Here is a 72,089-nt window from a genome sequence, read left to right on the forward strand (position 1 = left end):
TAATAATAATAATACATTTAATTTATATAGGGCTATTCTACATTTAAAGACGCTTACTCTTGATATGTTTCTTGACTTCATCTTTGCTTGCGTTGTATTAACTCTCATTTGTACGTCGCATTGGACAAAAGCGTCTGCTAAATTACATTGTAGAATTGTTATGGATGGTATTGACAAACAGTCTATTCTGTCGTTTAGGTCGGAGATCTTGTTGCAATCGGACCCGGCAGCACTGTGGCAGGCACTAAGAAAAACAACATAGAACTAGTCAATATACTCCCTGATGGTCGTGTTTTCTTATGTAGGTCATAAGGAGGCATCAACATTACATTACATCAACATACACAGGGCGGCTGTGGCTCAGTTGGGAGAGTTGGTTGGCCCCCAACCGAAGGGTTGGTGGTTCGATCCCTGACCATCGCAGCCTACATGTCGAAGTATCCTTGAGCAAGATACTGAACCCCAAATTGCTCCCGATGTGCTGTGTTCATCGGTGTGTGAATGAATTCCCAATGGTGGCAGGTGGGACCGTTTAGGGTAGCCTCTGCCACCAGTATGAATGTGTGTGTGAAAGGGTGAATGAGCGCAGTCTGTAGTGTAAAGCGCTTTGAGTGGTCGCAAAGCGACTAGAAAAGCGCTATATAAGTGCAGGTCCATTTACCATTTACCATTACATTTGGACTTTTTAATGGCCAGTTAAAAAGGTCCTTTGAGTACAAACCTTGAAAAAAAAAAAAGATAGAGTGATTCATAATGTGTTCCCTCTCAAAGCGAAGCAGAGCATTGGCATGATGCAAACATTTTTTTATTCAGTTACCTTGCTCCTCTTTGATACAGAAGAGGTAAAGCAATAAAAATGCAGATATGCTTAAAGTGCCAGATAGCAAGGACTTGTCTGAAAATTACAAAGTTTGAGCAGGTTCAGGAGCAAAGGCTGTCCATCGCCCACATAATGCTTGTTTTATGTAACTGTGAGTTCAGTTAGGAACTGAAAATTGTTGTGGGAGACATTGCTCACATAACTAGCATGAAGGTAGGATTCAAAATGAAAATGTCACTCCACTTTGTGACTTAAGAGAACAGATGATGAAAATGAAAACCTTTATAAAAGTGAGGTAAGCCAAGGACATCATGGGTTTTAAAATCTATGTATTGATGAAAGCAAACAAGGGGAAGGATTATTGACCTTTTGAGTTTGTGAACTGTGACAGCAATGACAAACAGCATGGTATTCCAGATTAGCTTTTGATGAGATAATTGAAAATGGTGGAGAGAGCGGTGAGTCAGAGAGCAGACATGCCAAACACCTCATGGAAGCTGGTGTTGTTCTGACAAGCAGTGCTCCACACAAGTCAATGGTCAGTCCACCACTAAATCACTACTTCCCTCTCACCTGTAGTGCTATTTATAAATCTAGATGTGCTGGTGTGAGCTGAAAAGTGTTGGAGACATCAGCCTTGGAAGATGTCGGCCTTCTCTTTATATGAAACATCTTTTGTGGTGTTTAATGTGCCAAAAAAGATTTAACTCAAAAGGATCAGGAGGTGAATTTGTGTTGATCACCACAGTAAATCAGCATAAAGACTTTCTTTTTATCTTTCTTTTATTTATCTATTTTTTTAAACTATGTTTTGTATTGTGTTTTATTCTTACTTTTTTCTGTAAAGAAACTTGAATTGCAATTGTGTATTAATTGTGCTATACAAATAAAGCTGCCTTTCTTTGTTAAACAATGTCTCTTTCTTTGGTGAGCAGTTTCATGTAGGAACTCTTTTCTTTCTACCGAAATACAGACACCCACTGTATCACTGCATACAAAGAAGTGTTCAGCTCAGGGACGGGAGGCTTTTGACAGCGCAACATGCAAACATGAATGGTAACGTTGACTGAGTTAGCAGTGCTGAACTATAACCATATGGAAAGTCTACAAAATCTAGTATTTCATCACTTCTTTCAAACCCACTTTTATAGACTTGTAATGCTGTCTATCTCACCACTACTTTTTACCTTTTTACTTTTTTACTCCTTTTACCTTTTATTTTCTGTGTATCTGAGAATGTCTTGTGATTGTTCCTCCTCTGCCTCTTTTTGTTTTTCTTTTAATGTAAGAATTGTTTTTAGCCTTATGTCATCATTCTGATTAACTGTTAAAAGGTGCTATATGAATAAAATTATTATTATTATAATCATTATTATTATTGTTGTTGTTATTATTATTATTTTATTGTTATTATTTCAGCCCTCTTTTCCAAATCAATTTGTGAAGCTTTCACTCTGAGGTTTTACAAAAATATTGAAAAGTATTTCCATCATATTTCATTCAGTCTTCATTTCACTTTGAGCATAAGAGAAAGCGATAAACCCATCTTACTCCAGCTTCAAATCTATGAACAGATAATTGGAAACTGAATAAGACTTCTTTAGAATCAATATTTAATTTCAGTAATAAAGTGCCCACCCAGTCTGTTGCAATACAGAGTGAACTAGAAAATTTCCTCTGGAGGAAATTTTGAAAGGGGGCTACTGCCGGTGTGTGTACGGGCACACGGGGGCTACTGCCGGTGTGTGTACACTATGATGAGATTCTTCAGAGATTTCAAACAATTAATACTAGTAATGTTATGATACTATATAATATACAAGGAGCACACCTACAACAAACATTCCTCTTCAAGTATTTATTTATACAGCAACCTATGCCCTTTAACCTCAAAATGTGTGTGTGTGTGAAACATTTGTATCTGGAGGAGTGTGCGCGCGTACGCGCGCATATGTGTGTGTGTGTGTGTGTGTGTGTGTGTGCGTGCATGTATCTTTAACTGTTATTACATTAAATGACCAGTGTGTGTGTGCGTGCGTGTATCTTTAACTGTTATTACATTAAATGACCAGTGTGTGTGTGCTTGCGTGTATCTTTAACTGTTACTACATTAAATGACCAGTGTGTGTGTGTGTGTGTGTGTGTGTATCTGTAACTGTAATCACATCAAAGCATCAAAGCATTGGGGTCGACCAATCAGAGCAGAGCAATCAACAGAATTAACAGCTGTGGAATCTTGTGGCAGAGTGAAAGCAGCCAGAGGTGGGCAGAGTGAAATTTCTGGCCTCGAACAGAAAGCATTTTTGGCAAAACCATAATACCTATCATTGATCCGACTTCACTTTGAGCGTCCTGAGTTCTTCCTGAACCTCTACATATGGTTTTTTTTTAAGAAAAATGAAAAAATAGCTTTGTTAGAGCGATCTAAAAAACAGTTAAATCTCACTTTTTCCGAAATCTTCCTGCGTTTTTAATATGGGACCCAATGAGGCTGTTGGTGGTTTTGGTGGCACATCTTTGCGTCGTACGCCCAAACTATAACTCTGACAGCTTTACCAGAGGATTGTGAGTGAGAAGACAAATTTTCCTACATTTCTATGTATAAGTTATTTCTGTAGAGTGGAATTTGCGTCCTGGAGTGCAGTTTTCAATTTTTTTTTTTGACAGTTTTGCCTCTCCCTCTACACTCTGAGCGATGACATCACACACTCTGACATGAACATTCCGTGCAATACACACCCATTATAATCTCAGAATTTCTCCAAAAATGATCATGGTCATTGAACAGGGATTGATAAAAAACTATATGACCTATCGAAATGCAAATTAATACACCAATACACAAGACTTGTGTCTACTGTTTAAAGTTTAAATGGAGTCCCTAGGTGAAATTATGCCGGAGAAGTAGACGTCTGAAAATCTTCAATTAATGTTCTTTTTTGCTCATTTTCTATTGGCCGTCCCATTCATTTCAATGCAAAATTTTGGGCAGTTTTTCGCGACTTACGTCGCGAAAAATTCATATTCCATAGAGAAAAGTAATAGCACACTGATCCCGATCAAACCGCACGTTTTGATATATATTTTGTAGCGGGACGAAATTGCGTCCGCAAGAGGAATAAGAAGAAATCCACAGTATAACAGTAGTGCTCGGGGCTATTGCTGTATGGGACCAGTGCTCGGTGCGATTGCCCCGAGGCCCTAATAACGCACAATTTCTAATAATCAGACTGATTGACTTGTCTTCATACAGGGAAATCTGTTTCTATCATGTAACCACTATGTCTATTAAAAGTTTCTAAAGTTTTATTGTGTTATTATGTTTGTAAACAAAAGTGTGACGACCCCTCGGCTCCACTGGATGTCCCTGTGCCAGATCTGCAGTTTGTTCTTGGTGTTGCAGGATCTGGGTCAGAGTGGTGGGTTATTATCGGCTTTGTGAGTCATACCTTTGAGGCCAAGTGTAGTGTGTGGAAGAAAAGTTCCCCACCTCTGTCTCCCCCATGTTTTGTCTTGTCTTTACTGTTACTGTGTGAATCCGCAAACCTATTTATCCCCGGTACATTCATCTGGTTTCCCATGTTGGTTGCAGCCTTTGAGCCTGCCGGGACAAAATGTAAAAATACTTATTTTTTTATATTAAATTCCTTGTATTTCAAAGTAATTCAAAGAAAATCAGATTTCCCTTTCCTTATTTCCACTTCAGCTGTCCTCACTACTATGAAATCATCCAGAATGATACATTCTATGTCCTGGAATGCTGTTTTAAGAATAAATTATTGATTGTTTCCCTGCTGTCTCTGATTAAAAAAGCCAGTTTCACCTCTGAACACACCCAGCATCCTACTGAGTATGGAAATGACTAAACAGTCATCCAGCAGTCATCAAGATCAGCTTCTTCCTGCAGGATACAGATTGAAAAATAAATACATTTTCAGAACCTATATGCAAATCCCACACCTGCTCATTGATCTTGTCACATTTTCTCACACACATACCAACATGCAAACTTCATGTGTCTAACTGGAATTAAATAATGTGCTTCTGTCAAAGAGGTGTCACAGTTCAAATGAAAATAACATGAGTGTGAGACGAGTGTGAGATGAGCGTGAGATGAGATGAGAAAAAACACAGCTGTGAGCATGAGTTATAAACTCAATGTTTCTACCCACTGGAGACCACTCTGAAAAAAAATATGCAGCAAGTGCCCCTGTGGTAAATAATACCCTTTCAGTGGACAAAATGCAAAAAAAATTTCCAACCTAAACAAGAATAGGCTGCTTGTCATTACCACCCATAGTGACATTTATGATCGTTTCACGGCTCATGGCACAGCGAATCGTTCTAAAAATAGCACAAACAGCATTATACATACATGTACCGTTTGTAGTTCTAAAAAAGGCTGCAGTTTTGGGAAATTTAGGCTACAAAACCACTGACCCAGGTTTAGGGCAAAAACAAGTCCTGGTAAGGTGTTATAAAAGACAATTTAAAAACTAAATACATGTACTAAATAAATCTCCTAGCATAGCTTTGCTGGCTGTGGCTGTTTGGATATTCTTCAAGACTCTAGCTCTGGCGTACTCCGCTGCTAATGGCTCAGGCACAGCTTACATCCAGGATTTGGCCAAACCCTACACCCATGTCTGTCCTCTCCGATCTGCATCAGCCAAACAGCTGGCGACTCCCACCCTGCGTCAACTCACCACAAAACCTCTTCCAGACGTTTCTCTGTCCTGGGACCCAAATGGTTGAACGAGCTCCCCACCGACAGCAGGACCTTACACCCTATACATCGTCTGCTGCAGGCTGAAGACATACCTCTTCCAACAATACCTTGGTTAAGTCATGGTCGCCTAATTTAAAAATAAATTTAAAAAATGCTCTTCTTCTTTAGCATTCCTGTAGCGATTACAGTTGGCATGTACTTGCTTGATTCCTGTGGTCTAAGGCTAGTACCTTCAGGTTGAATGATGCACTTATTGTAAGTCGCTTTGGAAAAAAGCGTCAGCCAAATGACATGTAATGTAATGTACGTAAATGACGGAAGTGAAGTAGTAAAATGGGTGAAAGTTATGTAAAAAATGTGATTCACAAACTGTGAGCCATGGAAATTGCATAAAAGAATTGTAGTTTACTTTTGTTTTCCGAATGTGACATCCACCAATTAAACTCTGCATTGCCGTCAGCAAGATAGCGGCGGAGGACAGTCTGAAAGGTAAATATGAGTTGTATTTTGCTGCATGTACAAATGCCCTATATTGTTGTTTTTGAATGGAGACCAGTCTAACAAAGTATGATTAAGCGTCCTTTTTGTGCACCCTACCACATACAACAGGTGCTCTATTCATTATTTTTCCCGAATCCGCCAGTGTTCCTACCAGTGGTTGATCTATCACTACCCAACATAATGGAGAAAACATTTTGCTTTGTGAAGCACCTGAATGATAGAAGAAGCAATGGCATTCACAGTTTAAATCAAATGGTAATTGAACATTTGGTGAAAGTTTAATGTCATTAATGGACAATGCAACAGCCCTCTGACTGGGACAAAAATATTCATATTGGAGTCGGTGAAGTGCTTGGCATGCTGACATTTTGTTGAAAGTAGCAGTTAATTTCAGTTCATGACGGACGTGTGCTCAGCATGGCCTTTAGAAAAATGTCAAATATAAGCATTGTTGTATATTGTCATTGAACAAATTATAATACTTTTGTCAGATTATTTCAAATGATTGTGCACTCCTTGAGTTCCAGCTTAGCACAAAGACTTCACAAAGACTTCACACTGTGATGCGATAACTAACTTTTAAATTGCTTATTTATCAAAGATGTAAAACTTCCACTGGTAAGTGTTGGGAGCAAAGCTGAGCAGCAGCTCAGTTCGGAGGAAGAAATGGCTAAAATGCAGATAATTTGTGAAATTAGTGTGCTACTGCAAGTCTTCCAGTAATTTCTCCACAGTTCTTTGCACACCATTACAAAGCTGTCAAACTCAGTCATGGCATTTTCATAATGACCAAATGTACTGCAGGTTGATGCTTACACAATCAAATGAAGGCTGACTCATGAGTACACTGTATCTATCCCAGCATCCCTAATGTGCAACTTCTGCTGCAGCGGTGTTCAGTAAATGGCATTGTGTTGACACAGCTGGTCATGATGACCTTTAATAGACCCACTCAGACCGCCTGTTTTGATAATTCACACTTACACTTAAGGTCCTCCACAATAATTTGATGCAGTTAGCCAAGTTGTATGTTGTAGGTGAATATCTGTGTGTTTCTATAGCTAGGATACATGTTTGTACCCTATTTACCTGTAGTGTGATTTTTCACCTGTAGTGTGATGTTTGGAATTTTACAGTACATATCTTTAAAGGCCGTTTCTTAACTTGAATTTGCTTTTTTCCTCATACTCTGAGCCAGAAATCCATTGATTTACTTAATTTCCAACATACAGTTGCAAGAAAAAGTATGTGAAATGATTTGAAATTACCTAGTTTTCTGCATTAATTTGTCATAAAATGTGATCTGAACTACATCTAAGTCCCAGGTATAGACAAATACAATGTGCTTAACCTCATACCACACAAACAATTATAATATTTCATGTTTTTATTGAACACATGCATTTTTCTGAGAGCTACTGATCAGACCTGCACAACGTTCAGGAGGAATTCTGGACCATTCTTTTTTTCAAAGTCAAAGTAGCTTTATTGTCAATTCTTCACATGTCAAGACATACAAGGAATCGAAAGGGCGTTTCCCACTCTCCTACGGTGAGACATGTAAAGTGCGCTGGCACACAGATAGACAGACATTTCCTATTATTAAGTGACATTCAAGAAACATGTACTAATGCTAATAATAAACATTCAAGACACACAGACAAGACATTTACTAACTCTAATAATAAAATAAAGAAAAGTGCAATGTGTGAATGTGCAATGTAGGAGTCTAGTCTGTATGACTGGAGGTAGCAGCATAAGTTACTGTTTTGCCAAGTCTTCCTTACAGAACTGCTTCAGCTCAGCCATACTCTCAGGTTGTCTGGTGTGAATGGTTCTCTTGAGGTCATTCCTCAGCATCTCTATTGGATTGAGGTCTGGGTCTCTGACTGGGCCACTCCAAAAGGTGGATTTTTAAAAAAGTAATTGTAGTAGATGTACTTTGATGTTTAAGGTCATTGTCCTGCTTCATCACCTAACTTCTACTGATCTTCAGCTGGCAGACAGCCACCCTGATATTAACCTGTAGGATTCCTTGATAAAATAGGGAATTAATTTCCCCCTCAATGATAGCAAGAAGCTCCAAGTCATGATGCTCCCTCCATCATACTTCACTGTTGGGATAGGCTAACCCTAACCCTAACCCATATGAACAATTCAGCCTTTGTTTTGTGGACTGATCAAACATTTTCCTAGAAGTGTTGTGAGAGTGTCAAGGTGCCCTTTGGCAAACTTCCTTCCATAGAGAGATGTTTTTTTGTAAAGCAGCGGTTTCCTCCGTGGTGTCCTGCCATGGACACCATGCATGTTCAGTCTTGTGTGTGTGGTAGACTGATGACTAGGGATGTTAACCAGTTCCGATGATTCCTTAAAGTTTTTACTTGTTACTCTTTCTTTTTTTTTTTTACCTCACCAAACTCGGCCTTTGGAGTGAACTTGGCTGGATGCCCACTTCTAGGGAGAGTACTAAATCATCTGTATTTGTGGACCATTTGTCTAACTGTGGACTGGTGAATACCTCTGTGGTTAACTTGTAGCCACTTCTAGTCCGATGCGAATCAACGATTCTCGTTCGCAGGTCTTCAGAGATCTCTTTTTTTGCGACGCAGGGTTCACATGAGCAGATGCTTCTTATGAATAGCAAACTCTAGTTTCAAAGGGTTCACATACTTTTTCTTGCAACTGTATCCACAGTTTTCTACAACCCTGATTCCAAACAAGTCTAAAACATAAAATGTATATACAGAGTGTATATTATTATTAATATATATTTACATGAAACACATGAAATATACTGTCTTTGTACAATTTTTAATTGAAAATATGTCATATACATAATAACCAATTTACAGGGGCTGCAAAAGTATACAGTAATGAAAAACAATATTTGCATTACATTTATTTGATTTAATTATAGATAGATCCTTTGTTAATCCTTTCCAAGAAATTACTAGCCTGGCTAACACCAGACTATTCTCAAATGAGGTCTCGGCTGCGGTCGAATAGTCAAAATTGCTTAGGAACCTTCCTAACTGAGTGAAATGACCCGGAAGTATTATCGTAGCCGCCATGATAAGAGCTGTTTGAATTCTCTAACTGTTAAGGAAAGGAGCTTCAATGCTTCCTTTAGTATCTCCTTTAGCATAGGATACACCGGACCATCCTTTACGAAAGGAAAGGAGGTAATGCCGTCCCACAATTCCTTGCGGTAGCAGCATATAAGGCCGACGTCATCAACATTCGCCGTCGCGTGATGCCGTAGACTGAGTGTAAGTGCAGTCGGATTCTCTAAACACCGCGATCCTCTTCTCCTAACTCCTCATGAATTCTCCTTCTCATCTTTCCTTGACCTCGTGACGTTTTCCATTGAGGTTAAGGAAAAGTGGTTAGGAAAGGACTTAGGAGCTGATTTTTTTGACTATTCGACCGTACCCAAAGTCTGGCAACGAGCAATGTATTTTTCCGTAGAGGAGGTGTGGTTTACGATCCTCCAGAGCCGTTTATTGGACGCTTAGAATGTCTATCAAAGCGTCTGTAGGTAGCTCTTAGCCAATCAGATCAGTTATACCAGATGACGTAGTCGAGCAACAGAAATGGATGTTTGTTGTGTGTGTGTCTGTGAGAGAGTGTTGCTTGCTGCTTTGCTTCTCCAGTTCTCGCTTTCTGCAAGATTATTTATTTTCACGCTTTATTCCCCCTCATGTCATTCTGCCACACACATCCACTGATTTTATGGGCAATAATCAAGCTGCTGCGGGCCTCTTGGCGGCTCCGCTGTCCGCGGTAGCGGGGCTATTAGCTATTAGCGGCTATTAGCTATTAGCCGCCAACGGCACTAATAGCCGCTAACGGCGCTAATAGCCGCTAGCGACAGCTAGTTCGAAATTAAATTCGAGCGCGCAAGGCAGTCTGGGTATACCCAGGCTAAGAAATTACAGTGTCAAAGCAGCTTCAAGACAGACATAAGTGCAAAATTATTTTTGTGCATTATAAACAATATAGCAGTTGGTATAAAAGACCTCTTGTATTTCTCTGTTTTGCACATTAGTGCAATTAGTCTCTGACTGAGGTGAAGCTATTGATAACCTTCAGAGGGTTATACAAGCATATCACTAGTCTACTGTGGACACCCATGCACACTCTGGCACAAATATCAATCTCAATATCAATTTCCTAGCAAGCCTCCCATATGAACTGAGTCATGGCATTAACAGAACGTGGCCATAGGGGTAGGTTCCGATGATACTGGAATGATCCTTGCTGTATACCTACTTTTGAAGCCCCTGTATATAACCAAATATGTACTGTTTATGTCAATATATGACCTGAAGCTAATATTGACTTGTACTAGATAAGTTTTACACTCTCTGTGGTATTGTTACTTTTACTAAAGGTCATATGAGAAGCAATTAAGAATATAATCACTTTGTATTGGCAATGTGTGAACGGATTGTAGTGTAAATTAAAAGCTGACACCAACTCCACCCTGTTTCCGAAAAACACCCAGTGGAATGATTTTCCCAACATAAAACATTTTGAAAAAAAGTTAAGTTTCTTTTCTCAAAGTGGTCTTTGAGTGTGTGTTTGGACTCACAGATGTGTTGTGGCTTTTGCAGAGTTGTGTGATGTTGCCCCTGTATTTTAATGCGATTTGTATTTAATCCTGCTGGAGAAATTGCATGCAACATGGACCAGAGCTCCTGGAAAAGATTAGGCCAAGACCCCAAGGGTGGTTCAACTCGGCACAGCCTTTTGTAGGAGTAAAGTAATAAAGCATAATCCTGTCTGTCTCCCACATGAAATCAACTATTATTTAGTTAATGTTGTTCAATTTGTTTGTCACACAGTCTGGTATTTGCACTGGACTGGTGTTTGTCTCCACCAACGTCTTGGTCTTGTCTTGATATCGATTCTGGACCTGTTATGAGTTGGTCTCGGTTCATGTGGTCTTTGGCTGCACTGCTGTCTGTTGAAAGAGTTCATTTTTATTCTTGTCTTGATTCATTATTTGTTTTTCTTATCACATAATCCTTGGAGTGCTTGGTTTGTTGCAAGTTATTTTATATTTTAATTCTATAGTAAATTTGTTTTGTCATTTTGTGCTACAAATGGATGGTGTGAATAGTTGTTGATGTAGTTAATGAATAGAAAACTTGTGTTTATGTTCTTTTTACTTTACTTTAACAGAAAGGGAAAAAGATGAAACTTTCACAATGGTAATGTAAGGATCACCAGTACTGGCAGAGTAGAACCCAAAAGCACAACACAGAGACAGTAAATCAGCAGGAAACTCAGTTTACTTAAATGTTCAGGAAAAAAGGTCAAAACCGGGAGATCAGTCCAAACAGGCAAACAAATCCGACAAGGGGCAGGCAGGAATCCAAAATCCAATAAACAGGCAGGTTCAGAACAGGTAGATCAGGCAAAAACAGACAAGAGAATGCTGGAAGGCTTGGTGAAACACAAGACCATCTGGAAGAGAACAAGTGGAAGTGGACCAGTATAAATACAGGGGAACTTTTGAGGGAATGGCCTGGAGGTGATGAGATGAGCAGGGAAACCAGGTGAAGGGAATGAACTGATTAACTGGCAGGTGGGAGTGGCAGGATCTGAAATGACAGGGGAGTTAATGATATGGCATGAAAACAAAATGAACTGAATATAACTAAGAATTGCTGGAAACCCTGACAGGTAATGGCTTTGCTTTATATTTGCGCCTGAAAGAAGAAGGTCAACCTTCTTTGTCAGAAATTCTCAATCAATCTAAAAAAAGCCTGACCATTGTGCTAACACATTGCAGCACACATTTTGTATTCAAACATCATAACAAAACCCTTACAAAAAATGTAAATGCCCAGCGTGCTAAGGAACAATGATCGTATTATAGGTATTATAAGTATTGTGTGCACCTCTCTAGACGATCGTTATTATAACTGTATTCTGCAGCAGGAGAACATTAAGTCCAAGGGAGAAGAGAGCGATGGGAGCAAACTGATCGATTTTGCTTGCAGCCTTTAATTGTGCAAGTCGATTAACAATGCAACACAACTGTGTCTTCATCAGATGGGTTTGTCTTTGTTCATGTTGACTCTGATGGAGACAAAACAGTGTTGAAAGGTATAACTCAGGTTGCTCCAGTCCTTTTTCTTGGACTTTTTCTGTCTTTGAGCTGAGACGCAGCTGCTTAAAGACACGCAGGGAACCCTGATTCAACAGAACATTACATCTTAGTCTTATGCTCATATTTTGCTTGTCTTTAAAGCACTTTATGGTCTTGCACGGGCAGACATGCTTGTTGTGAATAAGCCAGTACAGACACTCACAGTAAACTCAAAACCTACCTTTTCAGCCAGACTTGAATAAGAATGCTTCATAGACATTATTAAATTATTTTATTATTATTTATTTATTATATTAATTATTATTGTCTGTCATTTTATTCTGTCATGTTATTTTCCATTGTTTGCTTTTTATCAATTCTTTGTAGTTTTTTTTAGTCTTGTTATGTAGCCAGCTAAAATTAAAACCCTCTGGAGTCGCAGATCATGGCGGCGAAATCATATCACATGGCTTCATTATGACCTCACAACATGGTTAAGAAGCAACATCGATCCCTGCAGTCCACTTTCCTTTTAAAGTATCACATAAGAAACTCCATGCCATGCCTGATGCCAAGTAAAACCAGAGATAAGGTCAAATATGTTTGTTCGAAAAATGTAAAACTAGATGTTTTCCTCATTTTACCTCATACATGTTATATTTGCAACCTGTGTTCACATTTGCAACATTTAACATTCTTTCATTGAGCCCAATGTTTTGGAAGTAAATAAAACACATACTTTTTTGTTTTTTGTTTTGTTTTGTGTGTGTGTGTGTGTGTGCGTGTGAGTGTGTGTGTGTGTGTTCTGTTCTTCTTTTTGGGTTCAAAATGCTGATCCAGTAAGTCAAAGTGAAAAAATAATTACCAGGTCATATAGGTGAGGTTGTGCTGCAAAAGATATAAATAAATTACCAACATGGCACGGTTCACATTTCTTTTAAGTGGTATAAACATTCAGAAGGAAAAGTATTCAAAAACGGCCAATATAGTCCAAGACTCCAAAGGGCTACCCTTAACATTTACCATGGCAACAGATTTCAAATGCATTCATTCAAGTTGCTGAGTGGAACCACGAGCCCCCTAAAAGCAGTGCTAGTAATGGGGTCCTTCATTTATGGTCCCTGTAGTGCATGAGATACTGGGCTGCCTTGATCCAGCGGATTAGAGTGCTCTCTCCAAGTTGTCTCTTTACACGGTTTGCTTTTCTGGAGCATCAAATGTAGTTGCAGTTTCTTTCCAAAATGTTGAGAGTGTTTCTAAGTCTCTGAAGAAAAATGCAGCAAGCCGATGTTATCAAATCCTTTAGTTACGTGCGGCACAGAGAGAAGTCCTCGCATTCTTTCCCGACAAAAGAAACTTTCCACACTTATATACAATGTCTCAGTCTTACATGATCAAAGGACAGGAGATTGTTACAGATGAAGTCGCGTCTTAATGTAATTAACATACATGATCCAGACATTATAGAATAGTGAGAGAAACTTCAAGGGACAATAGAACGTGAATTGGGAAACAGCCAGTCAGATACTTGTCATGCAAAATACATTGTAATCAACTGCAGTAGGCTTGTCTGCCCGTTTGTCCATGAGACATTCATGATTTAATTAAATGTGGTGTAATGTTATTGTTGAAATATCAAGAATCTAATACTATTATTCCACACAAATGTATGCTGTCACTCAGACTTACTTTCATAAAATGATAGAAATGATCTTCATTCCATATACACTACCACTCAAATGTTTGGGGTCACTTAGATATGTCCTTATTTAAATAATTAAATAAAAGCACATTTTAAAATTGAAAATTTTAAATTAAATTAATTTAATTATTTTTTTTAAATTTAAATTTAAATAACAGACATAGAGTCTAGACATTGTTCATGTGGTATATTACTATTAAGGCTTGAAACAATAATAATAATAATAATAATACATTGCATTTATGAAGCATTTTTCTTAACACTTAAAGATGCTTAAAAGGGAATTAAGAAATAAAGAAAAGATAAAGAAAGGAAAAAAGTCAGTGGTTGTAGGCAGATTTGAAGAGGTGAGTTTTGAGGGGTTTTTGTTGAAGATGGACAGTGGGGGGGGAGTCACGGGTGGTTTTTGGGGGTGAGGACGTTGGCTTCAGCAGACCGGTTAAACAGGATGGAGTGTGCCAAAGGAGGAGCTCAGACAGGTAGGGGGAGCCTGGTTATGGAGGGCTTTGTAAGCAATGGTGAGGACTTTGAAGTGGATTTGCTGGGGGATTGGGAGCCAGTGGAGTTTATGGAGGACAGGAGTGATGTGGTCAGGAGGTAAGAGAGTGGGTGAGAAGATGGTAGACCATAGATTAGGCTATTGCAGTAACTGAAAGAACTGATTTTCTTATGGAATATCTATTATATATTGTTAGCAACCATCACCCCTATGCATAGACCTGTGCATTATGTTAGCACACTGTTTTGAGCTGATTTGAGAAGCGATAAAATGATTGATCCCTAATTGTTGATTATCCTTTCTTGGGCTAGTTGAGTATCTAGAGGTAAAGTTGGAGATTTGTACATGTTAAAATTATTATTTCTACCCTTGTGAATGTCTTTATATGTTTAAAATTATTTTGTCACTCATGAATAAAACAAGCCTGTTTTCATGGAAAACAACACAGATATTTTAATTTTCTATCCTCTATCCTTGTGTATGTGAGTGTATGGGAAGTGATTATGTATGTATTCTACATGTGTGTACAGGTGCAGGCTGAAATCTCACGTTTTTTCTCCATTCTCTTTGAAGTTTCGCTGTGGTTGAAATGCTCTTTTCCCCCACAGCATCATACATTAATAATCAAACATGCTGCCATTGTTGAATGACTTTTGATGTTTTCAGCGGGAAAAAATTGTTGCAATGAGCATTCAAGGCCAATGTTTTGAATCAAGCATTGTTCTTTTTATTTCATATAGTTTTTTAAAGATAGAGGTGTCACAGTGTCAAACTTTCACAAGGGACAGAAAAATAACAATGAGAGCAACCCTTGTTTAGAGACAAAGACAAATGTTGCTTTCCTGATCCATTAACTTGCCATTTGCAAGTCTTTATTTTGGTGTAATGATCATAAGCCTACCAACAAGCCTAAAACAGTTTCATTAATCATAAAAACATTCATTTTACACAACTGTGAACATGAACACACATTTCACTATTTAGACATAGAATATATTTTGTTCATAAGAAACACTGAAAACCCACAACGAAATATTTTCAGCCATTAATACATTTTGTTGCATGAATGTGTGAATGTTTTGTTTGGCAGGATCATGAAAAGCAGCCTGAGAGAAAGACGGAAATACATTATTGTTATTTTTTTCCAACTGTGCTTGTCATGAGATAATAGCAAAAAATCTGTTGTTTAACACAGTTGTTGTTTTTTAACTTAGCATTAGGAAAAATAGAATAATGATCTGCATTTAGATTGATTCCCTGTAAACCTTGCTTTCTCTCTGCAATTCTGTCTGCCAGCGGGTACAAAAATAGAGGCCTGATTTACAGCACAATATACTATTGAGTAAAATAAGCATATAAAGGTAATGCAGTTATAACACAGAGGCTCCATCGTCTGAACAAAGAAAACAAACTCTTAATTGCCTCCCACAAATTCAACAGCAGCGCATGGCCGATACATGGGACACTGTAATTTGATTTAATTATTTAAATGTGAAATGTCAAAACATCTCACATTGCCTCTGATGAGGTATTTCTTATAATCCTTTTTAAACCGATTGTACTTGCTTTTCACACAGTTCTCTGTAGTTTTTTCACTCCTTCCTTTCTTATCTTTCACAGTAAGTGCCCTTGACACATATAACAGCACTGCTTATCAGAGATAATTTCACTAACAGACATCTATCTACAGTCTGGGTTGAGTATTATCAAAATTATCACTAGACTCTGTCTTTCTCACTCTCAGGCTCTCTCCTGCTTTGCTTCATTTCATTTGCAGAATAACCAGGTGCCAGCATGAGCCAGGCTTGTACAGAAAATTGTGAAAAGTAGGTCCACCATTTTTGCTCAGTTGAATTTAAATTTTAGACATAGTTGCTGCCTTTGTAACCACTCTTGTTACTTTATAATGACCTTCACACAGCAATGAAAAGAATCTAGGCCTTGTCAACGTGTACTTGAACCCTGTGACCCGAATTTGGATAAGCAATTAAGGATGATGAATGAACGTGCACTTAAGGTATATAAAGAAAGTGCTTTTTATCAGATTGATCCCAGTTCTTTTATGTAAACATAACAAAATCATAATAAATCCTCCATGCCTGCCAATATTACTCATGTTACACAAGGTTCTGTGGTTTGAGAAACTTGATTAGACCTGTATGCTTCCTTAAGTACCCTTTTTCGACCAGAGCCGGTTCCCGGCCGGTGCTCGTGCTGGTTCGCAGTTGGTTTAACTTGAGAACCAGCTCTGAACCTGCTTGCTTTTCCACAGGCTCTAGAGCCACGTCATTACGTCACTGTTAATGTCTATATGTCTCCGCCCTCTCGGCAAGAATAATAACATCGGCAGACTACAAGTTTCTACAACACATCTGTGCTGCTAATTTTTATCATTATGGACGCCGAATACATTCTTATTAACACTGAACTTAAGATGTAAATGTTGGACTTTTTTTAAGCTAATGCTAGCCCACAAACGTTAGCACGCTAGCCATCGCCCACTAACGTTAGCATGGTAGCTCACATGTATCAATCACATTGCAGTTTAACAAATCAAATAAATGAACAATACACATATTAGTTGGTCCCTTTTAATAACACTGAGTTGGTCTTGTTGGTCAGATAGCCCGGTCCCTAGCCCCTGACGTAGCGATAGGTACAAGAGCAGCAAAGATAGGTGCTGCTGTGGAACCAGTTTTCCTGGAGCCGGTTCTTTGGCGGTGGAAAACCAAAGAACAGTTCGCAATTGGGCACCAGCCAGAAACCAGCCAGAAACCAGCCAGAAACCAGCCAGGAACCGGCTCTGGTTGGAAAAAGTGTATAAGAAAAAAAACACTGCATAAACAATCATTGTTTTGCTGATGACACCAAATTATCGAATTAAGCCATCTTAACCCTCATGTACTCTTGGGGTCCTTTTTGACCCAAAACATTTTCAACATACGAATAATGTAGGTTAACTTTCATAGAATTGCTTGAAATGCTTGAATTTCAGTATTGGTAATATTATTTTTCTACATGTCCTAAAACCAGTCTAATGTCATGGGCTCCTTTTTTTTTTTTTTTTACCCCTGAGGAGTAGGGGTGTTATACTTAGGAGTACACAAGGGTTAAAATTATCAATTAGCTTAAGTTGCATGCATGCCTAAAGACATAAAAACTGTTTTCAAGGAGTGCCTCCTCTGTTGCTCTCCCTGAGGGTTTTCTTCCATTTCTTCCACTGAGAGTTTTTCCTGAGCCGAAGTGAGAGTCAAAAAGCAGAGGCAAATTTGTGATTTTGGACTATATAATTACAACTGAATTTAACTAATTTCTATAGCATCCAAATAAGCAAAGTAGGCTATTTAGCAAATGGTCAGAGCAAAGGATATATTATATATTCAGGAATGTTATTATTTGGATATATGGACAGTCTGAAATGAAGAAAGTGAACAAAAACAAACACCACTTTAGCAATGTTAAATGACCTGTAAGCAATGATACAGCTGCAAAATTTTATTCTGCATCATGAGGTGGTTTGTTAATGTGATTCACAACGTGAGAACACTTGTCGTTTTTTGCCGCAGGCTGTGTTATTTTTTTGATGTGCATACTTAATAAACCCTCTGGCTATGCACAGCAAGACGGATTTGCAGGCCTGTGGATCAATGTGAACATAATGTTATTCTCAACACTTTCATACATTTGCTGAGACTCTCACTGCGTAGGCAGAAAGGGTAAAGTTGTAAAAGCAAATACTTTATGAGCCAATCCTGTCACAGCTTACTGATAACTTTTCTTTCACAATATAAGAGAGTTTTTGGGTGATGATACAGATAGATCTGACACTCACATCAGAGCATCAGTATAGATTTCAGATATTTTTTAGACAAAAGATTTACATTAAATAAAGTAGTTTTTTTCCCTTCATAAGAATACAATATCAATAATTAAAACGAAAGGAGTCGACAAGATGGATCAGCTCAGCATCACATTGGATCCTTTGCATGTTTATCATAGTTTCATTATTTTTTTTATCCCATTCAATTGCCAAGTGATGTTTAAGCAAACTTTTGCTGCAAGTCACAAAAAAGGCGTGTGAATTAAGGTCCGTTTCTATCGACTGGTATGGAGCAGCTAATGCTGCAACAATATGAAGAGAACTTGGAAATGGTCATCTCTGGAAAGTCTTCTGAATGGACCTTTTGTTGATTTGGCAGTTGCTGTTTCCAAGATCAAAAATTAACCTTTAATCTCAACTCTCAGTATGAAAGGAGAAGTCCTTAAAGTGCATGGAATTATCCCAAACGCCAGATCAGCTGCTAATATCTTAAGGGCAGGGGGCCAAAATTGAGTGAAAAGCAGTGAGGAAAGAGAAAAGGCTGAATGACAGGAAATCCATTTGATGATTAGAGTTCCTGATTGAAAAACATCATGACAGTTTCTTCACTTGGAAATAGTCCTCTCACTCAGCTGCCAGCTCAACTCACAGACATCTTAAAGACATCCTGTCCTTTTTTACAACATGATGAAATCCTAAAATAGGATTAAGAAATTCATACAACATAATCCCATCACAATGAGGCAGCTGTTTTCAGTCAGCTCACCGCCACAATGGGCTCCACAGAGAGGATGTCAGTTCTTCCTGTGAGGACCTGCCTGGCGGTAAAGAGCACATGTGTGTCTTTAAGGTTGTGGGACTGACTGGAGGAGGCGTGACTCGGCTGTGAGGAGGCCTGGCTCGAGTGTGACAAAGCAAGCCTCGGCCTTGAGGACTCGTGGTTGTCAGGCCAGGCAGTCCTGTGACAAGGAGCAGCTACAGGGCGGAGCTCGGGCTCCAACCCAACCACCGCCCTCTGTTTCCTCCTGCACATGTCGAAGAGGAGCCTCAGCTCCTGGCGAAAGGTGGGGTTCAGACAGCAGTAGATGAAAGGGTTGTAGCAGGTGGAGCTCATAGCCAGCCAGTGAAAGCAGAAGTACAAAGCATTGGAGGAGTGGATGGCCTGGCTGGAGAGCAGCACCACGTAGCAGTTGAGCGGGAACCAGCAGACGGCGAACACCCCAACCACCAGGAGCAGCATGGCTAACGTCCGCCGCCGCTTTCTTCTCTGGGCGGCGTGCTGAGCTGTTGTGGTGTCACCGATGGCGTTGTGGCGCCACAGTCGGCAGGCCACTGTGGTGTAGGAGGCAGTGATGATGAGGAGCGGTAGCATGTAAAGTAATATAAAGGTCAGGAGGTCGATATACTGCCAGTAGATGTCTGATGGCTCTGGAAAGTCTGGGACACACAGGCTGCGTTCCTTCTCATTACTGGTGAGGAGAGACGGTACAGAGGAAGCAAGAAAGATAGATTATTGAACCAAATGAGGACTAGAACACAAGTGAGTGCATACGACAGTTATTTTTATTATGGATTATACTTTCGATTTTTTTTTTGATTAATTGTCTTGTCAATACATTGAAAATTGGTGAAATTGTCCATTATAACTCACTACAGCCCAAAGAGACAATATTCAAAGAGGATATTCCGTCCAAGTAACAGTTAAAAAAAAGTGTCAGTTATCATGACCACAAAAATATCCTTACTCACTAATATAGTGAAGTAAATGTGCAAACATACTTATTTTAACCCAAACTATGACTTTTTTCTAAACCTAACCACTTAGTTTTGTTTTGTTAAACCTAACCAAACTGTGACATTTCAAAATGTTAACAGTGAGTTTAACATTGCAACCGTTATGTTTAGGTATGAGGATGTGTGTACTGCCAACATTAGGGGCACTAATTTAGAAAATGCTCTGGGTTGTATTCGACGGCATCATTTTCTCACACAGGGCTACATGGTGGTGTAGTGGCTAGCATTCTGAGGGTCTGCGGATCTTCTGTGTGGAGTTTGCATGTTCTCTAGCTTCCTCCTACAGTCCAAAAACATGCAGCTTAGGTTTAATTGGTGACTCTAAATTTCCCGTAGGAGTGAATGAGAGTGTGAATGGTTATCTGTCTCTATGTGTTAGCTCTGCAATAGTCTGGCCACCTGTCCAGGGTGTACCCCACATCTCGTCCAATGTCAGCCGATACACAATAATGATATATTTATGATATATTCAGCAATAATTTAGACATTTGAGAGGAACTTATGCTGTATTTTGTTATTATAACTTTAAATATAACTACTGGGTATGTGTACAAAATGACCAAAAAACAGAGAAACATGTTGTTCAGGAGGAACTTAGGAGAGGATTTATGTTGTAATTATATTTTCACGACTGGGAATCTGTTGTGGTACAATTACACGGCGACCATAAAACTAAGTGAAAATCTGTGTAAAACATAACACAATAACATGTGATCATCTTGTAATCTTTTTAGGTCAGATTTAACAAAGTATCTGTTATCTATCATATGATACCTATTTTAAATAAATCTGCTATTTTCTTCCCAGCAGATGATGGATGGAAGAATCAACAAAGACAGCTGACATTTAACCTTTCCCTCAAGTAAGATGCTTTACTCAATGGAGTCTAATCACCAAAATCTTAAATATTATCACACATCTCCACTGAATTGTCTCTCCTTATTGAAATGTATGTTGTGTGTGTCTTATTTCACCTGTATGTAAAAGTCAGGAGTTTTTGGTAGATTGCATGAGGGAGGGAGAAGCAGCTCGCCATTATCCAGATAACAGCGACCCAAACACCGCCTTGTGCTGGAGACATTCGAGGTCTCAAAGGGTGCAAAATCACCTGGAAGAAAAGAAATTAGTTACTCATTTCACATCATGAATTACTAATATTGTATTAAGAATGGACCAGGGAATAATATTTCAGTTTTGCTACAAGGCCATATTTTTTACTGAAAACATTTTTTTCTTACAGTCAGAGCCTCCACCAGTAGGCTAATAGACAAACGGCATATTCTTCTGCTTGTGGACCTTTTGCTCTCTGTATTCCGTAAATGGATTCTTGCACACAATGGAAGAAATATACGAGGAATGTTTTTCTGTCTCTATCTGAAAGGAGTAAAAATATGGGCTGAACTGTATGTACAGACAGCGTATCTGGAGCATCAACCCCCACTGACTCAGCTTGCTGTTCCATTTAAGTGCAATGAGGACAAACAGACAGACAAAACCGCACTCAAGATTCTTATTTTTGGCCATTTTCTGGAGGTTTTATTAGATAGGGAGAGATAGAGTGAAAGGGGGAGACAGGCAGGAAAGGCCTCTGAGCTGGATATGAGCTCTCACTTCAAACAAGTGATCTGTATCATATCATGCAAGACTTTGCTTATATGATATGATGCAGCACTGTACCATTACTCTAACCAACAGCATACATTTTATCTAAATGGCTCCACATTTAAAAGCTTTTAAATAAAATATGTCTAATATTATATAACTCTGTGAAAGAAAACATTCTGGATAGTGGGTGCATTATTTTTTATTCTTTGATAAAGTCTCCACAGAAAAAAAGTTATGCAGCCCATTCATAATATATGAATAATAATAATAATAATATTATAATAATAATAATAATGGGGGATTTGAAAGTAAATTATTATTTCATTGAAATAAATCTGAATTCAGCACCATCTACTGGAAGCTGATTTTATAACACTTGTACCAAAGTGTCTTGTTAAGGAGAAATGTATGTCTTGCCACACAGTGAATCACATTGAGAAAACTAATATCTTTATTAAAAATTCCCACGGTCCAAACTTTTATATTGCTTTTAGACTAGTAAATAATAAACAGAATAAAGGGCACGTCTATTGGGTGACACAGCTGGTTATTGGATATTAAAGGTTAACAATTTAAAAAAAGGTATTTCAAATCAAACAAAGCTGTCACTGCTAAATTGGGGGAGAAAATTGAGAAAAAATAAATCCTAAATTCATGCTTATCAAATTTATTAAATGAAAAAGACTTATTTACCAATCGGTGTGGGTTATTAAATGCAGATTCATTTTACAGACATATTTGTTGATGACAGAGTGTATGTGGAGTTGTAATTCATCTAAGAATGCAAATGGCTCAAAGTAATTGCAACCAGCAGCAGAGGTGACCATTGTCATCAGAACTTTAATTAACAATTGGCCCGAGCATTCAAGACAATTTACATTAAGCTCTTTATTCTTATCATATGTTTAACAATTACAGAGAAGCAGTTTCTGCCAATGAAAATCCCACACACCCTCCAATGATGCTCATTCAATTTGTATTTTTTTTTAAATCCCCCCAAGTAAAGGCATAATGAAAAAGTACAATAGTACAAAAATATAAACATTAATAAAGATCTGTCTGTTTGCGAAGACAGCATTGCAAATTAAACTTTAAGTAAAGAGGATTGTAGTAAATGTATGTTAAGTTGTTATAAAATTCATGGTTACAGAGGGATGAAGTACATTTCGTACTTGAGTGAAAATGGATTGACAAGCTGCTATATTATGGACTGGGGATCTATTCAAAGGCTCTGCACGATCATCCCTTTAGTGATTCTGCAGGGTTAGTTTCATACAATCGTGGATGACATTATAAAGCACCATTGATCGAATGTATACACTGCATTATACACTTAAAAAATGCAATTTTATGACTTCTTCTGTACCTATAGGATACAAAGAAAATGAAATATATAATTAATGTATCTAAGCCAGACAGAAAAGCATGACAGCAGCTATAGGCGCTGTATCTTTTCAAGGCCATCAAGGTGTTTGCAGGTAATTTGACTGCTATTGAAATAGTCTCTGTTGTTGTGGGCAGAATGGCATTGAAAGTGTGAAGCCGTTCAGCGTTAAAAGCATCACAAACACACCTATAGACTTGCTCCTTCTCCGTTCCCTTGACCAGACAGGGTGACAATAGGCCAGAAACATCTCAGACATCATGAGGTGCCTTAAATGTTCACTTGAAATCATTATTCTCCATCTCAGCAGTCTCTCCATTCAGTTTCAGCACCAAGGACAGCGCTGGCAGGAACTCACTCTAACCTGTAATTTTGAAGTGTGTTCACACTGGAAAATGAAATATAGCACTCAGTATGTGTGCATATTTAAAAACTCTTTACCATTCAGTGGTGAACCTGTTTGACTAGCGACCTGTCCAGGGTGAACCCCACCGCTCACCCAATGTCAGCTGAGATCAGCTCCAGCCCCCCACAACCCAAGTGCGGATAAGCAGTTAAAGATAATTGATGGATGCTATAGTGAATAATTGTTTATAGAAATAACCAAAATGTAGCTTTAAATGGCATCAACTTTTGTGCCAATGTTTGCGAGATGTCCTTAAAGTGCAGCTCCGTGACAACTGAGCAAAGTCAATCTGCTGATATGTCTGGTCATCAGTTGTTTCCAAAGTCAAAAATGAACTCTGAAACTCAAAATTTGTCTCAAAATGTTGAGCCTGGAATGTTTACTTGAAATATTTTTTCCCCATCTCAGCAGTCTCTCCATTCAGATTCAGCACCAAGGACAGCGCTGGCAGGAACACACTGTAGCCAAGTCCTAAACTCATACTACATCTATGCAGGTTTTAAATATGAAGTGTGTTCGCACTGGAAAATTAAATATAGCACTCAGTATGTGTGCATATTAAAAAAAACCTGTAACCCTGTTTCAGTCAGCGATTTTAGAGAAAGATTGTTGTTATTTGAACTCATCGACATCCAAACAAAGTATACAGTATCACAAACTGGCACCGGGAAAGTGTTCATGTTCACATGTTCTCCCTGTGTCAGCGTGGGTTCTCTCCAGGTCTCCGGCTTCCTCCCACAGTCCAAAAGCATGCAGCTTCAGTTTAATTGGTGACTCTAACTTTCCCGTATGAGTGAATGACCACTTGGATAGTTGTCTGTCTCTATGTGTCAGCCCTGTGATAGTCTAGCAACCTGTCCAGGGTGAACCCCGCCTCTCGCCCAATTTCCCCCATAACCCAAGTTCGGATAAGCATGAATAACCAAATGTAGCTTTAAATGACATCAACTTTTGTGCCAATGTGTGCAAAATGTGCTTAAAGTGCAGCTCTGTGACAACTCAGCAAAGTCAATCTGCTGATATGAGATACGATTAAAAGCTCCAGAGGTGAGATTGTCTGGTCATCAGTTGTTTCCAAAGTCAAAAATGGACTCTGAAACTCAAAATTTGTCTCAAAATGTTGTATTTGTAGCATTTGCTTTAGAAAAATCCAGAAACAGAGTGCATGAGCAAACAATCGTAAATCACAGTCATGAAACATGCAGTGAGACAAAATGATGATTCATGCGCATCTGAAATTCCTCTTTACTACTCAATCTGGAGAACCCCATGAAAGCTTATCATGTGGGGAGTATTTGCTTGTTGATAGATTTTTTTTTTTGGATTGGGAGGATTCACTGTTATGCACTGCATGGTTCTGGTTCTGTCAATGAACAGGAAGGACACATTTCAGACACAGCTGTAAAACAAGATTACAGCTTCCAACATGCAGTTTCCTCAGGTGTCTCCACTTTACATGACAGGGTTGTCTTTTTATAACTGCAGCTAGGTTGAAAGGCGTACAGTTTAATAGTCTATCTTGCTCATGTTTTCATGGTTTCCTTCAGACACCACAAAAGAACTCAAGTAGACGCTGAAAACGACTCCAATTATCTTGTGCCTCTGTTATAAAAGGACACTGTAAAAAACATTTTTGAATGGTCAATTTTTTACTTGTCAGGACATATTCTATTGTTTGTTAGTCATCAAACTGTCAGAGGATTTCAACCTGAGGAGAGTTAAACAACAAATAAAACAACAGAAAGTCATTTTTTGTATTTTGGTTCGCTATTTTGGTCAGGAGTTGAAGATGCAGCTGCTGCTGTGACACACAGCTCACTGAGGTTATTGGGTGCTTTGAAGCCCTTTTAGCATCTGATTACTGCAATTTGCAGGGAACTCATATCTGAACATACTAATAATGCACATACATTTATAGTTAATATACTTTTTCTTGCTTCTCAAGCAAAAGGATAGTTATTAGTTAATAAGCCTGCAGTGGCAGTATTAATGGGTTTAAATAGGGAAATTTTTAACCTTAAAGATCTGAGTGTCTGTATTTTGGCTGCACAGTTTATTATAGACAGGTCAGCTTGAACATCCAAAATTAAATAATATAAAAACTTAAATGTTTGCCATATGCACAAGGGTTAATCATGGTAGCCCATTTGTTCTTAGTCAGTTTCTGCCACTGCCTAGGACAAAACTTTAGACTTTACGGCAGCCTAAAAACGGTTCTCTTTCAAGACGTACTGTCGTAGAGAACACACCTTCCAGCTAAAACGTTTGACTTCATGGCATAACTTCACAGTATAGCACTCAGTACGTCACACAGTATCAAAGGGCAGAAAAGCATCACTGCTTCTTATGCTGATGTAGACAAACCTGTCGACGGTCCAGTGCGATGGCAGTGAGTGTGAGGGTGGAGACGTGCAGGGAGCAGTACTGCACAAAGCGACTGATGTGACACATTGTTCTCCCAAACACCCAGGTGCTGTTCACAAACCGGACCTGAGGGAACACACACAATAGATCATGGACACCTATCAATTTGCTCATTTGGACACTATCACTTCCAGTGATGATTGGCAGTTTTACTGTATGACCAATTAAAAACATTAATGAAGTTTTGTGTCTCCTGGTTCATATGTAATTTGCAATGGGAATTTGCCATCAAAGACTGTCTAGAGAGGATCTGGATATATAAATGTACACACAGAGAGGGAGGGAGAGAGAGAGGGATACCCTCATTTAACGATGACACAAATGGCGCCATCTTTTGGTACCACACTGTACCATAAGAAAAACTTCCAGCAGTGTAGGTGTGGCTCCAGTTGTGGATTTACTCAAGTGCTGCTCTTAAATAGTTGAGGTAGTTGGATAATGTATTGCAAATATTGCATTTTTTACTTCATGCATTTGATATTCTAGATTCAGATTATTGGTACAACATCTAACTAAACTAATACATTATTATGTATTATTATGAGTTAAGATACTGAGCAGTGAATATCTCTCCCTTTCATTTTTTATTCTTTAAGAGACACACAGACACAGACACAGACAGAGAGAGAGGTGGGGGGGTATTTTTCTGTCTTTCAACTATGCAAATTAAATTAAATGCTCAATGCTGCCATATGTTGGGGTTGACTATACCAATAAAAGAAGCCTTATCTTTTCAAGCTGCAACAAATAAGGGCTGAATAGATTAATGCAGCACTGACTATAACTCAGGGATTCTGACATTTTTATCTGTGCAGAATGCATATTTTTTGTTACTTTACGTGTATTTTGTAGTTTTACTTAGTACAATTTTGAAAGCTGGGATTTTAAATTAGTATTGCCACTTTTACTTAAAACATTATAATTGTTAATAATAAAAAAGTAAAAGAACAAAAACAAAAGACAGACATTTCCCGAATATTTCTTCTTGTTTATTTTTTAAACGTGGCCTATACATTTCACTCGCTACCTAGATCAATAAGAAATTAGTTAATCACATTTTTTCCCTTTAAAGTGCAAGAGAAGAGTAGCCTGCTGTGCTAGTCCCACCAGTACACCTGTCCATTTCTAACCCAAATCAAAGATGAAAGGTGGTCCTACCAGGGTGAAGGGCGTGTTGAGGACAGTGATGAATATATCTGCCACAGCGAGGTTCATAATAAACAAGCTTGTTGCGGACAGGGTGCGCTTGTTTTTCACCACCACATGGCACACCAGAGTGTTTCCGAACAGGGAGATGACAATGATGAGAGAGTACGCGGCCACCAGCAGCGCCTTCACTCTGCCGTCCTGCGACTCCCCGCCGCGGCGCTTCTTACTGGCCAGAGAGCGCCAGTCCTCCAGCATCCCATCGTCAAAGTCCAGCAGGAAAAATCCAGAAGTCCGGTTATCCAACTGCCCCGAAACGTTAAATAAATGCTCCGTGTAGGAAAAGATCCCCTCTCCCAGAAGTGAGGAGTCGTTGAGTCTGTGCCCCGCTTCTTCTTCTTCTGCTGCTGCTGCTGCTGTGCCAGGGCTGCTCGTCCAGAGCATCACACATAACCAAACAAACACAGCTCTCATTTTACCCAGAGTCACCTTAAATTCCCCTTCTTATTATTATAATCTTTTTCACTATTTTCCCTTCTTCTTCTTCTTCTTCTTCTTCTTCTTCTTCTTCTTCTTATTATTATTATTATTATTATTATATCCAGGCCTTAAATCTGTGGAGAAATGGACGCAAGAGCAACAAGTTGTGTGATGCGACTCAGCACCACCACGCTTGTTTTTAAACCTTTGGAGAGAGAGAGAGAGAGAGAGAGAGAGAGAGAGAGAGAGAGAGATGACATGCTGAGGAGGAGCTCTTGATTTGATGTTGGACTTTTTGATTGTCAAGAGAGATAGCATCAAAAACAAGAGGAATACCTTCGTAATACTTTTCTAAAAAAAATTCTATCATTTTTTTGACTTGGAAACCTCAATGTAGGTCTATTTTTATTTTATTCCTTCCAACTGACAAACGTAGCTAGCTAGCAGCTACCTAACCAACTGTCAACTGCCAGTCTGTGAGCCTCAGCTTCCCACAAGGAACCAGGTGGGAAAATATCATTAAACAACAAGAAAGGCAGAGAAGTTTACTTGTTGACTACTTGCTAACTAAGAAATTATATTTTTATAGGTATTTTTGATTTTTCTTATGTTGTTTTTGTGTTTTAAAAATCGTTTTTTGTTAGCTAGCTACAGTAGAATCTCTACTACCTTGGCAGCTGCTTGGTTGCTATAGCAACATAGCAACTGAAGCTACAGCAGTAGTAAGGGACATGCTACTCCAACAGTTTTTTGAGTACCCTGAGGAGATCAAATCAGAAAATGGAAGAATACAGTTAAAACATAGGATCCAAAGGAAATATACAGAGACTGTATATGCTGACCGCCATAATAACACAGGTGTTATAACCAACCTGCTGTTCTAAACCGAGCATACCACCGCATGGCATACAGCCATATCAAAGCACTACAGCCAAGGCCGATTTAATGCACGGGCTTACCTGGTCTGAAGCCCAGGGGCCTCCCAAGTTAAGGGGCCTCCCAAAGGTCACATTGTTTTGTAACTTGTCAGGTTTTCTGTCAATCACTCTAATCGCACGTTACGTCACGCAATGTAACGTAACTTACGGGGCTGCTGATTGATCTAAATTAGGAGTGACCCACGTGCCCCCATAGCCTATGGCGGGTGGGCTTACCTATCAGAATGTCTATAGTTAGTTCTGGGGCGTGTCCCTCTATGACTGTCAATCATAGATTGAGTGGAAAAATTAAGTGGAAAATGTCGGGGAGAACGTTTGAGAGTGGTTCCCAGAACAGAAAAAACTGTTCAAGAAGGAGTACGGGAGAAAGAAATACTAAAGAGCATCCCAAAGCTCACAGGATTTTTTAAACCAGCTTCTGCTGAACATGGACCCAGCACTGGAGGAAGGTCGCTGTCCCACACACCGGAGGGAGTGGAGGTGGATGCGCAGGTGGATGTAGCGGGAGAGGAGCAGGGGACCGCCCGCAGCAGTGGAGGGGAGGAGGAGGAGGGAGCACACGAGCCCCAGAGAGAGGACCAGGCTGCAAACCAGTCAGGGGGAGACCGAGACGAGTCAGATGACCCGTACAACAGTGACCCGGGCCGCTGGGGAAACAACAATGACCCAAAAGTGCGCGCTTTTTGGGCGAAAATGGGACCGGAGTCCTGTCAAAATAAAGACGCTCACGTCAGCATCGGAACGCCAGTATAAACGGCAGAGAAGATTTTTCTCAAAAATGCATTTTAAACGCAAACTGAGTAACGGAGAGTGTGTGCCCAGAGAATGGCTCTGTTATTCACCATCAGCAAGTACTGTGTTTTGTTTTGCATGCAAAATATTTGGCGAGAACAAGGAAAAATCAGCATTTGTTCGAGGTGGTTATTGTGACTGGAAACATGCTAATCATCGTATAGCAGAACATGAAAGCTGTGACATTCACAGAAAAGCCATGATTGCTTACATCAATCAGGCAGCTGACAGTGGGACAGTGGACTCACAACTCAAAAAGCAGTTCAATGAGGAATGTGAATATTGGACACACGTTCTACAGAGAGTTGTTGCTGTTGTAAAGTTTTTGGCTGAACGGGGACTTGCTTTCAGGGATGACAGCCACAGATTTGGAGACACCGACAATGGCAATTATTTGGGATGCATGGAGCTGATCAGCCAGTTTGATCCTTTTTTAAAGGCTCATATTGAAAAATATGGAAACGCTGGCAGAGGAACCCCATCCTACCTCTCCCTGAATGTGTGTGAGGAATTCATACAGCTGATGGGACAGAAAGTTCTCGAGGAAGTAATCAGCAGAGTGAAACTGGCAAAGTATTTTGCTATCAGTGTGGACTCCACGCCAGATATCACACATGTGGACCAGCTGACTTTCATCCTGCGATACGTGTCACCAGAGGGCTGTATAGAGGAGCGCTTTGTAAAGTTCCTCCCTATTGAAAGCCACACAGGAGAAGCACTGTTCAACGCAGTTATTAGTGTTTTAGAGGAGATGAGCATTGACATTAATAACTGTAGAGGACAATGTTATGACAATGCTCATAATATGTCAGGAGCCTACAAAGGCGTGCAGGCCCGCATCAAGCAGATCAGCTCATTGGCACAGTGGGTTCCCTGTGCAGCACATACCCTAAACCTGGTGGGGGTCAACAGTGTGAACTGCTGTGAGGAGACTGTTTTTCAGTTTTGTACAAGCTTTGTTCAACTTTTTATCAAAGACCACTTCACGTTGGCAGATGATCAGGGCAGGGTTGCAGCCCAATGATAATAAAAGAATAGAGACTTTGAAATCGCTTTGAAGCGCATGCTGTCACAACCAAAGCCCTATGTCAGAACCACGCAGGGATCCAGCAGTCATTACTCAACATTGCTGATGATGAGCACCAGAATTTGAGCACAAGAGAGGAGGCTAGGGCACTGCACAAAAAGATGAACAAACTGGAAATTGCATTAATGTGCAACATGTAGAATGCCGTCCTTCAACGTTTCCAGGGTGTGAGTACTGCACTGCAAGCGGTGGAATTGGATCTGTGCAATGCTATGGATCTGGTTCGGTCATTGCATGAATATGTAGTAGGCCTCCGGGATCAGTTTGATAGCTTTGAGACAGCTGCAAGGAACATGTCCTCCATTGTGTCTCATGAGTACAAAGCAGACACCCAGCGACAGAAAAAAAGAAAGAGACAGGCTGATGAGTCATCTGAGCCTGAGTGCGAGCTATTAGGCCGCAAACGCTCCTGTACATCTGTGTATTTCTCTGTCATTGACCGTTTAGTGTCAGAACTGGACAGAAGGTACCAGTCATACAAAGATGTGTGTGAAAACTTCGGGTTTTTAAATGGGTTGCACTTGATTTCCCACCAAGACCTCCGCTCAGCAGCATTGAGCCTGCAGAGGAAATACAACAGTGACTTGGAAGAGGACTTTGTGGAGGAGGTGGTACAGTTCAGAGAATTTGTACAGGATGAAAATGTGACGAGCACGTCTGCAGTGGAGTTACTGAAATTCTTAAGAAGAAGAAAACTACTCCAAACACAGACATAGCTCTACGGCTATTCCTGACTATGCCAGTGACCAATGCAAGCGGAGAACGGTCCTTCTCCAAACTGGGCTTGGTGAAAAATAGACTGCGATCAAGCATGCAGCAAGACCGAGTCAGTCATCTAACACTGATGTCTATTGAGCACGACATCCTTCGTGATTTGGATTTTAAGGACATAATCAGGGCCTTTTCTTCAAAGAAGGCCAGACGAAAGCACTTCTAAAAAGATAAGAAAGTGCTGTATTTATAGCTTGTGCAGGTTTTAAATTGTTGTGGTTGTGCATTGTTTTTGAAATGCATATTTGCTTAGATGTTTGTCTAGATTATACTGCAAACCTTCTATTAATGTTGCTCAGTTTAATCTTTTTGGTACCTGGCATTAGGCCATGTTGCTATCCATGGTGCTGAATGGAGTGTGTTTGTGTGTCTTTGTAGGTGCATGTGATTGTTCACAGGGCCCACTGAGGCCAGAGAAGAGGCTCCTACTTTGATCTGTTGCTGTTCTTATGCTTATGCTGTTGTTATTAAGTTAATAAGTTATTATCAATGTTTGTGCAGACAGGTGATGGATGGTGATATTTTTCATAATGTTTAAAATCATCCTTTCACACATTTTGGTTTTATTATCACCATAAGTTGCTGTGTGTGGTTGTTAAATAAAGTGTCTTGTGTTTATTCTCAAGTGGGCTCAGTGATATGTTAATAACAATATTATTGTGTTTTCTGACTCAAAGAGGGAAAACTCACTGTTGTATGTCTCGAAAGAAACTAATGCATTTTGTGATGTAGATTACCTAGATATCACGCTTTTTTTAAAAATGAGACTCTATAAATTGAGGGGATGGGGGGCCTACAAATCTCTCAGCCCCGGGGCCTAACATTAGGTTAAGGTGGCCCTGACTACAGCTTTCACATCAAGAGAGGAATCTGCAAGGGGAGACAAATCCAGATCTTTGAGGATGAAGATAAGTGCCAAGAGAGAAGGATACTGACCATCAACTTCTATCAGAATGATATAGTCATGGTGCAAGGCAATGAAGCTGCCTTGGGTTCCTTTGTGCTGTAAGCAAACTTAAGTTGGTCAGCTGACCACCAGGGGTCACCCTTGTAAACATAGGCAGTGCTTAGGGAAGGTCTGTTCTTCTTCTCTTTAAGGGAATTATGTCACTTCCTGTATATCCGATGTTACCTTGTGATGTATGCCTGCTCTTGTGTATGTGAGATAAAAGTCACATTGGATCTGTGAAGTTCGCGTAGTCTCCTTTCATTTAGTGCATAAGTAACCATATTTTTGGTGACGAGGTGAACTGATTTTTGGCGACGTGAGCATCACCGTTTTGTTTTTTTATTAGCATAGCTAGGCTAAAGTGTGCAAGTTAACAAGCTAGGCAGCTGTCTGTGAGCGGCAAGGCTGAGGACGGACAGCACTAGATGGAGGAGACACAGGTCGCAGAAGAGACGCGGCAGGACGAGAGGCTCCAGCGGCTGGATCCGTCTGCGGAGCAGCGCGAGGAGAGGCAAGAGGTGCCGGTGGCAGCAGGACAGCTGCCTGGGATCGGAGTTCGAGTTTGGATGGCTACATGTAGGATGGTCGGGGAATTTGTGGAGGGAAACGAGGACTGGACTGAGTACTAAATGGATGAGGCTAAAAAGCGTTCTATTCTCCTGAGTGCGTGTGGAGCAAAGACTTAGAATCTGATAAGGAACTTGGCCACACCGCAGAAACCAGGGGAAATTCTGTATAATGAACTCGCCGCACCGGTGAGGAACCACCACAATCCCAAACCTTCTGTGATAGTCCAGAGGTTCAAGTTCCATAGCCATTTCAGGAAGCAAGGCCAGTCTGTATCCACTTTTGTTGCTGAGTTACGACAGCTGTCAGAGCATTGTGACTTTGGGACAGCTAATGACTGTAAATTTAAAGATGCTGTCTGCCATACATGTAACAAAAAAGGACATTTGGCTAAAAAGTGTAGAGGGTCAAAAGGGAGGGGGAAGCCGGGGCTGGGAAAAACGAATCAGTCTCAGGCAGCCACACACCACCTGGACGAAGAGGCTGAATGCTCCTATAAATTGTTTGTGGTGGAAATGGACAATGAACCACCTGAGCCCTATTATGCTACCATCACTGTCAGAGGGAAGGGCATGAAGTTTGAAATTGATTCAGGGGCTACTGCATCTGTCATCAGTGAGGAGACCTACAGACGGACGTGGGGGTCTGACCTGCGTCCCCTCAGTCCATCAAGGCTCAAATTCAGAACTTATACAGGCCAGCCCATTCCTCATTTGGGGGTGCTGTATGTGGACATTTCAGGTGAGGGTCAGAAGGCAAACGGCGGGCTGGTGGTTGCCAAGGGGAGCGGCCCCAGTCTGTTGGGCCGTGACTGGCTTAGCAAAATCCGTCTGAACTGGCATGCGATAAAATATGCATGTACAACAGAGGACATTTCACAGCGGTACAAGCAAGTGTTCAGGGAGGAGCTGGGAACACTCAAGGGGGTTAAAGTTAAGCTCCAAGTGAACCCTGAAGCTGCACCTAGATTTTTCAAGCCCTGGTCAGTCACCTACGCCATGAAAGGCAAAGTTGAAGAAGAGCTGGACCGTTTGCAGAAGCTGGGCATAATAGAGCCTGTGCCACTGGACTTGTTCGCAACCCTATCGAGGTACGTTTTTTACAAAGTTGGACATGAGCCAGGCTTATCAGCAGCTGCTGCTTGACGAGGAGTCAAAGTAGTATGTCACCATCAACACGCACAAGGGACTGTTTAAATACAATCGCTTGGTGTTTGGAGTGGGCGTCCAGCCCTGCCATTTTCCAACGAACAATGGACACACTGTTGCAGGGGATTCCGCATGTTGCGGTGTACCTGGATGATACTTTGATCACAGGGGCCACAGAGGCGGAACATCTGGCTAACCTGGAGCAGGTGTTGAGGAGGCTCTCAGAAGCAGGGCTGCGCAGCAAATGTGTGTTCCTGGCATCAAGTGTGACCTACCTGGGGCACAGGATCACAGCTGAGGGACTCCGCCCAGTAGAGGATAAGGTGAGAGCTATTAAAGAGGCCCCAAGCCCTTAGTGTGTTGCTGAGCTCAGATAATTTTTGGGCTTAGTAAATGATTATGGGAAACCAGGCCGTACACAGATTGTTGAAGAATTACATGAGACGCATCCAGGTGTATCGCGGATGAAGAGCCTGGCAAGATCCTATGTCTGGTGGCCGAGACTGGATCAGGATCTAGAGAACAAGGTGAAAACATGCACGCAGTGTCAGACCAATCAGAACATGCCTCCACCTGCTCCTTTGCACCCATGGGAGTGGCCTGACCGCCCTTGGTCTAGGTTACATTTTGACTTTGCTGGGCCGTTCAAGGGGCAAATGTTTCTCATAATGGTGGATGCACATTCTAAATGTATTGAGGCCCACATCATGAGCAATATCACATTTCCCACAACCATCGACAAGCTCAGGCAGGTGTTTGCTGTCCACGGATTGCCAGACCCACTGGTCACTGATAATGGCCCGACGTTCACCAGTGAGCTGTTCAGTGAATTCATGCACCAGAATGGCATACAGCACACTCGGACAGCTCCTTTTCACCCAGCCACGAATGGCTTGGCTGAGAGGGCTGTGCAGACCGCGAAGGAGGGTTTGAAGAGGATGGCAGGAGATTCTCTCAGCACTCAGCTTTCACGGTTTCTGTTCAAATATCGACTCACACCACAGACCACAACTGGACACACGCCAGTGGAGCTGCTGATGGGGCATAGGCCTAAGGCAAGACTGGACCTGCTGCGTCCAGACGTGAAAGTGGTGGAGAAGCAGGAAAAATAGAGAGAAAGGCATGATCGACGTGCATGTGACAGACAGTTACAACCAAATTACTGTGTTTATGCAAGGAACTTCAGCAGCATCAACCAGCAGTGGCTACCTGGAGTTATTCTCAAGCGGAGCGGGCCAGTGTCTTATGTCGTTAAGCTGACTGATGGTCGTACATTCCGCAGACATCAAGACCATGTGCGCCTGCGACATGACACAGGACCTGAGACAGAGATGTCCAGTGAGTATCCAGTGGGACCACTGGCTGTGGAAGTGGGTCTTCCAGAGAGAGAGACCCAAGGAGATGTTGCTGTGGCTCTCAGAGGGGCTGGACACTCTAATATTTAGGCCCGGACAACAGGCAGTCTCCTCGCACCAGTCACACCTGAAGCACCTACATCAGCGGTGCCTCCAGGATCTCCAGAGGTGGTGCGGAGGTCGCAGCGTATGAGAAAACCTCCTGAGAGACTAATTCTGTGATGGAGTATGTTAAGTTTGAATGTTATATTGCCCGTTAACTTTGCTATATTTACAGGTGTTAAGAATTGTGGAAATAGCACTTTAAGCCACGGTTATGATGTTTTCCATGTTAGTACTTAAAGGGGAAAATTAGAACTTAAGGAAGGAGAAGTGTTGTAAGCAAACTTAAGTTGGTCAGCTGGCCACCAGAGGTCACCCTTGTAAACATAGAAAGTGCTTAGGGAAGGTCTGTTCTTCTTCTCTTAAAGGGAATTATGTCACTTCCTGTATATCCGATGTTACTTCGCGATGTATGCCTGCTCGTGTGTGAGATAAAAGTCACGTTGGATCTGTGAAGTTTGTGTAGTCTCCAGAATTTCTCCAAAAATGATCATGGTCATTGAACAGGGATTGATAAAAAACTATATGACCTATCGAAACGTGGATTAATATACCGATACACAATACTTGTGTCTGCTGTTTAAAGTTTAAATGGAGTCTCTAGGTGAAATTATGCCGGAGAAGTAGACGTTTAAAAATCTCCAATTATTGTTCTTTTTCGCTCATTTTTTGTCGGCCGTCCCATTCATTTCAATGCAAAATTTTGGGCAGTTTTTCGCGACTTATGTCGCGAAAAATTCGTATTCTGTAGAGAAAAGTAATAGCACACCGATCCCGATCAAACCGCACGTTTTGATATATAATTTGTCCTGCAACTCTTCAAGTTGTAGGACTAGTAGCGGGACGAAATTGCGTCCGGAAGAGGAAGAAGAAGAAATCCACAGTAGTGCTGTTCGCCCCGAGCACTGGTCCCTACAGCTATTGCTGTATGGGACCAGTGCTCGGTGCGATTGCCCCGAGGCCCTAATAATTGAAGAGGCAATCAACACAAACAACTTTTGGCAACACTTGAAAAATCTAAACAAACCTCAACACCAAGAATTGGCCATATAAAACAGTGATATATGGACCACTCATTTTAAAACCCTGTATCACACTGTTCAAACTAATGCAAACACACAACAATCTCAAATTCATCAGAAGTTGACTCAATTAGAATTAGCAATAAAAGATAATCAGAATCCATTAGACTCACCAATTACTGAGCAGGAAGTCCTGAAGAAACTGCAGAGCCTCAAAACTAAAAAAAGCTTGTGGGCCTGACGGCATCCTGAATGAGATGCTAAAAAACATGGACAAAATATTCCAATTGGCCGTATTAAAACTATTCAATTTGGTTCTAAGTGTAGGTTTCTTTCCTGAGATCTGGAATCTGGGACTTATAACCCCAATTTATAAGAACGGAGACAAATTTGAACCTAATAATTACTGAGGCATCTGTGTGAACAGTAACCTGGGGAAGGTTTCCTGTAATATTATGAACACTAGACTTATGAACTTCTTTACCGAGCACAATGTCTTGAGCAAAAGCCAATTTGGATTCATAACAAAACACAGAACAACCGATCATATTTACACCCTACATACCCTCATTGATAAACATATAAACCAGTATAAAACCAAATTGTATACCTGTTTTATTGACTTCCAAAAAGCTTTTGATTCTATTTGGCATGTTGGATTATTCTACAAAATTCTGGAGAGTGGTATAGGGGGTAAAACATATGACATTATTAAATCAATGTATTCTGGCAACATGTCCAGTGTAAAAATGGGTAAAATGAGGACAGAATACTTTAGCCAAGGACGAGGCATCCGTCAGGGCTGCAACCTCAGCCCTGCACTCTTCAACATCTATATAAATGAGTCAGCAACTACCCTAGAAAAGTCCTCAGTACCGGGTGTCAGTCTCCATAGTGAGGAGGTGAAGTGCCTCCTCTTTGCAGATGACCTGGCTGCTGTACCCCACAGCACAAGGTCTACAGCAGAGCCTGGATCTCCCAAAAAGACCAAAATAATGATCTTCCAAAATAGATCCAGATCTCAAGACATTCTCCCCAAGTTCTCCATTGGGCCACAGCAGGTAGAGTACTGCACACATTATATTTATCTAGGAATAAATTTAAGTTCAACTGGACACTTTAAGGATCAGTTCATGAGCTGAGAGAGAAAACATGCCGGGCTTTCTATGCTATAAAGAAAAATATACAAACTGAAATACCAATTCGAATTTGGCCAAAATTAATTGAATGTGTAATTGAACCAATTGCACTTTATGGCAGTGAGGTGTGGGGTCCACTTACAAAACAAGAATTTACTCAGTGGGATAAACACCCCATTGAGATCCTGCATGCAGTGTTCTGTAAAATACTTCTACATGTCCAGAGGAAGGCCACAAACAATGCATGCAGGGCAGAATTAGGCAAATACCCACTAATAATCAAAATACAATTAACAATTAACAACTAGAAAATTTCCTCTGGGGAAATTCTGAAAGGGCCACGGGGGCTACTGCCGGTGTGTGTACACTATGATGAGATTCTTCAGAGATTTCAAACTATGCCCTTAATCTCAAAACGTGTGTGTGTGTAATTAAAATCACATAAAATTACCTGTGTGTGTGTGCACGCGCGTGTGCATGCGTGTGTTTGAAGCATGTGTATGCATGTGTGAGGAGTGTGCGCGCTTACGCGCATGTGTGTGTGTGTGTGTATCTGTAACTGTAATCACATCAAAGATCAAAGGCAATCAGATCAAAGCAATCACCAGAATTAACTGACACCTGCCAATGTCCCGGAAGAGTGACCGCAGCCAGAGGTGGACAGACTTTCTGGCCTCGAACAGAAAGCATTTTTGGCAAAACCATAATACCTATCATTGATCCAACTTCACTTTGAGTGTCTTGAGTTCTTCCTGAACGTCTACATATGGGTTTTTTTCAGTAAAATGAAAAAATAGCTTTGTTAGAGCGATCTAAAAAAACTGTTCCATCTTCCTTTTTCAGAAATCTTCCTGCGTTTTTAATATGGGAGCCAATGAGGCTTTGGCTTTGGCTTTGGAATTTGCGGCCTGGAGCGCAGTTTTCAATTTTATTTTTTTACAATTTTTTCTCTCCCTCTACACTCTGGCGATGATGTCGCGAGTGGTGGTTCGATCCCTGACCATGGCGGCCTACATGTTGAAGTATCCTTGGGCAAGATACTGAACCCCAAATTGCTCCCGATACTGCGTTCATCAGTGTGTGGATGACTTCCCAGTGGTGGCAGGTGGCACCAGTGCCCTGGTAGCCTCAGCCAGTAGTATGAATGTGTGTGTGAATGTGTGAATGAGTGTAGTGTAAAGTGCTACATAAGTGCACTTCATTTACCATCATTCATTCATTTATAAAAATCTAATGGACACCATGTTTACTCCAAAAGACATTTATTCATAATAAGGAAAGCAAAGCTCACAAAACACACATCTAAGGTAGACTATTTACAGGTGTGTGTGTGTGTGTGTGTGTGTGTGTGTGTGTGTGTGTGTGCTGTGTGTGTGTGTGTGTGTGTGTGTGTGTGTGTGTGTGTGTGTGTGTGAGAGAGAGAGAGAGAAAGAGAGAGAAAGAGAGTGTTACACATTGGTGTGAACTCTAAGGGGTTCAACTGAGTTCGGAGAGATAGGAAGGAAGTACGATAATTATTTTTGTTGCTCTTGTCAACTCTTTTTGATTTGTACTCCTTTTGTCGTGGACTGCAAGGTGTGAACAGTGTGCTTTGATGTTTGCCTGCAGGGTGCGGTGGCTATTTGGAAAGTTATATTATTAAATCTGCATGATTTCAAATTGAACAGCTGGATGTATTTATTGTCTGTTTTGTTCTCAGACCAGAACAAATCAGTTCTCCTACTGACCTAAGCAGCCTAATCATTCTGAACAATGCAATGTGTGTGTGTGTGTGTGTGTGTGTGTTTGTTCCATTCTCATCCTGACCTTGTTTTACCTGGACAGTAATTGGGTCAACAACAAGCATTGTGTTGTATGTAAGAGACAGAGACAGGTCAGTAAGGTTTTGTGGTATTTTCGTTCGAGTTTGTCTAGGTTTCATGCTGTTTTGTGGCCTTAACAGGCGGCAATCTCAAGGAAGTGCCTTAAGCTGCATTCTACTGAAAATTCCAGTAGGGCGTGCTAAGTTTGGCTGCAAAAAAACAAGATGGTGATGAGTGTAACGCTAAACTCAATGCTTCCAACAGGCAGTCCACAAACCAATGGGTGACATCTAGGGTTGCAAACTCTCCAAAAAATAAATAAGGGACACCTCAGTGGCAGGGCCAGCCGACCCGATTGCCTTCCCCTATCCTGGCGTGGTGAAATTTTTTAGCCCCTTTTTGTGAGTGAAATAATTTTTTAACGATTTGACTCGAACCTGAATTAAATTAGATGCATATTTTTGTGTGACATGAATACATGGAAAACAAATTATTATCCAGCAATTCACTTTAATACAAAATAACAATTAGGCCCTGTTCTTCAAAGATGGAGTGGAGCTTGCTGACAACAATTTGATTTCCTCCTTTTGTTGGCTTTTAAAATACAGAATGTATGCAATTGAATGGCAATTTTGGAAGATTTTGGCATTCAATAATTTCAAATTGGTTCAGTAAAAAGGCATGAAATTCATGTCATGAACACATGAGGACTTCAAGAATGCACTGGAGTTTGCTGATAACAATTTGATGTATTTATTTTATTGGAGCAGCATAAATACAATTGAATGGCTATTTTGGAGTCATGCAGCTGACAAACGGTCTACCGTAAAATGCAATGTCATTGCGCACTAAAATTTAAAGTGCAGATGGCACAAGCATGTTGTTTCAGATCAGTCAGTCCACCATGTGCTATGGAAAAAGAGCGCCGAGACACTGTGCAGTGCGCTTTATAGATGTTATCACGCACTTTTTCCCACCCAGGTGTTTCCTTTTTCCCATTCCTCAGTATTTTTGCATCCTTTTCTGGGGTTTTTTCTCGGAGGAGTACTAGTGGCATTGCTGCTCGAAGGTGTATCACCCCGTAAACTAGTGTCGGCGTCTGTTAGTTGTAACCTACGCATGCTGCTTTGTTGGGTCCCGATATCTTCTCCTTGACCAATGGGATGAGCGTATTCTGTATCGTCATACTTGTGTGTGAATATGCTGTCAGCTCATTGGTCACAGAGCAGGACGGGGCCTGGGAACAAGTTTACCGTATAAGTTTACATATAAATCGTCCTGTTATTCATTTTTCATGGCATTTACTGAGTATTTTTTGACTGTCACAATAATACTGGACAAAGTGCGTCCCTTTTCACCTCAATACGGGACGAGTGCTTTTGTTTCTAAATACGGGACAATTCTGTTTTTCAAGGGACAGTTGGCAACCCTACATCACGGTGACTACGTCCATTATTTATATACTATGGGTCTATGGACCTTAAGGGCTAATTGTAGATATTGTGTCAGTAAAGAAGTGACGACGCGCTTGCCACCGATTGGCTAATTCGATTGAGTGACGCAAAAGGGCTGGTCCAGCAGTGAACCGCCCTGGTACATGTAGACACTGCTTCACTGTAGCGTCAGCCCTCATTGTGTGAAGACCGAATTGGGTAAAGAGGGCCACTAGGGGGCCCCCAAGAGCAATTAACAAAAAACAAGAAAAAAAATGTATATATTTACACATATATATATATATATATATATATATATATATATATATATATATATATACATCAAGGATATATTATTGTACAAAACCTTGTTTTATGTCAACAGAGTGCTGCTGCTGATGTAGGACTAGTGATTCTTACTGCCTCTCTTTAAGCATTGGTAATGTGTGCCTCCTGGCGTGAAGTGCGCACTGTTCATCCAAAGCACAGGTAGTTACAGGCAAAACAATGTCGCAAAAAAAGGACATATCCTTCAGTGGCAGTCAGAGCAAAGAAAGAGGAAGAAAGAGGAAGAGGAGAGAAGACGGCAAGATAAAGTTATGTTTGCATGTCTTGGTAATGGAATGTTTGTCAAAGAGATTTGTGTAGCCCTTAATAGCAAATTAGCCAGCTAGCTAAAAAGGAGGGAAATGTATCTTTAACTGGCCGGTAAAATAGCTTAATATTCATGCTAATGTGTTTGTATGAGTAATACTATGTTGGCTTTTTCTTTGGCCTTCAAAACAAAGCTTTTGCTAACATTTAGTAGCAATATGTTTTGCATCAGACTAATTTGAGATATAACTGTTTGCTGCAGAGCATGATAATTTATGTGAGTAAAATAAACATATTCTTCATTACATCAACTCATAAGTTCTGTGAAACTTCAACCAGGAGCACTGCACACTTTGGAGAATCAGCCCAGTGCCAGTCCACATCCTGACGCTCAACTGTGGGTAAAGCATCAGGTGAGGAAAAGACTGTCACCATGCAGTATACATTTCATTTCTCAGTATAAGAATTACACCTAGAGGGAAATTTATTTAGTCGAAATATCTCATTAATATGTGTGTATATGTAAGTTCTTAGGTCAATCTCCATCACCTACAGTGCTCTGTTTTGCATCCCCATCCTCTGTGCACACTGTCCCCTCCGTGTCTGCAACCACAGCTGATCTATCTGGTAAGTTAACAGTGAAACACCCTTTATAACTGCTCTTTGTACTGCAGAACTTTCTGAGATTAATGATTATGTCCAAAACTGTAATTAATGTCCATATTTTTGGTCACTTCCTCAGCAACACAACGTCCCTTTGGCACCATGGATCATCATCAGCTCCGCCAGTTGACCCAGCTGAGTGATCTTCTTTCCTCTCAGATTCAGGAATGAGCAGGTGATCAGAGGGCCACTGCCTATTAAGGAGAACTTTTCATTTCAACCATATTTGACACCCTGGACCTCATTCATTCATTCATTGGTATTATTTGTATTATTATTGCATTGGTATTATTTATGTTATTAACTGGGCCACCTCCTAAATATGTAAAGACATATCAGGCTGACAAAAGGATAATGTGAACAACACTGTCAGAGCCGCAATGAGTTCATAGTAGGTGTGTGAATGATCAACAATCAATATTATTGGCAGAAATAGAGGGCCCCAAATTCTAATTTTGCTTAGGGCCCCATGGAGGCGCGGGCCGTCTCTGCTGCCAATCTGCTGTAAACAAGACTAAATTCATCCAAGCGCAGGTTAATCTATCGAACTTACAAGCGCTTGCTCTGACAGAAACCTGGATCTGCCCAGAAAAAACTGCCACGTCAGCAGCACTCTCTGCTGACTCTATCTTTTCCCACACATCAAGATCTGTTGGCAGCACTAGTGCCCTCATTTGCAAAAAGCTGGAAATTCACCAAGCTGTCTCTGCTCAGCAACATCTCTTCCTTTGAACACCATGCAATGAGGGTTACATCTTCAGCTAAACTAATTGTTGTCATCATACCGACCGCAAGTGTGCCAACTTGAGAACTTTGTTGTAGAGCTTGACATGCTACTCTCAGCTCTCCCTGATGAGGAGACACCACTGATTGTCATGGGAGACAAGCATATATTAACACTGAGAGAGCTTCTGACTTCCTGTCTCTTCTGTCTTTCTTTGACCTCAAACAGGTCAGCACCCCTCCTCACAAAGCGGGCAATACACTCGATCTGATCTTGACTGGCAAATGCTCCACTGCAAACTTGATTGTCACACCCCTACATCTTTCTGACCACTTCTTTATTCAGTTCACACTCTCTGCTGGAGAACACTCAAGTTCCTTCAAAATGGGTCTCTTTTAGTCAAAACCTTTGGACCCTTACATCAACCCAGCGCTCAAACGAGGTCTTAACCAGGGAATTTTCACCACTTGGTGTTAACGAGGCCACAGACACTCTTTGTTCCTCTCTTGCCTCCTCTCTCGACACCCTCTTTCCTCTAACATCAGAACTCGCTTGTGCGATGTTTGGATGTTAGCTCGTGCTGGATTCTCGACCAACCACCTGTCCACTGGATCTGATACCATCCAATCTCCTTCAAATCATTTTCTCGGCAGTAAACCCCTCAATCACACACATTATCAACTCCCCACTTACAGTGGGCGTGTTTCCCACCGCCTTCAAGCGGTTGCAGGTGACTCCACTGCTCAAAAAACCATCACTGGACCCGACACAGGTAGGAAACTACAGACCTGTCTCACTCCTACCATTCCTTTCAAAAATTCTGGAGCGCACAGTCTTGAACTAAGTCTCCAGGTTCCTTTCCAAGAACAACCTGTACGATCCAAATCAGTCTGGCTTCAAGCAGGGTCACTCTACTAAGACTGCACTTCTGTCTGTAACAGAATCACTGCGCCTGGCTCGAGCATTTGGCCAATTATCAGCTCTTTTGTTGCTGGATCTCTCTGCAGCTTTTAACACTGTTAACCACCATATCCTCCTCTCTTCACTCACAGAACTTGGAATTTCAGGTTCTGCCCTCCGATGGTCGAGTCCTACCTAGCAGGGAGGTCTTTTAAAGTATCTTGGAAGGGAGAAGTGTCAAAACTACAAAACCTTTCCACTGGGGTGCCTCAAGGATCAGTGCTAGGCCCCCTTCTCTTCTCAATTTACTACACCTCACTTGGCACAATTATCCTTAATCATGGCAACCTCGCTGTTCTTTTCCTTCCCACAAAACGACCCCAAAGTCTTGGCCCACATCTCTGCTTGTCTTGTGGACATCTCCACATGGATGACAGAACACCACCTTCAGCTCAAGCTCTGCACGAAACTTGGGTGTCATGATTGATGACCAACTGACCTTCAAGGTTCATGTGTCCTCAATTGCCCGATCTTGTCGATTCGCCCTGTACAACATCAGGAAAATCAGACCCTACCTGACCGAGCAATTGACACAACTCCTGGTTCAGGCCCTTGTGTTATCGCGTTAAGACTACTGCAACTCGCTACTGGCTGGTCTTCCTGCGTGCACCACCAAGCCTCTGCAGATGATCCAGTACGCGGCTGCACGTCTGGTCTTCAACCAGCCCAGGAGAGTCACTCCGCTCCTCATCTCTCTGCACTGGCTCCCGGTCACAGCCCGCATCTAATTCAAAGCCTTGCCTCTTGCCTACAGAATAGCAACTGGCACAGTCCCTTCCTATCTGAACTCATTTGTTCAGGTCCACAAACCCTCCCACCCACTACGCTCTTCAATCAAAAGACGTCTGGCTTCTCTGCCGCTGAAGGCCTCTGCGGCTCAAACCAGACTCTTCTCCTCTGTAGTGCCCCAGTGGTGGACCGAACTTCCAAACCCCATCCGTTCTGCTGAGTCCTTATCAATCTTTAAGAAGAGACTGAAGACCCTACTCTTTACTGAACACCTTCACTCATGATCTACACTGATGACCACCACAAGTATCGCACTGACTGCTCTTGCGACCTATAAAGCACCTGTGTCCTAATGGACTCAAACTTAACCCACAGCACTTATTCTTGCTATGTTTCTTGACTTCATCCTTGCTTATGTTTTATTTACTCTCCTTTGTAAATCGCTTTGGATAAAAGCGTCTGTTAAATGACATTGTAGAATTGTAGAACACATGCAGGTACACATTTATTTGCAGTTAGAGGAATTTATTACCAACCGGGCAAAGTGGATGACTGCCCTGAGGCCCCAGAGCTGCTTAAGTCATTTTTGACCACATGGGCAAGAGTAATCCCAAATTAGGGTAAATAGGCTTCCTTGGCTCAACGAAAGTGAAAGCAAACCCCAGATTAATTCTCGTGGGCACACACTACATATTAATAACTTTTACATAATTGTACACAGGGCTGGTGTCAAGACCAAGAGAAAGTCCAGAGCAAATTGGTTCAAATTCATGACCTCAATAGGCAATAACTTATTTCTAATGCTAATATAATTATTTAAGAGTTAGACAGGAAAATAATAATCTATAAAAATCACAAATCAAACTAATATGTATGGTTTCTCCACTCATTTTTGGCATAGGGCCCCAAATAGGTCAAATTTGACCCTGATAGAGAGCCCTTTTGTTGCATGTGAGTAGCTTTTCCGAACAAAATACACATTCCACATTCTCAGGTCACATTAAGAGCCCACGTTTTCACACTCCTCCCTCAATAACTGACAAAAAACAAGTGCATATTACTGACACATTTTTGCGGTGCAGAACAACTTGTTGATTTCCACATTAATTAGTGAAGAAACAGATGGCAGCTGTGTGAGGAGACAAATGGAAGCTTTATAGCAGCCAAACTATTAGCAGAATTCAGCCCGGTGCCTCTGCTCCTGTTAGTTGAATAAAATAAAAAAAAACAGACAGACAGATTATTGTTTCTCCCTTGAGCTCTGCTTCATGCAAATTACTCATTTGATCTTTTTTTTTTACCAAAAGAACTGTGAAATTATTTTTTGCTGTTACTTAATTTGAATTTTATATTCGTCTCATGATAAATTGGTGACTATAGGGGAATTATAATCAAAATGTCATTTACATCTGGAGAGCGTTAATAATGAAAATGAGGAAAGAATTATTTAATTAATTTATCCGATATCCTATGACTCTTTAAAGTTAGTAACCGTACAAATATCTTTTAACAGGAGTAATACGGAGTGATAATCAAGTCAAAGAATTGGTAACCTGCTAATTAGTGTAAAAATGATTCTGCAAATTTGCTGAGCTGTAACTAGATATGACCATTAATTTAGCTCTGAACATGAGTAAAATGTATGATTTGGATTTTCATAAGAGCCCCAAATAATCACTGACGATCATTTCCTTTTAAAAAGCCATGTCAAGTAATAATTTGTGTGAAAAATTCATACAAAAGCAATGAATAATAGTGTGAAATCCATTACACACATATCCGCTATCTTAATTCATGTGATGAATGATGACAAATGGAAACGTGGAAAGTGTGAGGACATGGGGACCTGTTGTTTATTAATCATATCAATAATTCAGTTTTTTTTTACTTTCATGCAATGATAAAATTTTACTTACTTTTTGAGAATTTACTTTTTGACCTGCTGCTTAGGTATATGGCATCGTCTGATTGATGATATAAACACAATCAGCAAAGTGAGCCCTCAGTGTCCTCACAGTGACTTCTGAGGAGCTAGACAAGAAATCGACAAAACGGGATTTGACCCAATATTTTGGGTCAAATTATTGATATTATGTATATTTATGTTTATTTATGGGTTAGAAGGAGCCTGCTACATTTGCTAATAGGTTCTGAGGGCCATTATCATCTCATCACATGATTGGTTCTAGTGACTCTAGTGACCCTACCTCCTATATTTATGCTTATCCTTGGGGCGACCTCTTATAGCCATTATAATTATGATTGGAACAAACAGCTGTGTCTATCTGCAGGTACTACAGGACACATCTACATGACACACCCTCGAAACACAATTAGTTAGGTGTAGGCATATAACCTCGGTTAGGTTTATGAAAATATCATGGTTTGGGTTAAAATAGATGTATTATACCAGGAATTATCTCAGGGGACATGCCGTGTAGCCTGTGTGACTGCAGATGGACCCGTCGCAGAGCAATGGAAAAAGTCAGGTTACGTAGTATAAAGAACAACCAAGTTCATGCAGGGAGGAAGTTAAGGTGGATGGACTTGTCAAACCATTACGTGGAACCAAAAGGCCTTCTGTTCTACTATACTGGTAGGGGCAGTTCCCCCTGTCTGAAGCATCGCTATGGTAGTGATAACAACTTTTACGGCCATTCAATGGGCTGATCATTTTCGAAAGTGGTGTAACATTTTAGGAAATACTTTTATTCACTTTCTTGATGAAGATTCATACATGCATGTTAAATACGTATGTTTATTAGTAACAAAATCTGCCAAAAACATCCCTAAAGCTCTATAATTAAGACATTATATATTGTTTGCCTAATTTAATTGACATTTGAAAAACAGTCTATAAATAAAAATATATCCATAAGTAGAGATTATTTATTTATTTATATTTCCAAAACAACAATGATTGGCCTATAAAAGGAACAGCATAGTGATTGATTTTTAAAATTTCAGGGGCACCCTGACGCCTCACAGCCAGAGGGTTCTCTCATATTTTCTCAAACATATTTTCTGCTTTCCACTACAACTCTGTATCATTGATTTTTTTTTCCCCCCTGCAGAAGCCCCATCATTTCTTTGACTCAAGATCGGCAAATAAACACTTCACGTACATCATATGCTTCAGTTTCCCAAAGATATCAGTTTTCATACAGTTTTGTTTCAAGGAGATGGTACATGGACAGACTGATTAACTGAGGGACGATGGCCAAACTTCAGTGAGCATCTGATTCCTCTAAGTCTCTAACAACAATAGGGAAAGTGATCTGTTTCATTCTGAAGAGTCAGCTTTTTTCATAACCAACATGGCTCAGTTCAAAATTTTGTTTGAAAACAAAACTTCTCATCTCATTTATGCTGGGTTTATGCTTTTACCATTCTTGAAGCTGTGAAAATCAATCAGATACTACCCTATCAGGGATCAGCAGTATCATTACGGCTCCATCAACACGACTTCTGAATTAATCCAGATGCCATTTTAGTTATAATTTTCAGCAGTGTAGGCACCATGTGTGACTCATTACAATAGGAGATGTGACTAATTTGTGCTTACTGATTGGAGATGCAAATCAAATTATTTTCAGTACAAGTATTCAAGCTGTCCTTCAATTCCCTGCAAGCTTTCAAAAAATCTTTTGTCCAGTCCACAAAAGGTTTAATTGGTTTCTGTGATATCTTAGTCTTTCTGTTATAGCTCTGGGTCTAATCAGGTTCAAGGGTACTTGGCAGCAGAATCTGGTGACACCAGAATCTTATTTTCTACCCTCTAACCCTAAAACCTGCCGGCAGGTTTGAAAAGTCGAAAATGTTTTCCTGAAAAAAGAATTGCCAAAAAAACATGATACTTATGAAATTATAAATAAGGCATTATTATCAGAATTTCAGATTTCCAACAGTCCTTGGATAGATAATGTGTGACTTGTTTCAGAAAAAGTAACAAAATAGAAGCTTAAAATTGTGATATTTCAACAAAAATAACTTTACATGTCTAATTTTAAATTTCAGCCAAAATAAACCATTTGCACAACAGAATGATTTATTTCCCTTGACAAATTTTGTTTGTCTCAAAGGATATACAGATGTTTAGGCATTCTATTGTCCCAAATGGATTAAAAAAACATATTGCTGCCATAAATAGGAAAAGAAATCTCCACAGAAAGTAATATATAATAATTGTTGGAGTAAATGCTGCAAAAATGAAACAGCAGGTTTTAACAGTAGACGTTTGTATAACTTTGACATCTACAGTATACATTTCGCATATGTTTTATGCATTTATTTTACACCTTGGATTACAGAGGGTCTATTGAGGTGGGCAGAGATGGTCAATATGGTCACTCTAAAAAACAAGTCAAAGTTGTTATTGAATTGTTATTCAATTAATGACAAAACTTAAGTCATCCAAATCCTACCCAAACCATCCAACCCTCAAATATAGCTCATTGAATTGTTTCCAAAATTGGCACCCTTGCTGGTAGCAGGAGATTGACAAATTAAGATTAAGATTCACACACCAGTGAACACACCATGCTTAAGAGCAATGGGCAGCACATATATGCATGCTTTGCTCAAGGGCACTTCAGTCCTTGACCTGTCAAACTGACGACCCTCCAGTTACAAGCCCAATTCCTAACTTCTATGTTGTGAAGCTGTCGAAATTGCATAAGGTTTGGCCAACAAAACTACTTCCCTTTATGGATATTAGGATGGCAGCTGAATCTGCCGAATTAATTTGTATTTGCTCTGGCAGATGACTCTAAGGTCCCTGCCGGGGAAATCAGCCTGTTTTATAGGAGGACTGATGTTCAGCACAATTTAGGAAACACAGATCATACTATCAAACTAGGCAGCACTGATCAAATATGAATCAATATTTAGTAACTGCATTGCCTATTTCTCGCCTCAAATGTTTTACAGAAACACTTTTTTGGTGACTCTTTCGATTTTTTTGTAATTTAATTTTTCAGTCAAAAACTCAAACCAATGCCTGTTTCCAGCTTTCTTTTATTATTCTATTTAATTGGGGTTTGATTGTTGTTAAAAAAAAAAGAAAAAGATATGTCGCTTTGACTTGCGACTAATGGCTTTCTCTTTACAGAGATCTTTTTGTACAGAAAAAATTGAATAAATAATCTTCCAACTGAGTCAAGCCCACTTAATGGAGCAATACTGCATACTTTATTCCTAATCAGCAAGACAGCCAGTCTCTCATAAACACATTAGGTTCCAACTGCTCTTCATTAAACGTCATGAAATATCAAATAGTAGGCACACAAACACCAATCAACCTACTGACAGTGTTAAATAATTGCATGTTGTTTTCGCACTCTTCGCTGATAATAGTTCTGAGAACTGCTTGTTGGGGGGGTGAGGGAGGTGTGAGGACTGCTGTGGGGGGTTAGGTGCCTTGCTCAAGGGCACTTAAGTCCTTGACCTGTCGAACTGGCGACCCTCCAGTTACAAGCCCAATTCCTGACCTTGATGTTGTGAAGCTGTTGAAATTGCGTAAGGTTTGGCCAACAAAACCACTTCCCATTATGATGGTTATTAGGACAAAAAACATCTGCAGAGCACTGTGTTCCAAACTACACATTTTGTACCTCTTATTGTCCATCTAATTACACAACACCAGGGTGATGGCTACAACTGATTGCACTTGTTGCTTGCACACTGTAGACTAATGCTGTCTAATTAGAGCCTGTGGCTTCTTATATTTTACTGTGGAGCCACTTGATGGATTGATTGTACATAAAAAACCCTCAAAACCATTTAATGTACTCTGTTTTACTTTATAACACTTATGAGGTTTGCCTTTTATCAAAAGACTGCACTAGGTTCGGGACATTAGCACTGCTAGGTTAATGGAAGACTCCATCTGCAGTTTTTTGACAAATAATTCGTTTTTCAATGGATGTATCAAGTCTAAATGTGGATCACCAGACATATAGCATACTCTTTGTTTGTTGGAACCCCCATTAGTTATTACTTTGCCAGCACTACTCTTCCTGTAGTCCATTATTTAATAAAAAAATATATACAGTCATAGTCAGTGTTTTCACTTACACTTCTTTAAGTAAAGAAAGTGTCAACATTAACATTGGGTCAACCATTAAAATGACATCAAAATCCTTTATATACAACATATGCCCTACATAAAGGCTTTCCAGGCTATTTTAATTCTTTAGCTGCTTGTATGAATACAGATTTGAAATTATTTTTTTTGTTTGTCTTTTATATAATAACAGATGTGATTACACACAGATTCTGAATACATATTTGCAGGTTCTTGTACACATTCACAAATCTCAGTGTGCATTTTGAGATTTTTTAGGCCTACACATTTACAAAGCTGATTACCCACACATGGATGGAGATACAGTTACAGAGAAATAGTCATAAAGAAAGGACTTCACTTGGCCTACTTTAGAAAAGTTGTTGAACATTGTTATTTACAGATATAGAGGGATTCATGCGGTTATTATGAAAAGATAGAGACTGGGACACAGGTCACATACTGATCAGACTGGTCTATCTACCGACCGACCGACCGACCGATCTATCTATCTATCTATCTATCTATCTATCTATCTATCTATCTATCTATCTATCTATCTATCTATCTATCTATCTATCTATCTATCTATCTATCTATCTATCTATCTATCTATCTATCTATCTATCTATCTACCTACCTACCTACCTACCTACCTATCTATCTATCTATCTATCTATCTATCTATCTATCTATCTATCTACCTACCTACCTACCTACCTACCTACCAACCTACCTACCTACCTACCTATCTAGCTATCTATCTATCTGGTTTACATTTACATCTATGGAAATATATCACTCTGAACTGCAATATAATCTCAACCTCTGAGGCAGCAATGAGCCACCATGAGCTCAGTCTGCCGGGTATCTAAAAGGAGAAGAAGAAGAAAAACACCGTGGTGGTTTGTTTTGAATACATTTGCTGGAAGGTGAGCGTTAAAGCGTATTCTCTTTCATTCCTTTAACATGTTAAGTCTTCACAGTGTGTGGGAACTGTCGTTGTTTTGACACGAAAAATATCGCTCAACAGTCAGCCCCAACAGTTACGTGTAATGTTAACGAACATTTTAAACATAACCGTTGAAACGTAAGCTAATGTCAACGTGAACGTAAACGTTGGTTTCACCGGTCTTGAAACTTTGAGTATAACGGTAACTATAGCTACAGTGATAGTCGCTGTGTTTAAAGGTAACTAATTGCTGTTTATAAGTAATAATATTAATTATACATCTGAACCTTTGTTATACGTTAAACTACCGTTAAGCGTCCTACTTTACGATGGCTAACTACAGCACAGATTAGCTTAGGCCAATGCTACACTATCGTTAACTATAACACCTTATTTTGAAGGTGTCAAAAACATGACATGGGATGTGTCATGAACATTGTCATGTCATGTTTCTGACAGGCTTGAGTGACTCTTATGTAGACACCTTCAAAATAAAGTGTTACCATATCTTGCTTAAGTCACAAAGGCATGTTCCAAAAATTGCCTAAGTCATTTATTTGTCTTAGGTTACATAATTTACACACATTGTTATTACTATGCCAATAGCCATCCTTTGTTACATCCTTTTTGAGTGAAATGATCAATAAATGGCATATGTTACACTTTTGGTGAAGTTTTTTGTGTTTCCTGCAAAACTTGAAAAAATGAGTTAGGCGATTATTTTAACAGGGTGACGCTATACTGCAACATCAGATTCAAAAGTCACACAAATAAGCTATCTGAACAAGCTGGCAGTGACATTAATACGGTGGCCCTGAAGTGCAAATCACAACGGCAACATTAGACCTCCCACCCCCATTTTCTATAAGTTAAAATAGCTGTTTTTGTAAATTGATTCGGGTGCCTTTGAGGACAGCGATTAACAAATAATAAACTGATCATAGATTTTGTTTTAGGTGGCTTAAATAAAATTTGCTGTGGCCCCTGTCCACAGCAGTACATAACACTCTCTTCAAAGCCACCAGAGTCCTATGACAAAAACAGTAATTTTACCACGCAGACAATGGCAGTTGTTGGTAAACCAATGCTTCAATCTGTCAGTTTGTTAGGATTGTGGTTTGGTGCATTATTGTAGGACTTTCAGTCTTGGATCTGAACTAATGAGGCACCTAGGTAGTACATTGCTTACCTTCCATGCCTGTACTCTGCTTCTCCAAACAAGAAATGTACAGACTGCCCTGGGTTGCACACACTGGCTATTGATAACGATTTAGGCAGCAGATTGATTTGGTGTGAACACTACGGGGGGGCTAAAGAATGATTTTATAAAATGGTGCACACTTTCAATATTGTATTTTATGATTTTATAAAATGGTACACACTTTCAATATTGTATTTTACGATTCTTTTTTTTTTGTGAGAGCTTATAACCCATTTGCTTGTCACAGGAAAATGTACGATAGGTAGAAAATATAAATTAGCTATGATCAAATTATCAACAAGGACTTGTGAAAGTCAAATTATTAAACATGAATACCCTCTAAATAGTTTAGTTTTTGACATTGGTCTCATCTCTCTGATTTCAATTTAGTCTCAGTCACTTAGGTCAGTATATCTGTCTAATAGCTTTGTGTCTTTTTCTATATCTTGGATTTTCTGACCATAACAGAAAGTGATGGAGTTTCCTGAAGATTTCAACCAGCTTGAGCTTCTGAATACACATGGACACCTGATCCCCCGAGGGACCAGTAGCCTGTGGACCGGAAGCAAGGATGAAGAGGATGAGGTAGAAGAGGAGGGGGATCGGAGTGAGAAGTGGTATCTAGAAAAAGAAGAAACTCTCAAAGACGTACCAAAGGTGCTCATTCTGTGGGCAGCAGAAAACAATCGCGTAAGTGATGTTATCTTCTGTCATACCCTCAGAATTAAGGTTTTACCTGCGTTGCCCCACCAGTGCTTAAAGCTGTTAAATGGGGCTAGAGGAGCTGGAGATGACTGCCACAGGATCAGGACATGCAGCTCATTATCTTTAACTAGTCCCACCTTTCAGACCTCTTTGACCTTATCGTAATTATCTCTTCCACTCTGTCTTCCTCACTGGCTCTCTCTTTTCTTTCTCTAAAATACAGAACAAAGTGAATATTAACACAAAAATAACTGCTTGCTTATAACTATAATTTACAAAAAGATTCTGCATAATATTTATGGATATTAGCACAAGGTAAACAGCCCATGTTGCTCCCCAGAAGTCCTCATACTGTCCATTTTGGATCATTATGAACAAAAGAGCTGCACTTTTAAATAACTAAAGGCAGGTGCACACATTATGAATATTATGAATATGATTTAGGAGAAATGATCAACTTGGACCTGGTCTGGATCAGCTGGTATTGACAGTAGGGAATACTATGATGGGGAGCTTTGAGCACCAGTTAATTACAGCAGACATTTCATTACATGAAAAAATATTTGTTCATTGGGTCTAAATCAGAAATATTGCCTAGCACCAGATACTCCACCATCATCTGGTTTGTCACCTCACGGTGATTAATGGTTCATTGCGATGTGACTGTTGCCGTTTAGAGCGGTTGATTCCAAAGGGTGCAGCTGAGATGCAGTCTCCAGAGCTGATTACAGCCACTCTAAACAATGCTAGGGATTCGACCAGACGTACCACAGCACTTTTTTTTAAGGCTCCCAAAAGTGTCTCTCCATTCTGTTTTCTATTTTTGATTGCACGGAACAGGTTAAGCTGTGCAATTTTCAAAATAAACACCCTGTACAGACTCCTGATGATACATTTATATTTTCAACAACTCTGTAACACTGACTGCTACTACTAGTAGTACTAGCCTAATTGTCAGTACATAAAATCACATAGTATGTGGTATGTAAAGATTTTTTATCTTATTTTCTGCACTAAAAGGGTTTAATATACTGCACACTGCATCTCAAGGGCTTGACATTTCTATTTGTGGCACCAGTGCTAGACTCTTTAAAACATCACTTACGTCATTCACCTGTCGGTCCTGCTCCCAGCCGTCTCCCACCTCCTCATCCTAGCTGCCTTTTAGTGGCTCTGTCTTTTCTCTCTTTTCTCCCTTACTAGTTTTTCTTTCTAAAGCATTCACCAGTAGGCTGCAACATCTGTCACTGACTGGGCATTTGTTCCATTTGAATATGCACGAGCAGAAGACAGTTGTAAGCAACAGCCTCACAAATGTGTCATATCCCTTATGGGCAATTACCTAATATGGATTCCTTTTGGACTGGAAGTAAACAACACACGCACATTAAAAAAACATGAAAGCACAGCGAGGTCTCAGTCATGCATTCAGGACCCTCTGAAAGTGCCAATCACTGAGCTGCTCTGTAAAGAGTGTGGGGTAAGTACATTTTAATTGAGAGAGTGTTAATTTGAGAGTGCAGTAGGTCAAGCTCACAGGAAAGCAGTTCGTGATGATTTAAGCCGAGTGAATAATTACAGCAATTAGGCCTTTTAGTGTCATTTTATCACAGCTAAGGGAAATCAACATGTCACTGAGAAAGAAGCCTTTTTTCTTTTATCTTATAACTTTAAAATCAGTTTAGAAGTTTAACTGATAGTATTAATCAGTCGAAAAACCTTACTGTTGCCTAACAGTTAATTATTAACATCCCTACTTTGATTGTTTGTCTGCTGTAAAAGGAAACATAATACTACATGCCATTGTTTTGACATTTACATACAAGAATGAAGGAGGAAAAGCCTCATTGTCGCCTATTCCAATCTGTCTCCACCAAACTTTGACAACAGCTATACTTTCTACCATTCTACTGACCTAAAGTGGTAGTATGTTACATACAAAGCACAAATTTACAAAATGGATAAAATCACCTCATTTTGTGTAATCATTATATCAGTGTACTGCATATAATCATTACAGTAATCTTCAGGAGAGAGGCGGGATCACGTGGTCCACCCCATTACACCACTGGGACATTCAGATTAAAGGATAAACCTCAGAGGCTTATATATATTGCAGGTGGAAACGGCAGTCTGAAAGGGTCTAAAGATTGAGCTCCCCAATTACAAGGACAAGTAGTAACCCCCCCCCACTGCAGTCCTCACACCTCCCTCACCCCCCCAACAAGCAGTTCTTAAAACTGTTATCAACGAAGACAGAGTGCGAAAACAACATGCAATTATTTAACACTGTCAGTAGGTTGATTGGTGTTTGTGTGCCTACTATTTGATATTTCATGATGTTTAATGAAGAGTAGTTGGAACCTAATGTGTTTATGAGAGACTGGCTGTCTTGCTGATTAGGAATAAAGTATGCAGTATTGCTCCATTAAGTGGGCTTGACTCAGTTGGAAGATTATTTATTCAATTTTTTCTGTACAAAAAGATCTCTGTAAAGAGAAAGCCATTAGTCGCAAGTCAAAACCACACATTTTCTAACCTCAGGAAGCTACATATCTTTTTCTTTTTTTTTAACAACAATCAAACCCCAATTAAATAGAATAATAAAAGAAAGCTGGAAACAGGCATTGGTTTGAGTTTTTGACTGAAAAATTAAATTACCTAAGTAGTCTGGACTGCTCGCCTGCCATTGCCACATTCATTCACAGATGCCTTTTAGTCTGGAACCTCTCAGTTAATTTCCAATTTCTAAGGGTCGTTATCAACAGATGCAGACAGAAATGCCTCGACCTACAACCAGTCAGAGCAACAAAACTTGATGTAGCACTGAGTGACACAGGCAGGTTGGGGTGGTGGTTGGTCTGTTTTCCAGCAGGACAAATATGGCAGCTGCAAGCTATTTCAAATTAAATCTAAAGAGTCACCAAAAAAGTGTTTCTGTAAAACATTTGAGGCGAGAAATAGGCAATGCAGTTACTAAATATTGATTCATATTTTCAGATTCATCAGTGCTGCCTAGTTTGATAGTATGATCTGAGTTTCCTAAATTGTGCTGAACATCAGTCCTCCTATAAAACAGGCTGATTTCCCCGGCAGGGACCTTAGAGTCATCTGCCAGAGCAAATACAAATGAGGTCGGCAGATTCATCTGGTTTCCAGGCTACTGGACTGCAGGGTTTTCATTTTCCTGCTTTACATTCACATTTGTATTTGTAAGCAGTTTCTGAACATATTAAAGTGGATGTTTTTAATTTTTTTTTTTTTTTTTAATGATTTTCAGATATTCTTTTTGTAGCCTTTTCTTCTTCTTTCTTCTTTGCAAAAAAACAAATTAATACTCTTAATCAAAAACGGGAAAACATCTTTTTATCAATTTTTTTTGTTGCTATAATAACAAGGTTTTAAAAAGGTTTTTTTTTTATTGATTGAAAACGTTAAGAACCCCGGGTTGTCAGAAAAGCTGTTTATGAACAGCAGACGTCTATAATCTTCTGACAATAGGGATATTGTAAGAATCTAAGAAAAAAACATAAAAGGAGTTCATATGGTTCCATTATTCTGTTCTGAATAAATGTTAAACCTGTTGTTTGAGCAGAGCTAGTCAGAAATTAAATACAATTTCATACACAGCTTTCCTTTGCTGCAAAGTCAACATTATGTTGTAAATAAATGCAAAAAATTAGGCTGAATAGTGGAAAAGCTGTGTGACTTTGCATACCGCGAGGCAATAAATGGCACAGAGGAAACAGCTGACAAAGACTGAACACGTCTGCTGAGCCTTGAAACCTCTGAAAGATATTAAGGCTATGAATAACAATATGCACCCTGTGGATAATTAAACAATGCTAAGTTCACTTGGTCTGCCCCGACCACATTTAATCACAGTTCATTATGTACACAATAACCGTTGGCTTTCAACATGCAAAACATAAATAACATAAATTGATTTTAATTAAATTATTCAGTCAGTTCCTTATGATAGATTCTTGAGCAATGCCCAAGAATTTATGCATTTAGATTAATTTAAAACAAAACCCACTTGTATCCTCAAATCACTAATAAGGTACTCTCCTCTCTGAAGGAGGAGGTGTAATAGTTTTTACAAATTATATCTCTCTAGTGAGGCATTATTAAAAGTTAAAACTGCCATATTAATATCAATATAACCCATCTCTTACCATAATTGTGAGTTAACCCGATTGAATGGAGCGCAGGTGGGGTGTAAATTGGCAGGTCTGACACTGAATCTCTATCAGCTCACAGTCAAGCAGTAGCAGGAGGTAAAGATGTTGTTTTAAATTCTAATTTTCTCACAACTTGTAAATTGGTACTCTGCTGATTTTACACATGATGATGTGTTTCATAGTCACGACTTGTACCACTCAGCCCTTGAAGACAGTTGTGTAATGTGTACGGCTCAAGGGAGCTTTGGCAAGTCTGAGAAAAATAATTGCAGCCAGGGCTTCGAGGTTACAAATCAGCCACAGAAGCATGGGAATATACCAGTTGGACACGGCCTAATGAAAGATGCTATTGAGTTGCATCATAGGAAATTTATGATAGAGTTTTGGCAGTTTCCTCCATACGAGGGACTAAAATTAAGAATATCTCATGCTCTGCTGCACGCAGAATAGAAAAACAGTATAAACCCAGACCTCACGGCTCAAACCAGCACTTGCTGGATACCAGCGGAGAACAAAACATAAAACATTTCTGGGATCTGCACATCAAACAACTGCTCTACAACACCTATAGTGGCCAGAATATCCACAAGTTAAATTTTAGGTTTTCAAGAAAGAACTTTTCTGACATGTTAATGTAAGCTTAGACTGTGATTAAGAGCAGTAAATATCAGAATCCTTTCTTCCACAAAGCTGCAACAGACAATCCAATTGTATCAAATAAAATGTATTTTATTTTTAGACCTTGTTTTTACTACATTCAACCAGGGATAGCCAGGATCCAGAAGTGTTTACCATACAGTCTAGAGATGAAGAAAGAAACTGTGCCCTAAATGTTTTGATGTATGATTTACACTAGAGTTAGGGCTGGTGTAAAAATGTTCAAACTGGGTTGATATTAAGCTGAACACTGGAACTGATTGGCATACCATATGTGTTGCACTCAAAACAACAATCATATTCCAGAGTGTAACATAATGATACTGATGACTCCATTCCACCTGGTAAAGCCACTCAATGCTGGTTTGCCAACCACAATAAACAAAGTTAATGAGGTTCACATCTTTTGTCCAAAATATTTCCATATCGTTGCAGGTTCATTTTCTCTGAGATTATATCTGCCATGTCTTGTCTTGTCATCCTAAAAAAAAAACCACATGACCTTTCTAGGAATTAAACACAACATGCGCCATTAACACATTGCCAGAATTTCAGAAAATCAAATAAAAATCAATTCAATCAATGGTTCAAGCTTGCCCACCAGACCAGCAAAAACAAAAATCAAATAATTCTGAACCAGAGATAATTAATTTTCAACACTTGATATACAAAGAGTTCCCAAGTACCAACTTCTTCTAGAAGATGATTAAAATAAGCAAGTAATTATTCCAATTACAGGACTTCGTCAAATAAAAAATATATCTAATGAGACTATTTGTTTGTCCTTTCCTGACTGTAGCATTTCTGCATTTTCTCTCAGGTTTCCACAGTCCAAAGGTTGTTAACTTCTGATCCGTCACTGGTGCACAGCTGTGATGAGGACGGATACACTCCACTGCATCGTGCAGCGTACAGTGGCCACGTTGATGTGGTTTCGGCTTTGATCGCTGCTGGGTCTAAGGTCAACCCTCGCACCATTGATGGCTGGACGCCCCTTCACAGCGCCTGTCGCTGGAGTCGTGTCACAGTAGCGAGTTTTCTTCTGCAACATGGAGCCGAACTGAACGCCCAGACCAACGGTGGGCTCACGCCATTACACCTGGCCGCCTCTCACACCACGCCCTTCAGAACAGACGCTCCTCACACATTAGAGCTCCTCCTCTCTCAGCGACACCTGAAGCCGGGGCTGCGGAGCAGCAGCGGAGAGACAGCCAGTGAGGTGGCCCGACGTTCTACCCCACATCATGTACTGTTTGAAATGGTAGAAGACTGTGTGAATGTGGTACCCATCTCTTGAATGAAGGATGTTTTATCCTCTTCCTTTCTTGTAAGTACAGCATGCAGGAACAGAACATCAAGTTTTATTTCACAGTGCACAGAGAAAACATGAACTGGACCATCATATCATTTACCATTTATCACCATAAACTGTATGAAAATATTTGACAGTCACCATGACGTCACTATTTTGTTTTGTTGACTCCAGTTTAAGATTGGCATTTTGGGTTGAATGGGAAGCCCAGAGACTCCACCCCAGGAGAGATCCCTCACTCAGCGGACTGCACAGAGAGCAACATCCCAGCAGAGAGGAGTCACAGAGGCAGATGCAATGCAGAGTCTGGTGCAGGGATGATGCTAAACTGAAAATCCGTCCAAATCTTACAATGGCCACCTAAGGCACTTCTGCATTGTGTTCTCTTTTCAGGTGGTTGCCGCTTGTTCATTACTTGATTTTACTCATAATATGACTAGTTTCATGTATAAACTTGCACAAAACTTGTTATAGTTTGAATATAAAATCATATGATGGTGAATGTGCTTATAATCTTTGACATTCTATACTGCCTCTAAAGCATTGTTTATGCTAATGGTCAAAACCATGCTTATTTACTTTTGAACCGCTAAAATAAATGAATTTCATATCCTTTGCGTCATTGGTCTTGTAAATCAGATCAGTAACTCAGACAAGTCTCTATGAGCAGAAATATCTGGTTGCAGCAGGTCATTAACGAGGAGTTGATGTGTGGGTGATGACCTCATGCTGAGTGCAGGTTTTCAGGACTTTTATTTAGTAAAGCAGCTTTTTCCATCCAAAGGGACAAGTGCAAGAGAAAGAAGAGAACATTCTTTGTTTGTATGGTTCAGTCTTGGCACTCTATGTATGGTTCGCTCTTGGCACCTATTTTGTAAACCTCTTCATGTCTATGGTATAGTCGTCATATTTAATTATTTTGATCAATGGCTGCTGAACCTGTGGGATCTAAAGAGAAAACACTTGAAAGGAACATTAGAGACCCCCTGTAGTTCACCGGGTAGAGCGTGCGCCCCATGTGTAAAGGCTGAGTCCTTTAACTTGTTGCTCCTTGCCGCAGCAGCTGCAAGTTGAATTCTGATTAGTGGAGCTTTGCTCCAATTCAATGCGGAGTGATTTCAGATGAATGGCAAGGTTTTAAAAATCATTTTCTAAAGTAAGAAAAAATGTGCTTTTGTTGAAGAAATCCTTCAAGTTTAGCTGAAGCCTTCCTCAAATGGTTATTGAACTAGTTGAAGGTGTGTGCGGAGGTGTGTGTGGGTGTGCATGTTAAAATAATTATACTATTGAAATAACTGATAATGACTAATCATTTCACAGGTGTCAAATAATAATGATTTAGAAAGTACAATAGAACTCCTGGTACTTCATTTTCTTTTGGAGTTTGTGCTTTAGTACAGTACTTAAGTCAAAGTAACCATTTTCTTTCTACCACTGGATTTTTTTATGACCTGATGAAAATCTGACTGGGCTTGTGTTTTATTAAATGTATAATTTTAGAACCATCAGCAGGCATAATTCAGGCAAAGCGGTTACAGTGACATTTTTCTCCTATACACTGACTGACACAAAACATTACAGAGATACAGTGATCTCCGTGTTTGAGATCAACATGTCTCCTTGTATTTAGAGGGTGCATACAATGCTCAGCTTAGTCAGAGAGATCAGCACAAAAATATACTTTTCATTCATGTGTACAAGCCAACAATGATACTTAGTCACAAGATGCCTGTAAACAACTTCTGTAAACATCTTATCTTAAAGCCAGTTTTTATAACTTAATCTGCCTCCTGGTTTAGTCATTGCGGTAGCTGTGATAAAATTTACATTGAATTAGAATCCGGCTTATTGCCATGTACATTTTTACATACAAAGTTGCCTTATTGTTTTGGTGCATAACAACAAGCACAAAAAGAGGGATGATTAAGATGAAACCAAGTATTGCAATACTCAAGAAACATAGTAAAGAATAGTGATTATAATAATGCAATATGTACAAGAAGAAATAAAGAATTAGGAGCTTTACAGTTTTTTACAGGAATGTGCAAAATATCGTAATAAAGTATAGAGAATATGTGCTTTCTTGGATGATGATCTAGAAGTCATGCGTCAATGTAATACATTGTGACAGATGTGGAGTGTGGTGTCGTTTGGGCGGGATTAGAGTGTCATTTTGGGTCTTGGCCTTGTTCATAACTCCAACTGCAAATGGAAAAAAACATTTTAGTTTTTTTTTAAGGATATTTTGGTGTTAATGGAGCCTCCTGATTTTTCTGTCAGCACTGTTACCAATAACTGTTATACATTCACAAGTCACTGCAGCCTGTACATGGAAATGTGTATTTAGAGCAAAGGCAAAGATAGCATCCTGAATTTCGAGTGTAACTCTTTCACAGAGACATGTTATTTTTGAGTAAATTTTTGTTGTGACTCCTATAAAATCAAAATATATAAACCCAGGCCAGTTTCTAGCAGCCTCTCATCCTAAAAATAGTATGTATGAATGCAGTAAGAACTTCATGACTCAACGATCTGTCGTCATAAAGGTTATGGTAAAACAGAATAAAGACATTTACTTGCAGGGAGCCTCTGCCCTGTGTGGGAGCTTAAGCATGCCCTTTTTATCTCACAGAGTTAATGTCAGATAAAAACTTGCAGAAAATGCCTACTGTGCAGACTTTATATTAATGGCATTTTATTGTAGAAGTGAAGTTTCATCAGAAAAAAAACAGCACAGAGTTGCAAGGCCCTAAGGTGCAGATGGTAAACACCACCTGCAATATTGCTACACAACATTAATGTATGCTTTCTGAAGTCTATTTCCATACTCACCCATGTTCCTTAAGTTGTTGCAGCAATTTACGGGTTGATACCAGTCAAATTCCACAAAGAAAACTCCATGATCAGAATCAGAATTAGACTCAGCTTTAATGGCCAGGTACGTGTGCACAGACTAGGAATTTCACTCCGGTTTTCTTGCTCTTGTACAAAAATACAGAAATACAAAAGTTAAATATTAAAAATAGCAAAAACTATGAAAAAAAAAATGAACAAGGTCAGCTTGGTAAAATAAAATACAGGTTGTGCAATGGTAGAAATAAATAGATAGTTATAAAAATGTCTTTTTACAGGCACAGTAGTGCTGAGGGTTACTGTCTGTTCTGTCTCTCTGTGGCTGTTTAGGGGCTCATCATAGCGACAGCCTTGGGAAAGAAACTGTTTTTGAGTCTGGTGGTTTTGGCGAACAGTGCTCTGTAGCGTCTTCCTGAGGAGAGGATAGTTTGTGTCCGGGGTGTGAGGGGTCTGCAGTGATGTTTCATGCCTGTTTCCTGACCCTGGACCGTTATAAGTCCTGGATGGAGGGCAAATCGGCCCCAATGATTTTTCCTGTAGACCTGATTGTCTGTTGCAAGCTATTAATGTCCTGTTTGGTGGCCGATCCAAACAAGACAGTAATGAAAGTGCAGAGAACAGACTGAATGATGGTGGTGTAAAGCTGGATGAGCAGTTCCTGAGGCAAGTTCAACAACAAGTTTTGTTTAATAATGCACACACTATCCCTTTAATCCTCATACAGTATCTGAAGGAGGACTCTTAACTGATATGTATAAGTTAGAAGAGGCAGGTAGCAATGGTGGAAAGTAACTATGTACATTTAGTACATATAAAGTACTGGACTTAAAGTATAATTTTGAGGTACTTTACATATAAAAGTACCTCAAAATTGTACTTTAAGTCCAGTACTTGAGTAAATGTACATAGTTACTTTCCACCATTGCTACCTGCCTCCTCTAACATATCAGTTAAGAGTCCTCCTTCAGACACTGTATGAGGATTAAAGGGATAGTTTGTGCATTATTATACAAAACTTGGTACAATTATTGTCAATGCCCTCCTGAGGATAACCCTTTAAGGTTTTATTGTTCGGCCCCAAGGTGACACTGTGGTGGCAGTCTAATTTCATATTTGGTACCGTGGCCACACTTTAACACTTAAGACAATGAAATTCATAGGGGTGGTATAGACTGGCCCCTGTAACGCAGACACCCTGACGGCAGCATGCCCCGACACGCGTGTACTGCGAGGGCCCGTTCAGTACTGCTTGCAGTCCTAGTTTTTGTTTGTTTTTCCTAAGTCAGTGTCTTTAGTCTGTGCACGACAAACCATTATTCCCCAAAAATAAGTCCTGGCCAAGTTTTGAAGACACAGTGAATATACTGGTATCCTCTGAAACTAGAAGAGCCAAGTATGTTGGTATGAGAATAAAGAATTCTTAATCTTAATCTTAATCTTAAAAGTAGTGTTTCACAAACCCAACCAGCTCATTCCAGTGCTTAAACCTTTACCATAGTGTTGCCAAATCAAAAAACAAAACAGATTTTTTTTAACAGTCAACTGTTGGTGGCGCAGACAGATGACATTGTTCTGCTGAAAGTGGCATCTGGTCAGAAAACACTGTAAAGTGTCGTTCTGGAGGGTCACCTGGAGGACTTGTTGATCCATTAAAAGCATCATGCACGCCCTTTAAAACTCTCAGATCTCTGACTGCTACGTCATGATCAACAAAGCTGAAACATTTGTTTTTGATGAGGCAATAATGAGGTATATTTATGTAATTTTGGGGGAAATTGGTTTAACATTTAATCAGTGAGGCAGCTGTTGAATCTGAGCCAAAATACTCACACGTTATAATTAATTCTTAAAACTCTAAATCACATCTTGCTGTTTGTGTCCTGCAGGTCCAGACACTTAAAGAATCATGCAGACTCACTCAGATATATGCATTGAAAGTCAGTGAAGCAATGCCTATATTTATTAATTACTCCACCACACATATGTTTCATTTCCACAGCATGCTAAAGGCACGGTTATTCCCAACTCAGCTCGCTTGGAACCTTTCATCTTGGTTTTTTTCTCTTAACAGTCGTTTTTTTGTACCACCTTAGTGTGGTGGAGTTAAAACCCTGCAGACCACTGGCATTGGAGCTTTTGGCTGCGGTTAGTCAAATTTGTCCACATTGATTTGCACTTCCATTACTAGTTTAATTATGCCCAATTGTGAAAAGTCACGTTCAAAACAGACTGTGTGCGTCGGTATTGCAAGCCTATGGCTGTGACAAGCAGCAGTGTCCAACGAGTTGGGATCAGAATAGATGAAGAAAAAGCCAGACATTGGTCAGAGGGAATAACTCCAGCACAGCAGGACATCCGGCACAAACCAGACATTTTCAATTAGCTAAGCCACCTACAGTACCGATGGCAAGATTTTATTCACCTGACTTAGATTGTAAAAATACTCTAAATTGCTTATTGGAGTGAATGTAAGCGTGAATGGTTGTCTGTCTCTATGTGTCAGCCCTGTGATGGTCTGGAGACCTGTCCAGGGTGAACCCCAGCTCCAGCCTCTGGGACCCAGGTTTGGATAGACGGTTGAGGATAATGGATGGATCGATAGACTGAAAAAATAGAGAAATAGAGAAACACACCTAGTACTGAAAGTGAGTGGAATAGAATTGAGTTGAGCTGAGCTAAACTGTGACCTAGAAATTAGGTATTACTCATTCTTTTGTAACTCTTCATCTTATTATTTTTTCATGCTGTGCACGTACAAACATGATCCAAGCAAGGCCAGGGTTAATTTTAAAACTAGATTGCTTCACGGCCTGCAATTAACAACAGTCAATAACTGCAGACAAGTGAAAGCATAACTGTCATCATCCTCCACAGTAGTCTTCGCTGTTGTTATTAAGTTAATAAAAAAAATAATATTCAAGTGCGGAAATTCTTGAGAGCATTTGTTGTTTACATAAAGAACACTACATCAACAATACAATCATCATTAAAGATGGCTTAATGTGTTTTTTTTTTTAACCAGTTGATTGGTGGGTGAAAGCTGCTGTTCCTTCTGATAATTGCTGTTATTTTAGTGTTACACGTGTAGGAGCACAGCTGTTGACTTGTTCTGATGGATTGGTTTAAAGTACTCCATACTTAGTATTCAATCCATGAGCCACTTCCCTATTATAACTGAAAGCTCAGTGTTATTATATGTATTTTTACACAACATGCCTATCACTTTTAATTGCCTCTACCCAGCAACCACCACATGATTTCTTCGTATATGTGGCCAGATCTATACATTGTGTACCTTTCATGATAAACATCGTTTTACATCATCTTACAACAATGTGATAAACAGCCAACTTTATACACTTCGGCAAATATCAAACTTAAGATAAGAAAGTTTTTCATTTTCCATCTGCAGATTATCACGTCCATTTTCTACTTTCATTTCTGTGGTCCCCAAATTATACCACCTGACGATATAACAGTTAATCAGCAGGGGAATTAAGACAAAACTTCAGAATAATTGCGAATCCCAGTTTCATTTGCAATTTTGGATAGTTTGGCATTTTGGAAAAAAATGCTCATCCACTTTCTTGCTGAGAGTTAGATGAGAAGATCGATATCACTTTTTGTCTGTAAAATACGGCGCTGCGGCCAGGAGGAGTTTAGTTTAGTATAAAGCAGCTTGAAAACAGCCAGCCTGGCTCTGTCGAAGATCAAAAATGACAGCAAGTAGAAGAGAAGAAAAAAATGTTGCCATTTCTGCAAATCAGTTGTATGTTTCTTTCAGGAGGTCAGACGAAGTCAGGTGACAAAGTAGATATAATGAGTGTCACAGACAGAGAAGGTCAGGGCTGATGGGTAAACACATACCAGACTTTAATCCACTGTTCATGTCTCCCACATGAAAGCAAAAAACAGATTTAAGTTACATAAGAAACATTTTTATTTGAATCCAAACCACAATCTTTTTCAAACCAAGTCACCAGGTTATTTTGTCGGAATTCCGAATGTTAATTGAAAACTTTAAAACTGTGACCCAGTATATTAAAAGGTGACGCCAAGGGGTCCTAAGAAAGTGTTGTTATGTGACAAGTAGTTAATAAGAGTAGGTTGCAGGGGTTAAAATCAAAAAGCAATCCATCTGTGGTTTGCACAAACGTAGAAAGCCAACATTTTATTCTGGCAATTGAGTTGTTGCAAGAAAATTACCTTTAGAGGAGCTGCTTCAAGATTTAATGCTAAGCTACACTGATCACCTCCAGCTCCCAGCTTCATAATTATGCACTAGAGTCCTATCAATCTTCTGACTGAACTGCATTAAGCAAATAAGTCTATTTCCCCAAGTGTCACCTGAATATAAACCTGAGCCTGACTCATTTTAAATTCATGCATTTATCTGAAGCTAACAGTGGCCCCGAGAGCTCAACACCCTGCAAATGAAGAAAACACATGCAAATAGACAAAAGTGGTGGTGGTGAATGTTTGTCCATGCAAAATCACTGCAGCTCCTCAAAACCCAAGTGAAGTTCCTGTATCTTGCTTCCCTGCTGATGTAAGTAAAAGAGGTTCACCCTGAAGTGTCAATTTCAGCCCTGAAGGCAAAACAAAGTAATTCAGGAAAACATTACATTACAGCTGAAGGTTATTCGAGCACTTGTGAAATATCTGTAGTAATCAAGTAGTAATACTAATTATTTCATTGGTAGCTTCATAGCATTTTCTCTAATTAACATATGAGTAGTGGGAATTTTAAAAAAAAGATGAATTATTCAAATGAATGAATGATGACAGAGGGACACATTTCACCATGAAGTGAGTCCCTGTTTTAGAGCTGAGTTAATGATATTTCAGCTGGATAGCTCTGAATAGTTTTCATAATATCACAGCTAGGAATTACATTTAAAACTGCAGGCAACATAATTGGCTTGTAGTTGATTAAGCAAAAGGGAGAATGAAGTCCATGTTGTGAATGCAAATTTCACAGTAGTAGAAAAAAAAATTGGGGCCTTGGGGGGATAAGAGAGCAGTGGCTGCATCGTGAGCTCATTGGGCTTTTCCTAGAAAGCTTGTTAAACCCTCGTAGAAAGGAAATTCATTAGGTGTCCATGGAGGTTGGGCTTTATTGTTCTTCCTTTGGGCACTTTTTTTCTTGGTCGAAGCTTTCAGAGGTACAAAAAAAACTGAAAACACAAAATGCTTTTCCTCCAGGACCAATAGTCAGACTACATGCAGGAGTTAATTATGCTCTAAGCTTGCATTTATATTCCTTTCTGTAGTCATTAGCAGGAGCTACATTTGGAGGAGGTGCTGCTCCCTGATCCCTCAGGTGGTAAGACATGATTAAGGTTGATACAGATAAAGTATAGAAAACTTTATTCTTGACCTCTGAGCACAGATCAGTGGTATATGAATTAAAAACGCTCGGAATAGAATAATTCCTATTCAGATGGCATGGACTTGCAGTGCGTTTGTGTGCCTCAGCCTCCATTTATTTACTGCACTTTCAGATTCTGTGGAGACATGCAAGAACAACAACCTTTTCAAGGTAAAACAGGAAAATTGAAATGGTCGTAAGGGTTAAGTATTCTTTAACAGTAATCTGCCATTGATGTTTTTCTTCTTTCCATCAGGAATGATGTCAGAAAAAGCTAAGTGGTTAGATAATACAGGTTTAAAGTGATTTTGTTGTCCTGTGTCTTCTATTTCTTTTTCTGTTGCTAAGTTTGAAGAGTAGCTTAGTAACACATTGTTAATTCCAGCTTGTTATGGACATTATTGTGCACATGACAATGACACAGGAATCTGTTCATATTCAAATCTGCACAGATGTTGATGCTATGCTTCCAGTGTCTTAACAAGTGTCTTATTTATATACAGTCTATGCTTCTACCAATGACTACTCACAGGTCTCTTTATGCCACCCTTTATACAAAATATATGTGAAGACAATTTTACAACCTAATATGGAAAAAAAAGAATAAATAAAGTAAGAATATGTATATACAGTAATGGAAAAAAATATTAGACCACCCTTGCTTTCTTCAGTTTATTGTTTATAGCTATGTTTGTTGTTATCATTACATTTGTCCAAACAAATGTACCTTTAGTTGTACCAGGCATTAAAATGAACAATACACTGAAGAAAACAAGGGTGGTCTAATATTTTTTTCCATGACTGTATATAAAGTGATCCTCTGAGTGCTTTGTTCTATATTTTGCTGTGTTTATGCTTGTTTCTTTTGCAAATGCTAAATGTGGACTACATCTGTTGTTTATGACTTCAAAATGTTTATGACTTCAAAATGCATTGAAACAAGGATAGACCACAATTCACCACCTTTTAATTAGCAGTGAATTTTGCCATAGCAATGCTAAATTAAAGTTCAGCCTATTTCTGAAATTAGATTTGTCAGGATTGGGGAGAGTTAATTAAATATATATCAAAACACATATTAGACACAATGCTCTTTAAAGCAATACTGCACACAGACGCTGTTTACACAGAAGGCTCACTCCTCCAGAAAGTGAGTCACAGAGCCATACCACTTCAAATGAAGACAGCAAACAGGTTCAGTGACTGTATGTCATTAAACTGAAAGATAAAGATAAAGATGTGAAGTTACATTGAATTCATTAGGGAAAAACTTTTATATCAGTATACATTGAAATTGTGTGGGAATGGATATATATTGATACATGTATATGACATGATCACAAGATAAACAAAGGTTCAGGTAACACATTGGGCATTTTCAGTGTCATGTCTGTACACAGTCAAAGAGGTAAAGCATAGATTGTACAAAAGCAGTGAACATAGTCACTGTGACGTCACCCATTGGTTTGTGGACTACCATTCTGAAGCCTCAACCGTACGCTAGAGCTGGATATGATGTTGACCCTCAGCCTTGAGGCCAGTTTCACCAAGTGGCATTGCAGGGAAAAATCCCCCTGAGACCCAAAAAAGCATTTCTGTTTGTATTTTGTTTCTTTATAGCAAAGACATCTGTAAAGCTGTTCTCCAGACACCCAGAACTGCAACAAGGTCATTATGACTCTTTTTATTGTGACTTGTTATATTTGTAAACTTTTTCTTAAGCCGACAAAAGTGAATTGAAAATCTGTGAGCCAGCGGAAACTCATAGACGGGTCCAGTAGGAGAAACACTACTGCACATATTAAGTAGCCCGCATGACATGGAAGTGAACCTAGAAGCTAAAGTTTGTTTATTCTGTTTGTGCCAGGCGAGTAATTCTCACTGGACTGAATAGTCAGCGTCTTTGGGTCTGATATCTAGGTCTTTTAACATATCCATGTGTTTGGAAGCCTGGTAAGACAATCTAATCATGTGAGCTCAACATTTCTGTTGCCAGTGTTTGATTGGCATTGGTACATTTTAATTTCTTGAAATTAGGTGGAATGTGGAAAGGCCAGACTATAATGCAGAGCCAACAGAAATGCTGAGCTCACATGATTGGAAGGTCTAATGAGGCTATGAGGCTGCCATTTACTCTTTACTTTCCTGCTCCAGTATCAGCCTTCACCACAAACGACAACGATGAAAATAAACATAACACAACTCTTCCAGTCTGCATGACATAAATTGATCTTTTCGTAAATCTGACTCTGGGACGGGCATTTAGAATAACTACAGTCGTGGAAAAAACTATTAGACCACTTTTTTTCTTCAATTTCTTGTTCATTTTATTGCCTGGTACAACTAAAGGCACAGTTGTTTGGATAAATATAATGATAACAACAAAAATAGCTCATAAGAGTTTAAAAACTCTTATGAACTATTTTGGTAATTGGTCATTTTTGGTAATAGACAATCTTCTCACTGATGGTCTTGTTTGTTTTATGCAGGGCATAAAGAAGCATTGGCATTGTGTTTAAATTAATTGTGTTGGTAAGTTGTTTAAAAACTGTTTCATAAACAGTTAAGAACTCATTGCTGTACGTTTAAAGTAATAAATTGCACTTCTCACTGCAGCCAAACTACTACTTACATCTGTCCTCTGGGAATTCATGCCAGGATTTACATAATGTGATTTCCACAACTGCACATGTTTCTGTATACAATCAACAGATTATGTTCTTTTTGCCTGACCACAGTCTCTCTCTCATGAGGCGGATGAGAGGCTGTGATACAGGAGAAATTATAATAAAAACAATGGCTAATTAACACAGTGTCAGGGCTATTAAGTGTGTATGTATGTCCGTAACAGTTGGTGTTTGAGAACCCTCCAGGAGTCATTATCAGCGGCAGAAAGTCACATTTAATTGTGTTTTTGTTCCAGTTGTGTGTGCTGGGAAGCAATGTTTGAACTCATGTGAAAGCTGATTGTAAAAACATAACCAGTAAAGACTTGCATAAATATTGTTTATTTTTCCTGTCATGAAACACATCCGCTTAAGGTGTTCGCATGAATCTAAAGCAGTGGTGGAAGGAACACATTTCATTGCCTGCAGTCATTCAGTGAAGCAAAGCCGCACCGAAGCTCCAGAGACTGGGGACTGAAGATGAAAAACCTTGCTGAAAGGCAGTCCCAGTGGTTCAGGAAATCAAACATGTAAAAATTCCACGTTAGGCAAGTTACAAAAGTCCAAATCACTGAAGCGTGCAGAGCTCAGCTTGTGTGATAGATCAGTTATAAAAGTTGTCTCTTTGACAAGTTGAGATTAGGGTCACAACTGCAGCTATTCAATCAAAAACTCTCTGGCGGTTCAAATTTGAAAAATAATGTTTTTTTAATCATGTAGTTTTTTCCTTACACAGTTGACAATTATTTTTTGGTTTTTAATGAGATTAAAATGTCCGGGGTCATGAGCCACTGATAAGGATAAACAGTAATTAAGTGTGGAGATGAAATGATAATGTGTCCTTAATCAACAACCAGACTTCATTAGTGAGTAAACACATTTTCTTAAGGAAGCAGTGTGAAGAGGGATCTGTTGGAAAAAAAGGTAACCCTTTCTTTTACAGTCCCCTAATTACTGTGTATTTACTGTGTAATTACACGGTAAAAAGACGGAATTACAGGTAACTAACACTGGTAAAATGATGGTAACTATAGAGTAAATACTAACTAATTGCCTTGTAATATCTCAACTATTACTAAAAAACAACTCTGCATTAATGGGTAATTACAACCGGCATTATGAAGGTAACTACAGTAAAATACTAACACAATTACTATGTAAAAAGAGAGAAATTACAACACATTTACCTGGTAGTATAATCCAATATATCACCTGTCCATCTAGTTACTAGGTTATTGGGCCGTTTTGGCTGGTGATTACTTTGCCCATTCATTTATCATGCCTGGTTTTATTTAGTACTTACCTGGCAAATATGCCATCAGGATCCTCTTGTTATTTAAGCTTTCTGTAGTGTTACCAGGTAAAACATGTCTATTTACCAAGTAAATAAGATGAAAGTGTGCTGTAAAAGAAAGTGTGGCTTCTTTCCACAGTATTACCAGTTTCTTACTATGTAACTAAACCAAGACTTCAGTTTTATATATTGTCCATTCTCAACATTACCATGTATTTTCTGTAGTGTTACCAGGTAAAACATGTCTATTTACCAAGTAAATAAGATGACAGTGTGCTGTAAAAGAAAGTGTGGCTTCTTTCCACAGTATTACCAGTTTCTTACTATGTAACTAAACCAAGACTGTTCAGTTTTACATATTGTCCCATCTATTTCCTACAGTGTTGCCAGGTTAAACATGACTATTTTGCAAGTGAATAAACAAATTGCTGTTATACAAAGCCTTCTTACCAAGCAATTACATCAAAATGTTCAATTTATTAACACAAGATGAGTAATAAGTAAACAAGTAATAATGAAAAATGTGTAATAATGCAATAATGAACAAAAAAAAAGCTACAGTAAATAGTGCCATAAAGGACAACTTTTGACCTCTTAAAACCAAAAGCCTAAACTTAAACAACTTATTTATTGAACTTGTGTGCA

General features: G+C 39.5%; 4 protein-coding genes across 6 annotated transcripts in view; 2 read left to right on the forward strand and 2 right to left on the reverse strand.

The window, feature by feature from the left end:
* Positions 1–17,767: 17,767 nt before the first annotated feature.
* On the reverse strand, positions 17,768–27,203 carry gpr83 (G protein-coupled receptor 83). The gene is made up of 4 exons (XM_059339645.1): positions 26,943–27,203; positions 25,725–25,850; positions 20,940–21,073; positions 17,768–19,640 (listed from the first exon to the last, which is right to left on the reverse strand). The coding sequence occupies exons 1-4, from the start codon at positions 27,186–27,188 to the stop codon at positions 18,929–18,931; spliced, it is 1,218 nt and encodes a 405-aa protein (XP_059195628.1). The 5' UTR covers positions 27,189–27,203; the 3' UTR covers positions 17,768–18,928.
* A 6,563-nt stretch (positions 27,204–33,766) lies between these two features.
* Positions 33,767–34,774, forward strand: LOC131970894 (uncharacterized protein K02A2.6-like). The gene is made up of 2 exons (XM_059332236.1): positions 33,767–33,926; positions 34,053–34,774. Exons 1-2 carry the CDS (start codon positions 33,767–33,769, stop codon positions 34,772–34,774), a joined length of 882 nt encoding a protein of 293 aa, XP_059188219.1.
* A 16,259-nt stretch (positions 34,775–51,033) lies between these two features.
* Positions 51,034–59,872, forward strand: ankrd49 (ankyrin repeat domain 49). 3 transcript variants are annotated; one of them, XM_059355469.1, is made up of 4 exons: positions 51,034–51,181; positions 52,871–53,092; positions 58,769–59,275; positions 59,435–59,872. In XM_059355469.1, the coding sequence occupies exons 2-3, from the start codon at positions 52,877–52,879 to the stop codon at positions 59,243–59,245; spliced, it is 693 nt and encodes a 230-aa protein (XP_059211452.1). In that variant the 5' UTR covers positions 51,034–51,181; positions 52,871–52,876; the 3' UTR covers positions 59,246–59,275; positions 59,435–59,872. The 3 variants fall into 3 exon arrangements, with proteins under 3 accessions (XP_059211452.1, XP_059210098.1, XP_059210720.1); XM_059354115.1 differs by having other exon boundaries at positions 58,769–59,872; XM_059354737.1 differs by lacking the exon at positions 51,034–51,181 and adding an exon at positions 51,338–51,440 and having other exon boundaries at positions 58,769–59,872.
* Positions 59,873–71,901: 12,029 nt separating this feature from the next.
* LOC131972768 (coiled-coil domain-containing protein 106-like) overlaps positions 71,902–72,089 on the reverse strand; it is a 2,168-nt gene continuing 1,980 nt past the window's right edge. The window contains exon 2 of the mRNA XM_059334487.1: positions 71,902–72,089. This exon is cut by the window's right edge and continues 289 nt beyond it. Within this exon, the coding sequence (XP_059190470.1) occupies positions 72,068–72,089 (22 nt within the window). The 3' untranslated portion in view covers positions 71,902–72,067.

The sequence above is a fragment of the Centropristis striata genome, chromosome 1, assembly GCF_030273125.1.
Source record: "Centropristis striata isolate RG_2023a ecotype Rhode Island chromosome 1, C.striata_1.0, whole genome shotgun sequence".
Lineage (NCBI taxonomy): Eukaryota > Metazoa > Chordata > Actinopteri > Perciformes > Serranidae > Centropristis > Centropristis striata.

What these genes read in the sequence shown, in the direction of transcription:
- LOC131970894 (XM_059332236.1), top strand. Translation starts at nt 33,767, where the DNA reads ATGGACACACTGTTGCAGGGGATTCCGCATGTTGCGGTGTACCTGGAT. An exon ending in ATGTGTGTTCCTGGCATCAA is followed by an intron (nt 33,927 to 34,052) that starts GTGTGACCTACC and finishes TTTTGGGCTTAG; the next exon opens with TAAATGATTATGGGAAACCA.
- gpr83 (XM_059339645.1), bottom strand. Translation starts at nt 27,188, where the DNA reads ATGCTGGAGGACTGGCGCTCTCTGGCCAGTAAGAAGCGCCGCGGCGGG. An exon ending in TCAACACGCCCTTCACCCTG is followed by an intron (nt 25,851 to 26,942) that starts GTAGGACCACCT and finishes GTGTTCCCTCAG; the next exon opens with GTCCGGTTTGTGAACAGCAC. An exon ending in CTCCTGACTTTTACATACAG is followed by an intron (nt 19,641 to 20,939) that starts GTGAAATAAGAC and finishes TCTCCTCACCAG; the next exon opens with TAATGAGAAGGAACGCAGCC.
- ankrd49 (XM_059354115.1), top strand. Translation starts at nt 52,877, where the DNA reads ATGGAGTTTCCTGAAGATTTCAACCAGCTTGAGCTTCTGAATACACAT. An exon ending in GGGCAGCAGAAAACAATCGC is followed by an intron (nt 53,093 to 58,768) that starts GTAAGTGATGTT and finishes ATTTTCTCTCAG; the next exon opens with GTTTCCACAGTCCAAAGGTT.